The 72,089-nt window shown below is 40.4% G+C and overlaps 1 protein-coding gene across 1 annotated transcript; it reads right to left on the reverse strand.

Moving 5' to 3' along the window:
- Positions 1 to 3,382: 3,382 nt before the first annotated feature.
- On the reverse strand, positions 3,383 to 58,218 carry LOC309439320 (amine oxidase [flavin-containing] B-like). The gene is made up of 16 exons (XM_082051755.1): positions 58,134 to 58,218; positions 37,475 to 37,569; positions 36,513 to 36,650; positions 25,694 to 25,798; positions 24,855 to 24,946; positions 21,884 to 22,025; positions 19,629 to 19,778; positions 18,807 to 18,966; positions 17,295 to 17,391; positions 16,448 to 16,501; positions 12,828 to 12,885; positions 11,748 to 11,845; positions 10,533 to 10,644; positions 8,868 to 8,930; positions 8,301 to 8,461; positions 3,383 to 4,884 (listed from the first exon to the last, which is right to left on the reverse strand). The coding sequence occupies exons 1-15, from the start codon at positions 58,177 to 58,179 to the stop codon at positions 8,306 to 8,308; spliced, it is 1,566 nt and encodes a 521-aa protein (XP_081907881.1). The 5' UTR covers positions 58,180 to 58,218; the 3' UTR covers positions 3,383 to 4,884; positions 8,301 to 8,305.
- Between the last annotated feature and the right edge of the window lie 13,871 nt (positions 58,219 to 72,089).

The raw sequence follows: 72,089 nt of genomic DNA on the forward strand, positions 1-72,089 counted from the left end.
ATTAAATGCAAGCATGCATTTCAATTGTTTAAGGTAATGACTGCACAACCCAATGGGACATCTCACTGACTCAGACCTGGAACAGAAGTTTCTGCATCTGAAATTATAATGTAATTTCAGCCAAATGCAACGCTGCTGTGCAAAGTGTTTTCTTGCAACTTGGAGCATATGCAAATTGGGAGTCAACAGCCTAAGGGCCAACAGGGATGCCTCAGTGCGTAATTAATACACTTCCTTTTCTCCCTTCCTTCCCATCCAAGCATTAGAGCGTATTCAAGTGCAGTGCTGAATCTCATTAGGCGATAGTAAAGGAGCGAGTTGAGCCATTTGACAAACCAAATCACCAAAAGACTGGTGTTTCTGCTGGGTACTGCTTCCTCAAGTGCTTCTTCAACAAGTCTCTGCTGCTGCAGGGAAATGGCGCTCGATGAACTCCCAAAGTTGTTCTTGGTGTTCGATGACTTTATGCCCTTGGGTGGGTGAGACTGGTCTGTATTTGCTCAGACCCTTTCTGCTGTAGGTCAGATGAGCGGATCACTCGGATGAGATGGAGGGAGTCTACAGACCCTGTGGATGCCAGAGTAAGTGGAACTTGATGGATATTGATTATTTCATTAGGGTCATTCTGCTAAGGAGGAATTGTAAAAACTGCTAACAGAAAAATCCCTGTGCACATATTAAAAAAGAACCCTTCGTGAAAGCTAATAACCCTTTACTTCTAAATTAGAAAAGGTATCTCTCACATTCTGTCAAAACACAGAGTGAGACTGCCTTTGACCTACAATGGATGTAAAAACTCAAAACAACTTTGTGTCTTTCAGTATGGCCTGGAAGAATGGAAAACTGGGATGAGCTAGCATGACATTGAGTAAAGACTCAGTGGAGGAGACCCTTAGTGTGTGTTTCACATCTTATCAAAGCTATTTAAAATTCATTTTGAGCTTTTTCTAGCCTAGCTTCAGAACAGCTTATTGTTACTGACTGTACAAATTGCGCAGACTAAAATAAATTTATGAACCCTTGTACCCAGGTGTGTTTTTCTTACAGCTTAACTTGGCACTCAGCTGCTAATTGAAGGTTTTTCTAGCAAACACGGCTAAATTCTGACTAGAATATCATGCCTTTGTTTTTCTTTTCAATGGCCAACAAAATCATTGTATAGCATGCCTGCATAAAGGACAGCTATGGATTAGCACACTACATATGCAGCTATCTATTAACATGCAATTTATTAAGTTGCACAACAGCAGATCCACAGGGCCTGCTTTATCCCTGTTTGCATTTCTCCAAAGCTAAATATCCCAATAAAGCACTTAAGTGCCTAAGTGCAATCAGCAGTTGGTGGGAAGTAGAAGATGCCTAGTTTGGTGTCCAACGCACGTCTGTGCCACCTCTGCAGGGCTGGTTTGGGACATGTGGCCTCTGGAAGAGCTGCCACCTTCTGGAGCAGCAGCTGGAGACCAGACAAGATGCCCTTACGGTTTCTGAAAGGCACAAGGCAGTTGTGTTTTGGCTCCTAAATTGCTCTTTAAATGGGCAAAATATCATTCACTCTTTGAAAACATCTAACCTTGTTATTAACGTCTTTGCAGAACAAGTGAAACACATGCATTAGACAGATATGAGTTAATCGCATCTATTTGAAACATGTAACTGAGCTACTGAAGTTAGAAACCCCATCAGTTTAGGTATCCTCCAACACTGAAAGTGAGAGAGAAGGAGGAGTCCATAAGGCACCTCTGGTCCCGCATGTGTTGAACGACCAGGTGAGGAGCCACTTTCTCCCCACTCACCCCACAGAGAAGGACCAGCCAGACCAGAACTTTCTTGGCAGTCCCATTGATGGAAGGACACCAGGTGAGGCAGCAGAAACTTGGGCCTTGATGCATTGGTCTAAATTAAACAGAAAGCCTCCCCTTGTTTCCAGTAGATACCAAACTGTATCTTGGTTCTGTAAAACCTGAGGCAAATTTTGCTTTTGATTCCCGGATGGGTTTTTTTCTGAGGCAACTCTATAGGCCAAGGTGTGTTCATCCTGTCTTGAACCAGAAGGAAAAACTCATCAGTCCCTTGAACATTTCAGGATTTGTTTCAGATGAGTAGAATGGCATAAACACATGCATATATAAGGTGGGAGGAAAAAATTATCCTCAGTTCTCATACTAGAAGTGAGTTTTGCAATCCTTAGCCAAATAATTTGCAAACACGTAGCTGTTGTATCCTCTCCTAAACAATTAGAGGAATTTTTAGTTGGTTTCTCAGGAAATCATATTAGTATCTTCTATTTCTTCTACATTAATCTGTCCAAATTAATTTTCTGTACACAGGACTGCTGCAAATAATGAAGTGTTCCCCTGGCTAACATAGTTTCTTTTTCACGCACACTAAAAGCTTTGTAAATAAATTAACAAATAATAATAATATTTCAGTACCTCCTCTGGGATGCCGCAGGATATGTCTGAACAAAGGGCAAGAGGTAGTTCAAGTCTGACCCAAGGCAGCAATGTTTAAGGTTCGTAACCATTTGTGAGTTGCTCTGAGGGCCTGTGAAGTGCATTGCTGGTTCCAATATGTTTCTTAGGGACAGATGCTTTATAGAGCATACAAAGGATTAGTTGAGGATATTTGCTTTCATGGTGGTTGTGTTCCTTTATAACTTGTAAGTAATACTGAAAGTCGAGCCTATACAAAGAGCACTGCGTGCTTTTGATGTGTTTTTCACATGAATGATTACGCTTTTTCCAGTATTCATAAACTGTTTTTGTGAAACACAGGTCCACTCCCAAGGCCAAATTTGTTCTTTGGTTACATTATCTCTCTAGCACTGACACTGAGCTGATGGATGAAGCCAGTGATTTTTGTCTTTTTTTCCAGATTTTTTTTATGTTTACACCACATAGTATTTGGTACAAAGTCTGTTTCTTCCCATATTCAGTCAGAGCCCCACACCACCTGCCCTTGACTCTTATGAGCAGCTATAAAATGGGTCCCTACGCATACGTGCTCTAGTAAACAAGGTGCTGTGAGAGGGGTACGTTCATGATGGGAACACTCCAAATCTACTTAAACTTTAAAAATTATTTTTACTGCTGTAAGACAGTTGTCTGTCTGTAAGTCAGGAAGAATTATTGCCAAATGTGTTCTGATTTTTTTGGTGTTCGGGTTTGTTTTGGTTTGGTTTTTTTATGGTTTGGGGTTTTTTGGCACTTTTGGGAATTCATTCGGGTTTCTTCTCCTTTTTTACAGAGATGGCTTTACTGAGAGAAGCTCAATGTATCTCACTGGCTTCAGTATGAAATGTGAAATGTTGTGTTACTAAGTAATGCTCACCCTCACAACCAAGTCAAAAGGGGCTTCCACAGAAGAAAAGCCTCAAACAGTAAACGAGACATGACAATATTTATTGATTCTAATTAAGGTTAAAAAAAGTTCACAGCTGTCAGATAAAAATATCTGCAGAGACTATGGAAAAGGGAACTTAAGAAGGAAACCAAGGGAGACAGTCACCACAGAGGCACTTGAGAAAATGCTACAGTTATAAAAGGCACAAATTCATCACACACACAGCATATATATTCCTGCAAAGTGAAGTTACTTTTTTTTTTTTCCAAAACACAGAGGCAGGCATCACTGAACACTGACCCGTACACAACCACAGGAGACACGCTATAAGCGGCAGTCTATGACAATGCCTAAACAATTTAACTGTTAGAGACACTTTGAAAGTAAAACAGCTTTGGCTACCTCATTTTTATCTCTGTTGAAGAACAGACTGTAAGACCAAGGTGATCTTAAGGTGAGGAAAATGTAAAAGGGAATGTTAGTCCATTTAATCACAGGTCATGTTTATTTGGGAATATTTGTAATCTGTGATTTAAGCGGGTTGGCTTCTTGCCTGAGAGCAGTGGCAGATCTGTTGTTATTTAATCCTGGCTCCTCTTTGCATCCAAGTAATTTTGGAGGACATACAATTCCTTCTTCCTCAAAAACATTTTTTTGTCATGTCTCCAAAAAAAAGAAAAAAAAAAAATCTTTAAATTTCTGCACTACTGTAAAGTCTCTTTCAGTGAAACCATAGTCTCACTGAGGACAAAGGAAGATTATTTTAATAGAAGTCCCTAGCTTCTCTTCCAAGTCTTGGGTTCCAGTGATAGACAAGTCTTAGATATACACTTGTGATTAAATGTCTTTGTTTTATTGACAGCAGGTGTGCTATTTGGAATCAAGATCTCCACTGAGAAAAAAAAAATAAGGTACTAGTTCAAGGAAAGACAAGGGGCTGCCTCAGGTTGCTCACTTCCTTGTTGTTATCAAGTAGTTCATACAATCAGCTCTCAGGTACTTTGGTTAACACAGAATTTTGTGCCATGACTCTACATCCTTTACAATATACAGTTGTACAAGCAAGTAACCCTCTTTTTTCTTTTTTCCCAAACTCTTAAGAGCCTTACAAAATATACATAATAACACAAATCAGTTTGTAAGAGACAAATACAATTATTTCCATGATTGTTCCTATAATACGTTTTATGAAGATGGCAAACTGATGGAACTTTCATGATAGCAGATTTGTCATCAAACATGTTAATAAATTAAGAATATAGCATGACTGGTTACCTGTTAAACCAGACTCTATTCCTCTCTTTGAAGAGCTGGCATGAAGGAATTTTAAAATGTAAGCCAGTGCTCACAGTTCCCTCTGCCCATGGGGAAGCAACTTGATTCTCTACCTACGTTCGTCATATTTTCATCACACTGGCATCCACATAAACAAAGCACCACATATTCCTTTTGTGTGGAAGATGTCAAGAAAACAGCAGCAAATCCTTCTTTTTAATCCCATAGTGGTGACAAGCTCCACAGCATAATAGTAGCAAGACACAGCTGTAAAGACAAAGCATTACAAATGCTTAGGCAGTCTGGAAGGAAGAAGACAGAGACTTTTGAGTGTTAAAATGAATGTTGCAATTCAGACCTCCCAGCTCCATCAGATTTGGCTAGAAATCTCAGGGTATCTGAATTTAATTTGGAATTTGAAGTCACACTTACTTCTAGTTGTGGCAGAATAATATGAAAAATGCTTTTTGTGTTTTTTCCAGATTTTTTTTTTTTTAATTTTGAAACTAAGAATAAGAAAGGTTTATAACTATATAAACTTCTGTTTTTTTCTTAATTGGCCAATCTCATAAAAGCTTTGGTTATGATTCAGTTCAGTTCTAACTATACCTAACTTCTGTTCCTCCTTGGATATTCTGCCCCTGGGCACACAACATTTTCTTGTTAGACTGGAAAAAACTTTGCCAAATTCAGGAGCAAAGAAGAGAAAGATACATTTTGGACATGAATAAAACCCATTTATCCTCATTGGTCTAACGGATCTGCTCCCCTTTAGAGACCTGCAGAGTATTTCTAGGGCAGAAGCAGGACTTGAATTCCAAACAGTTTTGGCAGAGGAATTATCTGAAAATGCAGCAGTTCTTTATATGTTAAGTAGGTATTCACTGTCTAGAACTTAGAAATAATGGGCCAAGACTTTAAAAATGTCTTCCCAAATTTAGGTTGCTATGTTTATTTCAGGCCTGAGAACTGTCAAGGTTGCAAAATCTCTGAACTCACACAGTTTCCATTCAGCTTTCAGTTCCTAATTCATTTAGTAAATAAATCACGCAGAAAGCAAGCCATGTGGAAGCACTCTGTGGCAGGCAAATGTCCCAGCCAATTAGTGCTCTATGCGACACAATGAGAAAGGCCATATGTACACTGCTGCACTGTTCTTCTGACTTGAAGATCTTTATGTCTGAAAAGTTCCCCTATGAATTTTAAAAGGCTGTTATGAGGATATTCATTTGTGATAAAATCCAAGCTGCTGCTACAAGAAGATTTTTAACTGGCACATCAAGTTAAAGAGAATTAAACCTAAGGGCCAGAAACTTCTGTGCTGCTCACAAATATTACAGCTCTATAAGTAGTTCAGTGGAGTTCCCTGGGACTATTTGGAGAATGAATTGCTGCTCTGCACATGCAGAATCAGATGCTAACCCAAAATGTCTGCCTGAGACTGGTGATACAGTTTTTCCACCCTCTGCTCACACCAGTTGCTGAATATGCTCTTATTATACTTCCCTCCATGGCTTATTACTGCAATGTAACTTTTTATATATAAATCATTACAGGTTGAAGGAAGAAGGGCAACAAATGGTCTCAGAAAAATTCCAGACATATAAATTTTCTCAAGCTTCATGTGCATCAAATGCTGTTTCAGTTATACCTGGGACTTCACGTTTTGTGTCGGGCAGATGTAAACCAGCAGAAATACGTACAACGAGGTATCATGATGTCGACAGGTAGGCATCTAAGGCTTTAGTGGCTGATTTGTTTGGTTGTTTGGGGTTTTGGTTTGTTTTGGATTTTTTTTGTTTTGGTTGGTTTGTTTTTTTATTCTTTTCTCTTTTTTTTTTTTTTTACATGGTTTTAAAGGTACCAAGCTAGGGATGGCAGAAGCACTTGCATGTGACTATCCCGTCCATGGTTTTCTTTGGTCTCTCTATCATTTATATCCTTAATTATTTACCAAAAGTGCACAGTCAGTACAACACAGCACAGCAGGCAGATGTGGAAGTGCTAATCCCATCAATATGGTTGTTAGGAGAGACAAGCTCTGAATCGGCTAAGCTGTGTTCAGCATGAAGCAAATGTTGTGGGGCACGTGTGGGGTTTTTTTGTTGTTGGTTGGTTGGTTTGGTTTTTTTTGGTTTGGTTTGGTTTAGTTTTGGATGGGGTTTTTTTGGTTGATTGGTTGGGGTTTTTTTTAATGCTAATGCTACATTTTCAAGTCCATTGTGCCCTACCAGGCAAGAGACAGCCTCAAGGTTTTCAATGTATAAATTTAAGTAGATGAAAGAAAGGAAGGAGATTAAAAACATACATCAAAGAGGGTTGGTTGGCTGGTTGGTTGGTTTTTATGCACAGCTTTACAATTTCTTGGCATAGGCAGAGGTTAATTTGCTCTCTTGATATCTTAGAATCATAGAATCATTTTGGTTGGAAAAGACCCTCAAGATCATCAAGTCCAATCATTAACCTAACACTGTCACTAAACCATGTCCCTAAGAACCTTATCTATGAGTCTTAAACCCCTCCAAGGATGTCGACTCCACCACTTCCCTGGGCAGCCTGTTCCAATGCCTGACAACCCTTTCTGTGAAGAAATTTTCCTAATATCCAGTCTGAACCTTCTCTGGCACAATGTGAAGCCATCTCCTCTCATCATATCACTTGTTACCTGGGAGAAGAGACCAACACCCTTCACGCTACAACCTCATTTCAGGTAGTTGTAGATGGCCATAAGGTCTCCCCTGAGCTAAAAGAGGACCTTGGAGGCAAAGGGGTGTCAGACAGGGTGAAAAAGGTTTGAAATGCTGTGTCTACACGTTAGTATGAGGTTTCCTGTTCACGCCCAGATCAAACAGCCTGATCATCCATACTGCTGCACACATTGGCTTTAGTCTGGAGCCCACCAGTTTCCTAGGCAGAGGAGATCTGATCCTGCACAGGGATGGGCTTTACTTGAACTCATGAGCTCTGCCATTCCAGGCAGTGTGAACACAGCTGGAAGCCCAAAATTCAACTCCATTGCCAAAGGCAGTGAAAACATTGTCATTCAATTCAATGTAAGACCAATATGCCACTGGAAATGCTAACAACATATGGCCACACTTGCAGGCCTCGGATAAATTTAGACCCCCACTTCAAAAGGTAGCCTGACTTGTGCCTTAAGTGCTGCCTGGGCTCTAGACATGTGGGTGAAAAATAAAAACACTGAAAAGATCCTCACCAGCAATTCACGTGAACTACTTAATTATTCTTTAATCTATGGATTTCTTTTCTCGGTCTAACACAAAGGAAGGCAGAAACCCTTTGTTTGCAACTGGATATGTAAGTGCCTGGCAAGACCTGGAGTTCAGGGTCCGGTTCAGACATAAGTGTAAAAAGAACAGGAATTCACATCAGAACAGGCTTCCTAGAAGCATTTTGTCACTTCTGTTCTGAGATCTGAATAAAAACCTCAAGGTGATAATGCTTGGCAGGGTAGCCTAGAAATTCAACAACAAAAGAGTTAATGCCAGAAGCAGGTGTGAATTCAAGGGGTTCTTTTTCAATATGGATCCCCTTCCTTCACCTCCTCCCTCCAGCCTTTTCTCTCTGCTGCTTTCTCCTCTTCTCCAGTCCTGATCTGGGAAGAAAATGTCAAAAACTAAACTAAAAAAAAAGAAACCCACTCGAATGTGAGGCTTTGGCACCTTTTTCAGTTTCGAGCCAGAAGTCCCTTTTTGTAGGCAAATAATCCTGCCGCAGCCACAGAAGTAAAGAAAGTGGAAAATCCAATCAGCTTTAGCAATCCTGGCACAGATGGCAAGTTCCTTTCCCAGAAGGTTGTAGTGATGGGCAAAGCTGGAACATCCTGCAGGGAGAACAGCCATTATCAACATAACATCTCCAATGTGAGAGGTAGGATGTAAATCAAGAGATTCTTGAAGTAGAAACTGAACTGGGTTGAAGCAGTTCATGCTGTGAAAAAGCAGAGTGTATAAAATTTTTCTGCTCAGTTAAGGGGAAGAGGAAGAGACACACAGAAAGGATTCATAGCCCAGTGAAAAAGTGCAGTTCCCTCTGACCCTGTGTTACAGAGTTGTCAGATAGGTGCCTTTTCTGAATTTCTGTCATATTCCTGTTTAGGGAAGACAGTTTTGGTAAGGAAAAGTTTACTGTGCTTTTGCTTTAGTGAACCTAAATAAAAATGGACAACAAAATTTAATCTCATCAGAAAAACAGAAAAAAAAATCCATTTAATCTACAGAAAGACTTACAATTGATTCAGGTTCTGCCTTCCAAATTTCACTGTCTGGGATTTTCCTCATAGCGAACAGTATCTGAAAATATATAACATTTTTCTAGTAAGTACCATTGAAAGGGAAAAAGAGCTTGCTTCAATTTTTGTTTTTAAATGGTATGATGAAGGTAACAATTGACTACATAAATCTCTGTGTATTCAAATTCTAAAGAAAACTTGACCTTTTTACAACTCATTTGTGGGGGGCCTGATATTTGATAAGACCTTCATCCTAGTGGAAAGTAGAAACAGTAGGAGAAAAACCTCTCACTGCTTAGTCCATGTGGGATACCAGAACTTGAGTAGTCCTATTGGAACAGGGTAATATGATTTTGACTAGGAGGCAAGTATACACTCATGGCAAACCAAGGTGTGCATAAACTGGCTGCTGCATGGGCAAGCTGTATAGCCAGGAGTAGCTTGGTTTGCAGATTTTACCATGGTGCTGGAAGATGAACAGAATCCTGTGAGTGATGACAGACCACCACTTTCAGCCAGAGAAAAGCAAATCAAAAAAAAAAAACCCTTTGCAATGGAAAAGTAACTATTCAAAGTATCAAAGATATCAGAGATGAGTAGGATAGGAAAGATTATCTGAAATGATAGTCATGAAAGACAGCAAGATTAACTATGTCTATAGTAAAATAAAATTGAGGTGGTGATATTAATGTTTTTCATATTTCAGGTACTTGTAGATTTAGCAAGATTTGTCACCTTTTATGATGGGTTTTTATTTTCCCAGACCCTGTCAACTTTTCAATACAGGAGAGTGAGAAACACACTCGCATTGGATTTTAATCATATTTTCCTTTCACAAGTGAGAAAAGGGAAACAGTAGATTTTTTTATGAATCAGCCTCGCTTGCCAACTTCCCTGCTCAGGCCTATGGAGGTTCTGCTGTAATGTCATACCTCTGGAGGTTTTCAGGACCAGCTTAGGTACACGCTTCACAAATGGGACAGTTTAGGGAGAGTTGATCCCTGTATTTTGGGGCAAGGGTATGGAATCTCCAGATCCCTTCCAGGCCAATTTCTGTTTAATTACTGTAGTTCTTAGCTGGAAGGTTCCCTTCACCTCATAGAACAAAGGTGACATTCCTTTTGCTGCTTCATAAATCATAATTTTCCTGAAAATATTTGAGAAATTTGCCATTTTTTCAGAAGCAAAATACTTAAGTCCTTGTTTAATGACTTTATGCAAGGCTTCCTCAATGGTATGTCACTGTGTCAATGGTGTTGGAAACAGCTGAGGAAGGGACTGGCTTGGTCTGCAGAGATGCAGAACTGAGCTGTTTGAGGTGAGGCTAATGGCCATGATCTCTCAATATGATGAAGAACAAAGGGCTCAGTTGGGAGAAAAAATGACTATGTGAGAATTCAGGATTTCTGTTAAAGAAGAAAGGATTTCATTCCTGGAAACAGAGAAGAGTTTGATGAAATAGCCCAAGTCTGTCCTAAGCATTCCAAATCTAAATGCAAATCCTTCACCCTTTTTGAAGTTTATCTCCTTTGCAGGGATTTGCATCAAGATTTCAGAACACCTGAAGGTGTCAACACTCAGTTCCTATCTCACCACCAACCAAAAGATCTTCCATTTTCCAGAAGATATTTGACAGTGCCCTGTTTTGGGCTTGTGCCTGTACCTCTCTGGCTGCTCTTTCTCCAGCCTGTATAGCCCCCTCCATGTACCCGCTCCACTCCGTGGCTGTCTCTGTGCCAGCAAAATAGATTCTGCCGACAGGCTCCCGAATAATCCTGGAGGGGGACAAGCAGTAAGTCACATCAGCCATATCAGAAAAGATAATTTGGATCCTTGGGTTAATGTTAGAATAGAAGTGTTTTAAATAACAGTGAGCACTTAAACATAGTAACTTTGGGTTAGCTGAGCTGGATGGGGAGTCTGCATCATATTTTCTAAAAATTTACACTGCAATTCCTTCAATGTTATTTCTGGTAGTGAATCTAGTGCTCATAGGTATGACGAACAATCAGCTTGAGATGAGACCTACTGTATCTCAGTTTCAGACAGTGTGATAAATACCAATGCTAGGCATTACTGGCACAGTGTAGCATTCTGAAATACATCCCCATGATATCTAAAGTAATAAACAATTTTTTGAAAATAATTTAAAAACATTTACTCTATTTTTGCCAGAATTTGCAATAATTATAATTAAATTTTTTTAAAAAAGCAAGGCCTCCATATGCTCTTCATTACAACCGCTTTATTGTTCCAAGTTATTTTTAAATTATGAAAGTTTATACTTCAAAAACAGGGCTATTCCACCACATTAAAAACTATGTATCTGAATCCAATAACTTGTCTGGCCAATAAGTCCTTTTCTTTTTGGTAAATCTTATTTTCATGCAAAAACTTGTGTCAGAGATGATTGTATACAATGGCACACTGATTAGTGTATTAAGACTGTACTGCCAAAAGGAAAGGAACAGGCCAGAGAAATCACTCATTACTGTCAAGGTTGGCAGGAATTAACTCTCTTGTCAGTATTTATAAAATACCAGCTAAAGATGTACCAGAAACAGTAACATCAACCTCAAATACTCGAAGCCAGTTTTGTAAACAGGTTGTGAAAACCTCCCAACTTCCTTCAAAAAACCTACTCAGATGCATTCACTGAATAATAAAGGTGACTAAAAACCCCTAATGATACTGTACTCATCCATCATAATGTCCAACTGAGACAAGTGGAAGGCTATAATATCTGTTTAAAATATTCCCCAGTGATCTTAAAGGTATAAAGTGAACAGTGACAGAGGATTTATGACCCTTTCTGAGGATATTTGTTAACTTGGTCTTATCTTACTACTCCAAAGCCCACTATAAATAGACACTGTACCTTCCATACTGAGTCATTATGCCTGGTGGGAAGTAGGCTGTGTAGCAACCCCCAGAATACTGCTCTTCACACCAGTTCTTCTCTTCATAATGCACTGGCTGTAAAACAGAGACTAATTCACTGAAGAGAAGGACAAAGTCCTGAGGAAGCTAATAAAAGGACTGAGGAGACAGCAGAGGAGAATAGCATATGATTTGTTGCATGTCAATGTCTGACAAGATGAGCACATTTAACAAGTCTCTTAATGCAGCATGGATGCAACACAATAAGCCTTAATTTTAGACACTGCTAGCTATTTTTAAAAAAACTAGATCGTCTGGCCACTGTAGAACATAATCCTCTTAATCTGTCAATGTAAATTTATGCTTTAAGCACAAATTTAAGTTTTGAGCCATTTAAAGCAAAATTAACCTCTAGTGTACACAGGTATAGTACTTGTAATATGTACACTGGACACAAATAGATACTGTTAAAAATGCAACATATGGCACTTGCATGGTTCTGCATACAATGTTGTTGTGTTTTAAAAGATGTCATTTCAAGAGATGCTGTCTATAAATTCGACTTGCATAAAATTGACCTTAAAGGACAAAGGGCATTGATCACATAAACTGTGTGATCACACAAATCCTGTCAGTTATTTACCATTACAGGGAAAAGAAGGCAAGTGAAAGGCAAAAAGAAACCACATGCAGCAGTGGATCCTAGCAACTAGTAATAGAGAAGAATCATTATGCTCTACCAGACTGAGGGGAACAGGCAAACCTGTCACAGCTGAAAACAGTCGAGATGTATAGTGGCAAACACTGTGAACACCATACATGATTCTGGACAAGAACGTATCTGTCTTTTAACCATTTCATAAGCTTGTTCTTATCCTCAGTGTCAAACACAACCAAGATATGACGTAACCTCATCTCTACTTCTCTACAGAGGGCAACAAGTGCTCCCATAGCAGGTACCTTTTCCAAAACACTATGCAGCGCTGTGCTGGAGCACGGCAGCATCCCAGTTTCATTCTGCCCTTCCCCAGTTCAACCAATGTGACAAGAGAAACCATGGCTCAGATTGTGTGCTTACATGTAAAGCTTCCTCTGATCCGAGAACTTTTGCATAGAGCTCACATAGCCTCGTCTTCCTGCAAGAGAAAAGCAATGTAAAATTTCTGTGTAATGAAAGAGAAAACAAACCACCTCTAGTATGACCTAGTTGCAAAAGAAAAAGTATTAATATCTGCATGAACTTGAGGTTCCAGCTTTTTGGGATCTATCCTAATTGCTCAGCCTCTGGATCACTAGAAATAACTCACTCACACTCCTGTGCTGCATAAGTGCTGGTTTTATCAGCAGCTATGCAAGCTGTTCCCTTAAGATATGTCTAGCAGCCCAAATTCATATATTTTCCAAAGGTTCTCTAGGCTGTCAGGAAAATAAACTAGTAAGACATTGCACTTCTTTTGTCTTGACATATAGTCTAACTTACAGTTTGTTCTTACAAAGATCCAGGTACTGATAGCCTGAGGCTCTCAGGGAATCAGTACTTTATTTCTGTACCTATAAAATTTACTCCTGTTTTAGTTTATGAGTCCATAAATCCATGAATATACTTCATTCTGTAGCAAACTCCAAGAATGAGTAAGTTTGTTCCTAAAAGCTTCTGGGTCTTACTGTTTACTGTTGGCCACACTGCACCAATTCCCAAACACAAAAAGATCAAGATTAAATAATAGTTAACAATTGTGAAAAACAAACCTGCAAACACAACGCTGGAAAGACATTTACTTCTGGAAGCAAATCCTGTGCTCCACAGAAAGCCATGCTGAGCACAGAAATACAGCGGTCCCAGGTCTCTAACTATCTGGGCTACACATCAAGCTATATAAGCATATGAGGAAACCACATCTATACTGCTGTATGAAGCAACTCAGCTATACTCACAAGCAGCTGAACTCAAAGAATGTTATAAGAAAGGGGATGAGGAAAGCCTGTGCTCTGCCTTTTCTCCACATGTGACCTGCCCTTCAGGGAGCCTGGGAATGGTATACCAGAGGCTGGTAGGGATTCTCATGTACAGCCAGCTCCAGGGCTCCAAGAATGTACAAGTTCACTGCTGTTTGCTAACCACATTGCAAATACAATAAAAATAGCTGTGCAAAAGAAAACATTAAGCTTCAGGTCAAGGGCATCTTCAGACTCAAGAAACTTTGACCTTGGAAGGAATTATTCATCAATAATAGGTAGCATTTGACAGAAAAAAAAAAAAACAGAAATGCAGTTTCTAAAGGACTTAATTGTACCAACATTAATCTATCCTGAGGTCATTCTCCCTAATAAGAACAATCCTTGAAGATGAGCTAGTCTCTGTGCAATATCTGCACCTTTTGTCCTAGAACAATTTAAATAAATACTTATTTATGGATTTATGGCTAATGCTAGCACGAAACATATGGAATGTGCAGTGAGTAAAATCCTTATTACTTGGTTTTGGACTCAGCTGTGAAATTGCTACCAGCACTAAATAAGAGGAATGTTATGCCTGGAGATACCTAGGTAGGGTCCTGTTAAGAGTTACACTGTGCCCAGTGTGGAAGCAGCAAACACGCAGACACTCAGCTCTTTTCGCTGGCCTCTTATTCCACAGCAGTATGTGATGCCATCACCTTCGTTGCACAGCTGTGAAGGGTAGGGCACAGTCTAACCACAATAATTGCTCATTGGCACCTGGCCTGGGAAGATCAGCTGGAAGGCAGCAGTGAGTTTTTCTCCCTTCAGTCTGGCCTCAGTAAAATGGTTTCCATCCCCTCCCACAACTGCTGTTCTCAGTCATGATTTAGGATAGCTGCCATGGGCTCTACATCCTACTCTTAATGTCCAAGCATTACCGAAAACCTTACCCAGCCATCAACATGATAGAGGGAAAGCCCAGCTTGTGTTGATAGGTGAGCACAGCATCTCAGCAAGATGCATCCTCTGTAGGGTGCCACAAGAAGCCTGTCCTCAGAAGAGATGCCTCCCTGCAAACACCATAACCCCCATCTAAACAACACAAACTAGTCGCACCCTGAGTGTACCCTGGGAGAAGGTCCAGGTTCATGCTCTGCCCTCTACTGGACCGTGATTTCCACTGGAAGGAGACGTGCTCGTGTGCAGGACAGGAGCTGCAAGGCAGCCCAGTGGGTTCCTGCCTTGGTCAACTGTAACCAGGACTTGAGGAGCCAGAGGCACCCCTGCACCAGCGTACCTCTATCAGGTACCAAACCAAGCGTATTTCATAACTGCGAAGTCCTTCCTAGTCTAAGGTTCATTCTTCAAAAGACAAAAGTTCAAAATCCTTCTGTTTACAGCTTGTCCATAGTCAGCAGCAGAATCAGATAATTGTGCTAATGACATTAACGTCCAGGGGAAAGCAACCTTTCCTTCATAGTGCCCTGCAGACTACCAGGACAGCCCTTCATTTCACAGAAAGAGAAGCTGAAATACTGCAAATGCTCAGCTGTATCTAGCGTATTGACACACAGCGTAAGATACCATTTGGTGTTTATGACGGCTTAAAATGCTGGGCACACTGGATTTCAGAATACCTACACTACTTTTATCATCAACCACCTGCTGGGGGTCTATCTCGAAGCTTAGGTGCTGAGGAAAAGGCTGACTTGTCCATTCCTGCCAAATTTGAAAGTGCTCTGTGGTACCAGGCTGTCATTTGAAAAGACTGGGACATTAACAGCCCCATTTAGACCCATTATCCACAGACTGCTAGACTACCTGCAAAGCTAACCTGAGATGACTGCACCTTCTACAGTTGAACTAGCTATTACTGTGAAAATGTTTACTTGGACACAGTATTCCATGTGACATGCTTTAAAAACAATTGTGTTTACTCCATGTCAAAATAAGGCTCTCCTCATATCCACACTCTCTACCTGTAGCTTTAATTTGATCAGATACTGTGAAGCAGTGTGATGGAAAAAATTCATTACTTTGTAAACTCTATTTTACTAATAAACAGAAGAGCACTACTGTATGCATAGATTTGGTTCAACAAGACAGTAAAAACAAGCTTCATCTGTCCCTGAAAGGCATTATTTCCCTTTACTGAGGGTGGAGAGCTGGAGGCAGCTTTCCGACCTCTTTGTGATGCAGAGCTCTCATTCATGGCAGCTACAGCAGCCCCAAGGTTACACTGTGTTACAGACACTGAGAGGACCCTCCAGGGTGATTAGGAACAAAAAAAAAATCAAGCTCAGAGGCCAAAACTGTCCTTCTTATAAGTTTTCAAAGAGCTCAGAGCACTCACAGGAAGCCAGAGAGGCAGCAGTGGGTACAGACGAGGGTGGCCCTGAACGCTTTCCAGGAAGGGCAGCAGAATGTTTACATTGGTTTTATAATTAGCAGCTTAGAGCAGTTCTTTTGCAAAAGTGACATATAAGCTGAGTAGGCCAGCTGGAAAATGAGAACCAGGCCCTGAGAGTGTCCAAAGGGCAGGGGCTAGCTGCCACATCTGCTGCCTGATGGGAGGAATTCTGTGGGGTCTTCATCCAAAACCACCTAAGAGATCTTCTTGCTTAAAGTGACATGTCCTCCTACTGTTGCAAAGTTACAGACAACTTCCTTCAAATCAGTGCATATTTTTCCTACTCTGGTGATTTGTAACAGACATTTTACTTGAATTCCGTGCAGATCCCCTGTGATTGTACCTACCTTTCTTCTTTTGTGAGACCTGTCAGTCTTCTACATTTTCGAGCAAGAATGAAGCTGTAGGAAGACCACAAACAATTTACTTCCATTATGTTACTACATTTCCTGCATTATTTAAAATGCCAATACCTTATGATGGGGTGCTGTGATTCATAGTATTATCTCTATCCAAAATATCCATTTAATCTCCCTGCATAATGTTATACGATCCGCCTGCTGCTTGCAGAACTCACCGTGAAAGGAACCACTCTGAGATTCAGGTTAAAATATTTGTATGAGCTGTTTCCCAATGACCTTAATTTTATACAGCAGTGCATGTAGGCGTATAGCAACATGAGATGAAGCCTAGGACTGAACTGTAAATTATTGTTAAATAAACTTTCTAAGACTGATCATATTCAAACAAAACAAAACAACAGCAATAAAACAAAACAAAAAACAAAAACAAAAACAAAACAACAACAACAAAAAACAGAACAGAACAAAGTATAATTCTAGAAAACAAATTTTTGGGAGGCAAAATATCTGGAGAAAACTTTAAATTTCTGTAACCACCCCCTTTTTTCTTCTGCGTCCTTTCCTCTTCTCCAGTTTTGTACTTTGCCACATGAAAAGGCAAAATATGACCATGAGAAAAAGAAATACAGAATTTCATTTTTTAAAATTAGCAATTAAATCATAGAGATATTTTTTTTTAAATAAAAAATCAAACATATTCACCACACACTGATAAACTCAACTCTCTAAATATTTTAAAGTATTTCCCTTCAAAGGTAGCAGGTTTTATTTCAATTGTTGCCTCTAAGACAAACTAAAAAGGCATTAACTAGACACCTTCTTTGTCTCTTACCCTATTATGGCAGGAAAGCTGCCATCAGGCTTAGTATCGTCAAGTGTTAAACCAATAGCAGCATCCTCATCTTCAATGATCATGGTACCACAATACCCTGTTAACCACAAGGTGGAAAAGAAGTGAAGATCTACATATCCAAACACAGGAACAAGCTGACAAGAAGTTGTGAAATACTCAGAACTTGACTGGAGGAAGCCCTAAACAACCTGATCTAAATTCACCCTGCTTTGAGCAAGGTGTGGGACTAGATGACATCCAGAGATCCCACCCAGTCTCTATCCTCTGATTTTATGATTCTAACACAACGAGATATGAAAACAAATGGAAGGAGAACAAAGAAAAAAGTAAAGTGATCCCCACCGAGTGAAAAAGACTAGCGTGCTGCTCCCTTGCTGAACTGCAAGGCAGTGTAGTATAGTGTTGCCTTGAGTCAGAGAAGTGCGAGATTCCACTGGAAGAGAAAGTTTGGGTCTGAGATGTTCTGACATTTAACAATCTTTTTCAAGCATCTTTAAACCAGCAGGACAATCAAGGAATCTCCTGATGTTGAATTCATGATAGAAAAATAAATTATTCTTCAACCTGATTAGCAAGGTAATTATTAATTGCACAGAAACAGACTGCTCTCAGATACTGAAGATGTTCAAGCGACCCTAGCACAATTGTTTCCACATATGACATTTATGTCAGACATAGGAGGAGACATCAGTACATTGTTTTGAAAACACAAATGTTTTTAAAATAAGAGTTTGAGGGAAAAAAAATTGCTCTTAAAACAACAATGGTGTTAGCAAGGCACAGCACACAAACTGTGGGTTCTACCAGGAAATGGAAGTTACCTCTTGCCAGTCCATCCCAAACCCAACAGCCACAATCCAGAACTCTTAAAATAATTAACAGAGGTGGAGACTGGGTGAGATTTGTAGACAAACACAGATTTGGACTCATTATAACCCATAATGAGAAATGGGTGCTATTACATTGCAGTTTGTCATATTTTCAGAAAGTTCTAAAAGAAATCTGAGCAATCGTGATGTAAAGGGAGTCCAGGATGACTATCCCAGCTGTTGGTATCTATGTGGAGACAGCTCCAATTAACCCTGCCCAGTGCATCCAGAAGGCAGAACTTCCACTGGCTGATAACTGACAGGATACAACCCCTTTTCATCACATATCACTTGCATCTTTACATTACTGTACAAGTGGAAGAGACTTATCTCACACCCAGGTGCCACTGAAGGAAAGGAGAGGACAACAAAGAAAAACCAAAGCAACAAGCAAGAGGCATGAGTTCCACCTTCATGCCTACCTCCTTTTTATTCCCCCATCCGCCCTCTCTTCCCAACCGATCTCTCAAGTTTCTCAAACAGGGAAAGGCAAAAATGGCATAGCAGTGTACCAAGTCTCCTTCTAAGGTCCAGCATCCTCCAAATACAAAGTCTGCTCCATTACCATGTACCCTCTTCCCTCTCTCTGTCACTACTATACAATTCAATTAAAACATAATACCCTTCTTCCTCCAAAAAGTTTCCTTATAGTACACAATGCATTTGATGACTGAGCCCATGGGGATTCGGTTGATGAGCTGGTTTCTCGCTGGAGGCAAAGGTGGGTTGAAATGAATCTTCAAACAAAGAGCTGGGGGAATGGCACTGATCACATATTTGGCCTGGAAAAGAAATTACACATAAGCCAAACGCATTCTCTGCTACTTCATCCTAAGTATATTGCTCTAATGATCTTGGCAGACATCTGAGGAAGCTGCAGGGTGTATCTTCTGAAGCAATTTTGGCATTTAGCATAAGAATTGCAAAACTGAAACCTCACAAAATCCTGGTTTTTAAACAACAAACAAGCATTATATAAACAGCCATCTGTTCCAATGATGGGCACCTGCTCTTTCCCCAGCACTTGAAAAAAAGCCAGTGGAAAGATTTTCCATGTTACGAGAGTCCCTCAGTCTCTCTTCCATCTGGACTCCTCTGTTACAACCTGGAAGCAAAGTCTGAAGTGTTTTTCACAGAGAGTTTACTACTAAGCTACATTTTTCTGTTCATCTTACAACTATCCTTTAATTCAGAAGGTTACTGAATACTAGAAGATATGTTAGTGAAGGAAAAGTTCAAATATGCACTTTGCTTTTCAGGCATCACTTTAAAGCTCTATCATTGCTATTACTTGGGGACAATGAGAAAGTGTGACTTTCTGTCACAGTCACTTTAATCTCTGCTACATTTTTGTACAGGGTTTTGGAGAAGTCAGAAAGGAAAAGCTAAACATTTTCTAGACATGCCAGAATAAAAAACTACTTAGTGTTAGAGGTTTCATTACCTCATATAATTCATTATCTAAGGTTCCCACTACAACACGTTCACTCGACTGGTCGATGCGCACAACTGGCTTCCTCAGCTTCACCCGGCCTCCCAGGCGCTCCATTATTTTCTCACTGATCTGGCCAGAGCCTCCAACAAACTTCCTCTCCTGAAACAGAGAAAAGGATAACTTGGCAAAGCAGAATCAACAGAGCGGTGCTTGTGAAGCATGTATCATGGCAAACATTTTGCTTGGCAATCAAAACAAATCCCATTCTTCTGTTGTTATTAAACCATTTCAGGAAAGTTCATCAGTCTCACTTGGAAAACATATTCACATTCCTTTCTCTTTTAGTGAACTCTTCAAAAACTTCCTGTATTTGACCACCAGCCAAAAGTAGAAGTATCAGTAACCTCAGGAGAAAATCCCTTCTCATGTGGTCTCCAAATGGATTGCACAGACTGTGATATATGTTTTCCAAGTAAGACTGATGAACTTTGTTAAAATGTGAGTCAGCAAGACTTCTGGAAAGTGCTTAAACTTCTAAATGTTTCTCTGAGTTCACTCTTATCCCTGCAGAGGTCTGTGCATCAGAAGTAGGAGGCCTCATCCTCATAATAAATAACAAGCTATAAGATGGAATCTTAAAGGTGCAGGAGCAGGCTGTCACTGTGTGCTGAAAGACAAGCTGGTGGGGTAGAAGATCGGCTTGTCTGAATAGAGACCTTTGGCTGGAACTTGAGAATAAAAGAATTTATAGAAGGGGCAGGCAACTCAAGAGGACTACAAGGATGCTGTGAAGCTGTGCTGGAAGAAAACTAGAATGGCCAAAGCCCAACCAGACCTGAGCCTGGCTACTGCTGCAAAAGGAAACAATAAAATGCTCTATAAATACATCAGCAACAAAAGGAGGGCTAAGGAGAATCTCCACCCTCTAGTGGATGTGGGAGGAAACATAGTGACCGAAGATGAGGAAAAGGTTGAGGTACTTAATGATGCCTTTGCTTCAGTCTTTAATAGTCAGACCAGTTGTGCTCCAGGTACCCAGCCCCCTGAGCTGGAAGACAGGGACTGGCAGCAGAATGAAGCACCAATAATCCCAGGGGAAATGGGTAGCAACCTACTATACCACTTAGACACGCACGGGTCTATGGGGCCAGATGGGATCCATCCAAAGGTACTGAGCAAGCTGGTGAAGGTGCTCACCAAGCCACTTCCCATCCTTTATCAGCAGTGCTGGCAAAGTGGGGAGGTCCCACTTGACTGGAGGCTGGCAAACGTGATGCCCATCGACAAGGGCTAGAAGGAGGATCTAGCGAGGTGTTTAAAGATGTATAGATGAGACTCTTAGGGACATGGCTTAGTGCCACTGTTAGGTTAACAGTTGGATTCAATGATCCTGAGGGTCTTTTCCAACCAAAATGATTCTATGATTCTAAGAAGGGATGTAGCTTACACTAAAAATGCATCCTGCAGTATGTAATCTAACCTAACTTAAACTCTAATCACCTATACTATAACACAGAATTTAAATCATATATTATGCAAGGCATTTACAATTACATTATCTACAATATTTATATCTATGCATATTTATCTGTTTTAACACATTTTAATGTAGTCTTTGTATTTTTTAGTTACATGATTAAATAATTTGCATTTCTAAAAATATAATTAGTTCTAATCCAATTAGCAAAATTCGCATTCTCAAACAGAAGACTGTTAACAGTCTTTACTTCATTGAAATGCAGAAGCATTTCAAACATTTTAGAGCAATACCATATTTAAGCAGGGGTGTTCATTTTCTTCTGACTGATTTTAAAATCTTAACAGTTTTAATCTATGGAAGCTTGCATGTTTGGGAAACCAGCTTGACTACATATTCAGCATTATTTTGAAGCACTCTACACACTTTCACAGCCAGCATTGCCATCTCCATGAAGTGGTAAGGCTTACTTCAGCCTCATGACAGAAATAAGCATAGAGTGTGGGTAAGCAAAGTATGTGTTCTAACCAGAACCTAAAATGAAGTCAAAGTCAGGAACTGATACAAATCTACTGATCCCTGGGATGATGCCTTCAGCAGAGGAATAGCCTTCAACACTAGTTTTGCGAGATCCAGATTAATATGTAAATGAGTAGAACTAGTTATCAGTGTGCTACTGGCTCAAAATCATGGGTGTCTCAGTTGGCCCTCTGAACTAAAATAAACAAACAGAAGAATGAAGTTAAAAGAGGGCCTGTCACAAGTCACAGGTGATGGCTGACAGTACCTGCCCTCCATTGGTTGTTGAGAATATCCTTGTTGTGCCCCCACACTGCTTCACGTACCACAAAAACCAAAGGGCAGAGACCTCATGAGGTTCAGAAGTGACATCCACATTCACAAACAGGGTTGCGAAACTCTTGGCAGCACTGCAACAAACACAATAAATGAATTCATTTAAAAACTGAAGGATGACAATCTTGTTCTGTAGTAGTGGAGAGACTACATTTGGCAACCTCTTCTTTCACTGAGAGCAAAGGATTCCTTAATTTCAGTTAAAGTAGGAAACAATTTAATTTCCCTTTATGCAACATTAAAAAAAAGTTAATCAAGCACAGCTGTATTCCAGCAAAATTAGTGTTCCAGGGGATGCAAGAGCCAATGAAAGTTCATATCACTTTATGCTACTAATACAAGGTTAGCTTGTCACCCTAGACTCAGGATTAAGGCAACCAAGCCCTCCTGTCTTTACTGGACTCCAAAACCACCATGTCCTCCCATGGTTCCTGGGTTACATTCAAGATCTGCCACTCTGTTTGTACCTGCTGAATGCCTGTCCCACAAGCACGCAGCATAGGGATTATTCAACATTTGTCATAAAAAACTTAGGGATCTTGTCTAAGCTAATTATCTAAGCTCTCTGGATTAGTCAGCATCCCCTCATTGCCTGCTCTTCTACTGTGCTCAGGGAGGGTGCTGCAGCTGGAACACAACAAGGAAAGAAATGCAAGTAGGAAGCCATAACTAAGGAGACAGCATGTAAACATTCATGTAAAAGTCTGGCAAGAAAAGGGAAAGAATACTTTTGGGTGCTCAACTCAATATTTTAAACAGTGGTCTGGTAGCCACAGAAGTGGAAAAGTGGCCTGTGTCTCAAAAAGAATCACTGTTTTATGTCCTCCAGCTGGTGCTTTTATAGCAATTCTACTGAAAATTACTCTATAAATCCATATGAGGTCTTGTGGTGCACTAACACAGAGATAATTAAGGCACAGGCGACATTCCTCCTGTTAGAAGTAAACACTTCCTCTGTCCTTACAATGAGGAGGAGTTTAAAGGGACATGGACAGGACCAGAAGATACTCAGCTTAACTGTACTGTGATTGACAGGGATTGAGATTCTATAAGTATTTCATATGTCAGACATCAGGCAATCAATAACTTCCAAAACCAGTACAGAATCCATTTTAATTGCTTCTTCCTTTTTTTTTTTCCCTCAGTTTTCAAACTTAAAAAAAAAAAAAAAAAAAGATGAAAAGTTAAAAGTGTCATTCAAACATACTATTTCAAACAGCTGTAGATCTATACAGAAGAAAAAGCATCTTCTGTCCTCAATAAAAATGCAAAGTCCAGCTGAAGAAAAAGCTGATCCATTTTCTGAAATGCAGTTGCATTCTGGCTTCCTTCTTGACAGCCAAAAATAATAAAGTATTTATCAATATTTGTCTGTATAAACACATACTGTAAAATATGACAACTCTGAAAGGTATTTAGTCTAATGGGAGAATTAGTATATGTATTAGTATATGCGTTAATATTTCATAAGCAGAAGGTACTATATGGTGATTAAATTCTAGTTTCTGCTGCCTTATCCCATTGCATTTCAATTCCCCATTTTCTCCTGTTTTTTTTTTTTTTACCTAGAAATTGCTGTATGATTTGAACCAAGAGCACTCAGGGTACTTCCAGCGTGCAACTCTAGCCAAAAGCAAATCTGTACAGTCTGTTAGATGAGAGGAAATAGTAGAAGATTACCCTTCTGGATCATTACCTTCCAGGATGGGAAGTTTCTACAGCATGTTACCTAAATCTTGAACAAACTGGGCAAATCAAGCTGGGATGCACATATAAAATCTGAAAAGCATCTTGGAATTAAGGAAGGCTGACAGCTATACGAATATTCAGGTAAAATGTCAAGTCTTGTTCCATCAGAGTTTGAAATAATATGACTGCCGTCACATGAGCTATTGACCAGTGTGTGGCATTTTGCTAACTTGTACAGCTCCTTACCAAATCAGAGGTTCAGGTGACCAGCAGAACCAGCAGCATACATTTCCCTTTGGTTTTACTGCGTAGGGATGGTGATACAAATGAGAAAGTCTTCCTATACACTTTTGTGCAACTGTCACTCTTGTTAAAGCAAAACAACCAGAAGATTAGAAGTTTTTGGACAAGAGTCTACTGTCCATTAGCAGTGATCATGTTGCTCTCTAGAGGCTGGCTGAAGCTGTAAAAATGCCCCTGTCCATGACAGTGTCAGCTTGAGTGGGTGCTGGCAGGACTCTGCACTAGTGTCAGGTGCTTAGCAATTCTGAAGAGGTTGCTGTAGAAATCCATCTTATTTACAGCAAGGCAGACTTTTTTTTTTTTTAATTTATTTCAGTGCGAAGAAAACCAATCAAACTGTTGTTGAATGGGAAGTAAAGAAAGATTGCTTTGATGTATACATAAAAACAGGAAGCATTTTCGGTTTCCCTGAGAGGTATATAGTGCAGCAGTTAAACAATAGAGTGGTGGGTGTTCAAGTGATTTAGTGCTATTTTGAGACAAATGTTATTTTTACAGCACCTCGACAAAATCAACTGGTCCAGCACAGAATAAATGCATGTTGTTTCATCAAAAGTTTTATTCAAAAACCTGCTGTAGCCAGAGCATTTTTCTTTTAAAAGTTAAACACATCATAAAGAGAGGAAAAGTGCATACAAGACACGAAGGTACTACCTATGTCTGCAGAAGTAGCTCTCCCAAAATATATTTTCCTTTTATCTTTATTTTAGTCTAAAACGTCATGGAAATAAATCAGAATACACTGTGTGTGTGCTAACAGGTGTTGTGGTCCATTATTATAAGATTTTCTCACTCCATTTCTTTAAAAAGGCTGTATTCCAGTGGTAGTTACATCTGTTTGCAAAGCAGTAACAGATATTTGGAACTCTAAGGTACATAAATATTATATTTTGTAATAAGGAGTTTCTTACTTTGTCCAGCAAGTTTTATCTATGAAATCTTTCATAGTCATTTTGTCCCATTCTTCTGCATGTGGAGCCTTCCATGGGGCTTCACTGGGAATCTAAGGAGACAAAAAAGAGCATTCATCAGCAAATGAATGAATGGTATGAGAAAGAGACAACAAACACAACCAATATCAATCAATCTCATCTTTACATGGTAATGCAGCCTGCAAATTCCTAGCAGGTAATACAGCTAACTTAACAGGGGAGGCTAAAGTTTTTTATTGTTTGTTTTAAGATTTTTTTTTTTTTTAATTTAAGAACAATTTTAGAGTTTAGAACTTTGCCTAGAAAGGCAAAGCACAATGCTGGGAAATGTCTCTGAGTTATTACGTATCTCCTCCATTCATCTATGCAAGTAACAGCAACCTTTTCTCAAAGTCTTATAACTCAGTTGATGGAAAACATACACTACCGGTAACAAATTGAAATGGCTGAGCTGAATTTGAGAGTGGAGAAGGGCATATGTTTGAGGTCTACAAGTCTCTTAAAATATTACTTACCCAATCATCAGGCAAAGTGCTAAATATCACAGGCATAAACCCTCATGTTCATATACCCAGAAAAAAACAAAGGTATGACTGCAGACAGCCTGAGTGGCACATCCTTCAGAAAAGCTTGCCCAGATGCCACTTATAACGTGTGCTCTGACCACATACCAAAATGCGTGGCACGATGCTGCTCTTCCACTACCAGATTTGTTCAAGCTACAGCAAAATGGCCTATCTGCATCCTAGTCTCATCTTCAATCTGACCCTCCCGGAGACAAAGCTGAGCTGACACAGCTGCAATTCCTCATGCCATACCTCCTTTCCCATTTCATCCATGGTCCTCCAGAGGTTGTTGTAGTCCAGGTAGGCCAATGGATTCCACATAGGAGGGAATGGACCTTTAAAAGGGTAAGACTTACCCTAAAAGATGAAAAACAAACAGAAACATCATAAAAACTAAATACAACCATAATCATGGCTTCTACATGCAGGTAGCTGCACCAAATGGTGAAGCGTTCACTGGAAGAACGCACAAGTTTAATCAATACATATAGCAGCTTCCAACAGATCATGTCTGTGTGTACACATAGAACAAGAGGCAGAGGGAAAAAAATGAAACACAGGAGCTTCCATCTGAATGTAAGGAAACACTTTTTCACTGTGAGGGTGACTGAGCACTGGCGCAGGTTGGTCAAAAAAACACCTGGACATGGTCCTGGGCAATATGCTCTAGGTGGCCCTGCTGGAGTAGGAGGGCTGGACAAGATGATCTCTAGAGGTCCTGTCCAACCTTAACCATTCCGTGATCCTTTTATTTCACATGTGCAACTTAAGTTTGATACACAGTTGAATTAAGTCTGTTGTGTGCAGAACTGATGCTGCCTTGTATCTTCAAAGCTTTATATTTGCCACTTCTGGGCAACAAAAACTAATATCATGCAGTCAAGTCACTAAGATCAGACCAAAAAAATGAGATGGAACAGCGTCATTTTTTTTCTCCTAACTGTTCATTAAAAGACTGAACTCTTAACTGTATTTGGTGGTGTGGGGTTTTTTGAGTGTTTTTCTTTGTTTCGTTTTGTTTTTTTGGGGGGAAGGGTGGTGTGGTGTTTTATTTTCTTTCAAAACCAGACAAAAGCAGCTGCGATGATATTTATTATACACTAAAATCATAGCTCAGAGATCTTCCTGGAAAAAACTGGTTTCAGCTAATCTAAAAATCCCCAGCCCTACAGAAAATGTAGCATTTACTAATAACGACTCATTCTTCCAGCCCAACACCTCCGGCCATAAATTCCACAGAGTGATAGTGTGGCCAATACACATGTCCCAATTACATCATTATACGTTTAATAGTTAAATTTTATATATCTACATATCCACTACTAGATATTCAGAAAGTCTAGGTAAATTAAGAGTGGAAGACAGGTAATCTGTAGAGCTGTTTTATTTGCACAGGATTTCCCTGGCTGACTATATAGATAGCAGCATAACAGCTTTAAAAATTCACAAAGAAATACTCATTAGCATCATGTAGTGATTAATTTTTTCATGATGTATTTTGGTGTCCATAAAACAGATAAATGATAAAGGCCATATTGTGTGCCACAGCTGATTTTTCAGAGCTTATATTAAATTATGTATTTAAGTTGGCACTGTATCAGCATGAATGTCAATTCACAGAAGTACTAACTTCTAATAGATATTTGATGCAATGTCACACCAACGCAGCAGTAAAACCAAAATATTTACACTGGCTTTTGAAAGAAATAATGCATCAAGATTTGATATTTAGAACCAGGTAACAACAACACTGTGTCTTGTTGATGAGAAGTATCTGAGGACCACTTACTCAAATAAGTGTCAGCCTTTATTTGTTTTAGTTTCTTTATTAATAATGTGAAAGAAGGAACAAAAAGCACATTATTCAAATCTGCAGTAGTTTGTAAGCGCCAGAAGAGGCAGTGAAAGGGTACAAAGCAATCCTGAAAGTCTCAAAACTTGGTCTAGAAATAACAAAATGAGATATAACCTTGGAATATGCTGGGAAATAAATTTGAGGATTTCTCATTCAAAGGGAGATATAGTTAGAAAGCAGTAAGGCCAAAAATCAAACCTAAGGATAAGAGAAAATTAGTTTACAAAGAACCAACAGCTTGGAGAAAATGAAGAAGAAACTGCTTTTTCACCTTGTGTTTGTACAGACACAGAACTCTAATGGAATCCTCATCAGAAACACCTAGGTAATGAAAGTTAGGAAGAAAGCAAAGTGTGGGAGGAAAGGAATTCTTTCTTTGGTACATGGACATATGTAGAAGTAGCTGCAAAACAACAGTTTAATTTTGCAGCGCTTTGGGGGAGAGATTATGGTTTGTAAAAGGCCAAAACATTAATAATTTAAAAGTTTTCAATCGGAAGTTTTGTTGTAGCCAGAGTAGATCTCCAGTCACTTCATGAGCCAGAGGTACCAAGGTTGAAAACTTAGCATTTCAAATTTATGAATGGACATTACAACGCATGTTCAAAAATAATGCAGAAAATGAAGGTTTGTGTTGTTTGTTTGTTTGTTTTTCCATTCAGCATGGAACTAATATGCATTTCTACAGCTCTTGTGCTCAGCCATCTGAAAATACATTAGTTTGGAATCAGAAAAACATATACCTGTAGATGGAGATTAACTCAGAGAGTTTGTTTCATCAGAAGCATTTGGTCCCGAACGGACATGAGGATACTATATGGAATCTCTTAACATGAAATTAATTTGGACTGGGGCACACCTTCATATTCTGCTGCCAAAGGGCTATGAAAAAGCAGCAAAAGCTCTCAGACCGAGTACCTTTCTATCCCAGCTAGTAACATCTGAACCGTGTTAGTAATTACCTTTTAGTTTTTCTGGACACATTAAAATCCCATAAGTAACTCCTATGGCAGCAAAGTCAGTTTTACCATGCCTTCTTCTGAACACTGGAGCCAGCCTTCACTAGTGAAAATACTGTACAGGTATTCTAAAGACAGAGCATTTCAGTTTGGTTTTAAGTACCTAGCATTTCCTAGATATAGATTTGCGAAACATGTATACTGCTGTGCTCAAGAAAACCAGGACAGCATCAGAATGGGTTATGCCAATTATTGATTTTGTTATGAGCTTCCTGCTCTGCCAAAGGCAATCCTAACTGAGTTATCCCCTCTGAGTTAACTCAAGTCTTATGAATTCCCTGTGGTGCTTCCTTATGAGCACACGGCTAAGAAACATACACTATATATATATCTATATACACACACATATATATATGTGTATATATATATATATTTAGTATGCTTCTATTTCACTGCATTTGAACTGTTGAAAGGGAAATCTTGGGTATGTCTCTTGTGCAGATATCTGGGGTGACAAGTACCATCAAGCACAAGAAGAAACTTCAATGTGGAAAAATAAAAACCATCATATAAGCGAGGGTGTCTCCTGTGAAAATTACTTTCAAGAGCTCCTAAGATATTACCTGAGGTCCCATCCTTATTTACTACACAGACAAAACTCCAGGAGCTGTCAATCAGAATTTTGTTTGAGAAGAAACTGCAAGACTAGGCTCTACATGGAAGCAAAAATAGCAGCACGAAAGAAAGACTACACATATATCTGAGTAGTTTCCAACAAACTGAAACATTTCAGCTCTACTTCCTTTGAATTTGGACTTTTGCAAAAACAATAACCTTATTTAGGCAAAATTTGCCTGTTTCTGTTTTATTGCTGGGAATAGCATTCTCCACACCTCCTAGTGCTATATAACCTCTAAAGGAAAACAAGACACAGATGAAAAATATGCCTCAAGATGCACAGAACATTACATTTTCAAATATTTTTTTATACCTAAATGAGAACAGTATAAAGACAGCAATAATAACTACCCCTTCTGATTATTTGACATGATATTTCAACACCAGTACTATAATATTCAGGAGATTTGGGGGGGTGTTGGTTTTGGTGGTTTGTTTTTTTGTTTGTTTCGTCATTTGTTTGTTTGGTTTTAAGGCTTAGTGGTATTTAATATAGGTATATATATATTTTTAGAAACTTTCATGATGCCACATGCAATGCTTCAAAAAGCAGAACAGCAGCACCTGCTACTGTGTGGGTCATTTCCTGCTCACAAAGGCTGTTGCTGAACTATAGGTTAATGCATACTTAAAAAACAGAAACTGCGGGGAGGAGATTCGTGCAATCCAGCTGTCTTAGGAATAAACAAATGGGGAAATGAGAAATCCAGTATTTGTCACAAATATTACAATTCCCAATAGATTTTCTCATCCATCTGTTTCACGTCAACCAAGGTTTGGCTTAGTTACACTGGACTCATGTAATATAAGTAGTATAGCAATAAACTTTCTGCATACATCAGCCATGTTTCAGATCAAATAGGTAAATAGTGGGTTATTATAGGGGGAAAAAAACCCCACAGCATAGCAACAACAGCAGCCCCTTGAATAACAGCCCCAGCAGCTGGCGGGGCATAGGGACTGGATTCCAACCATTTTGCTGTTTAGCCAAGGAAGGACACGCTCTGCCAGGAAATATCATCAGCATCTCAATGCAGAGCAGGATCCCAGGAGAAAGTCTGCTTTTGCAGGCAGAAGACAACTTCAAGCTCCCCTAAACATTATGTACCCAGGTTGTGCCCAAGTGGGATGCAGTACTGTGAATTGAAGCCCCTGGTGCCAACGATCCATGCATTTTTTATAGCATGGTATAAACCTCTTGTACACATAGTCAGCTTTCGGTGGAAGAAACGAGACGGTGTGGCACTGAATGAGCACGGATATTCCCTCAGCTAAACCATCTAAACCTTGGCAAAACTGACGCTAACTTCATTGAGATGTCATTCTGAATGTTAATTCACAGTTACATAGGTTTACAGGCATGTAGTGCCCTCTGCTGATTCACAGCACTGGTACATCACATACACCTTGTTCTCTCAGCTTGAAATCCTAGTAACGTCATTCAGATGAAGAACAGAAACAGGAAGATGCAAAGCTGTGAGAAGGAAAATGAGAAAAAGAAAAGCATCACTTCAGGCTGTAACTCAGTACCTGTCTCAGATCCTTAGTTCCCCACCTATTGCCATCTTGAAAATTACACTTTTGGTTTGGGGTTTGGTTTGTTTGGGGTTTTTTTGTTGACTTTTTTTCTTGTTGTTTTGTTTTTAATCCATAGTGTAATCATAATTCTCAATAAAACACGTGGTATCTCCAGCTCCTGAGAAAGGTACACAGGCTTACTTAGAAAACTGTAACACCATTGGGCTTTACCAAAGTTCCTTTCATTGAGATACTGTTCAGGAGCTCATATGTTCATCTGGTTACCATACTGACAGATTTCCCAAAGGTAAAAAGATAAATAGGTTAGAAAATATAAACACAGCACAAGCAAATCTGGATAATTAGTGGTGCAAAGTTACAATAGCAAGACATGCTAAAATATTCTCTAAATATGTTTCAATATCTAATTTGAGATCATGAGCTGGGATGCCAGTGTGTTTTGTGAAATTTGGTCAGTAAAATAATTCAATTTTAAGCATAGTATAGCCAGACACATTGTCTTAAAACAAGCATTTTGAAAATGAATGGATCTAACTGGGAACAATTTTCTTCTACCATATTATAGAAATAAAGTCCATCTTCACTTTGCCACAAGATCAATCATAAAATCGCTGGAATACATATTTTATCTGAACAAAAAATGGCAGAATGAGGGGAAAATAAATAAATAAATCCATAAATAAATAAATAAATAAATCACTGAAGTGATTAGAAAACAGAAACAGAGGTTCTGCTTTGAATTTAAAAATGACTATAACTGTTTGTCCCAATCATCTTAGAAAAGACTATTTCTCCTTCATCCTAGAACAGGCTTTTTTGTTTTCAGATATCATGAAACACTTTTACAAAAAGCATTCAGGTGTCTTATGAAACACAGATTTATAGGGACTTTGTTTCTAAATATTCTTTGAAACTAGGCCTGCATGTGGCTTTCAACACCTGAATTAAACCTGCCTACAAAGTGAACAAAAAAATCAATAGAAAATTTCTCTGTATTTCTAGAATTAGTCTTAAAATACCCCTCCTTCCCCTCCCAAAAGCAGATAAATGGGCAAAAATAAATGAAAACAGAAGAAGAAAAAAAAAATAGAAAAGAGGAGTTTCATCTAGGAGAAAGCCATCAAATTACCTCTGCCCACAGATAACATAACCAAGCAGAGAAGGCACACACACTTTCTCACAACTAAAACACTGTCTTTAAAGAAAAAGATAATGCTGGGCTCACTAGTTTTATTCCTGAGATACTCCAGGTTATTACATTTCTTACATGAAAAAAAAAAAAAAAAAGAAACTTTACATAAAATGTTGCAGACATGTGAAACCCAATATGCTCAGCCAGGTGTTCCTATAAGAAATATACATTCCTCTGTTTTTGTGTAGACCTCAATCAGCTTCTCAAAGGAAACAAAAATTGGTTCTTACAACTGGATGCAATGGAAGCTTTTCTCCCAGCAGCCTGCATTAGATAAGCTAGGTGGGAGCATAGCTACTTTTCCTTATCTCCTCGGGAACAGACCAAGGGGCCTGGGTGGGCTAAGACTGAGGAAGTTTCTTTCCATTTAGATTTCATTAAGAAATACATACTTTATTTCCAGTTAATTTTTCTTACTACTTTCATCCTCATGCTACTATTAGGTCACAGCTGTCAGTCAATTTTCCTGATCAATAAACAGCCCTTGCGAGAGCTTTCTTTACAGTTCCCTTCGACAAAGATCAATTTGCAGATTTGCTGTACATAATCCTGCTTCTTTTAGGCTGTTGCAATACAAATATTAGCCATCTTCTAATTAAAAAGACGTAGTTACAAACTTCATTCTTGCAATTACTGCCAGGTCTCTGGCACAAAAAAAAGGGAAGATGACCCTTTATTTACAGGGCAGGTCTAATGAGACTGAAACAAGAGCAGCCTTTCCCATACTCCCGCCAACTACTGCTCTTCAGCCTATTCCGCAGCCTATTCCATCCTCAGACTGACTTTTGAGACTACCAGTGAGTGCGATTAATGACAGCGTCTTGTGACAGGAATGCCTGCATCCTTGTATCTAGTAAAGCATTAAAATAACATAGATCTGCATTGCAGTAATGACACACCAAACTACCAAAGCCCAAGCATCTTTGAGTTTTCAAGGCACCAGATGCCTAGCTTCTTAAAGGTTCAGATGTATTCTTCTCAGTTCCCCAGGTTCTCGCTTACGAATTGTCAGCAAGAAGGAGAAAAAAACAAAAGATGTGATGCCATTTTGCCTTGCTTAAACTGATGGCAACTGAGAGCCTCACAGATTTTTCATTCTCTGACTGTGTTCTCATTAAGATACAGAAAGAAGAATGAAAGCAGTTTTATCTAGTCTTTCAAAAATCCATTTAAGGTGTTACGCTATATACTACAGACAATGCCAGGAGATACTGCCCTTAGATTTGCAGAGAAGCAGTTCAAAACCTTAAATAAATCACATTCCTTAGCCTCAGTGCATGTATCACTGATATCACAGAAGAAACACCACCAAATTCTATAACTTTTGATACAGCAGTCACTTCTCAAGCTGCTAATTAAATCCCAAGACAACTGGACCATCAAATTTTTTATTCATGAACAAGACCACAGCAAACTGCATTTTAATAAGCACAATAGTCCTGAAAACAAACGACACCCAAGAGGGCTGTAAAATTTTTTTTCTGCAGACCTACTGTAGATAAGTATGTAAACCGCTAACAATAGTTCAGATCTGCGGTCCTAGTTAAAAGTATTGTGTGTATAAGACTAAGTATTCACCTTCAGTGATGTGCTGCAGACTGGGTTCACATCAGCATCCTCCCCAGGGACACAAATTGCATATGACAGTTGTGCTAAACTTGAAGAGAGCACGACACGCATTTGGACCCCTCTAGCCAGTGCTGCTGGCAGATGAATGGGTATGAGAAAACTCCATTCTTTTACAGGGAACTTAACTGAGGCAATGAAAGAGTCAGCAATTCACTGTCAAGAGCCTGTCTGGCAAGCAGGCAGGGGATGCTTCATGTTTCACCCAGCATTTTAACCTAAAAGACTCCCCTGGATGCGCAAAATGCCAAGCCTGCTTTCTGGTGCTGAGGAAACAACTAGCAGGACTTACTTCGATTGTCACCACACGAGGAATGTTTCAGGTGTGATACACTGTCAAAATAGCCAGCTAACTATGCCAGCACTATCCACACTCTGCACTGAGACAACACAGAGATTAAAAGGGATAAATGTCACTACCACTTTGTAGCAACCATGCTATAATCTGGGGGAATTCCAGGAACGCATAGAAAGTTCTGGTGGAAAAAAAAAATCTGGATAAAACTGACAAGAAGTATCAATGGCAACGAGGGGATCTACCACAGGCTAGTGACTAGATTTTGAGAAACAAGCTATGTTGGTCTAATGTAGCCAGTAAGAAGAGTATTTATGTTGCCAGGTTTTCATGCAAGCTATCTATCAGCGAAAACAGGACCAGAGGGTGTTCAGCTGGCACCACAGCAGGACAAAGGGTAGATCATTCTAACTGTATGTGAAGAAAATAAGTTATAAAAGATTAATCTGGCAAAGCAGCCATATGAAGAAATGTTTCTTTACACAGATTTAGGGTAGCAGAGCAAACCAGTTCCACAGTTATCTTACTTAGCAAAGGAACCTGTGTTACATGTTATAACCTCTGATTAATTTTTGGTTTAAAATACGAGAAATTTACATGGCTATTGGGACTGCACAAAAGTGCAATTTGAATCAATGAAGAAAATATGTTGATAATTAAACCCTCACAATAATTGACACGTTTTCATATTTCAACACTTCTTTCCAGAAACTGTTACATGACAAAGGTAAAAATTGCCTGGACTACCTGTACTTTGGTTTGTTTTTCTAAGACAAGCCGTCATTTTGTGAGGAAAATTAACACCACCAATCAAAAGTTGCAAATCTACCTATCTAAGGTAGGGCACTGAATCCTCTGTTGGGCAGCTAAAGAAAAGTTTTAAGAAAAAAGTTTGAGGAAGTGTTTTACATCTGCTTGCAAGTTCAATGGTAGCACTGTTAGGAGATGATGACTTCTCAGATAGTTCTGCTTTTGCTTCTTAAATCTGGATTTATGAACATAACGTCATTTATGCTATTGAAAAGCAATGGCGTTCGGACAGTTATTTCCCTACCAAATACTACTGGCAGAGCTATACTAATTTTCTTACTAAGGCTGATGAACCAGTATTTACACAAATTAAAAGAGCATACTAGTCTCCTTTCAAATGCCATGAAAAGGGCTGCTTAACAAGTAGAGGGAAAGAAAAAAAAAACGCAGGGCAAGAAATAAAATTTGGAGTTTCTAAAAGATATGACACACAATATAAGTGAGACCAAAAATAATCTCACAATAGAACATGACATTAAAAAAGATTAAACAGGAAAAAAAACATACAACCCAATCAAGCTGGTAAAGCCTAATTAGCAAAGACCCACCCAGAGATCAACAAAACACATTCTTTTCATTTTGTAGTACAAAGAAACTGCATGTATTACATGCATTAAAAAGCCTCTAAAATAAATTTAATTAACTATGAAAGGTTTGATTTTGCCTCTGGGTATATGTAAAAACAGCGGCTGATTTTACAAGATACACTGTGATGCCTGGTTGTGTAGCAAGAGAAAAATTAAAATCTTTAGGTTGCATTGCCTGTCTGGGTTCAGAGAGGATTTTATGGTTCAGAATTTGATGAGATTTGGCCACAGTCACAAAGGTTGGGTCAGCAGGCAAATTCAAATTCACGTGGGGCAACAGACCTTTGTATATTTTGGAATCTGATTTGTAACATATGACTTGAGAGTACTACTTAAATTTCAGGGAGCACACTGTCCATTTTCAGGGAACACATGGGCAAGCCACATGGCTGAAAGTAAGAGATCTCTATGGAATGTATTACAGTTACGTGAAATACAAAAGGCTGATATTATTACACTGATCTGGCCACAAAATAATACATAGGATTACTATGTACTGTTGATCTTCCAATTCTTCAACTGCAAGTAGTTCTTCAGCTATGATAATATTTTTCACATCAGTTCTACCACAACAGAAGTAATTGTGGACAGTTACCATAGCAAATCACTTTGAGAAGACACTTCTTTCTTCTAACAATTCAAGAGGAAAAATATTGGAAGACATATGGCAGACCACCTTTTCTCTATTGCTGTTTTTAAATCTGTCAATGTTTTCTTTAACCTTTGATCAAACACCAACTACTCTCTGGCAAATATTTTACCAGTAATTGCACAATGGCTTTTCATAAGCGTATAATGAAACACAATGTTGATTTCCTCAGGACTAACACAGAAATTTTCCCTTCTGTGTGAGTGCAACAGTGCTCTATATTAGGAAAGTAGAAAGGGTGCTCTTTTGGAGAAAGCATAGTACAAATAGTGAGAATATGTGGGCTTTTTAACATGTCTGTCCTGTTTCAGATTTTTAACAGATTGTTTAGATCTTCCTCCACAAGAATGTTTGACTCCTAGAACCTTTTGCAATTACTATTACAATGCATTTTGCTACTCTGCATGCTAGTTTCCCCATCAGCAAAATTAGACAATCTCTTGCAATTATTTCAGTCAGGATAATATTAATACTTGCCACTCGTTTACGTAGCCCATCCTGAGAAACTTTCACCCTGACTGAAGATACTTCTAGGACTTCTGACAGGGACTTTCAGACACCTTGGGCAGTGTATATGAGAATTGATCTGCATAGAAGAGTCACAGCTGTACTGTTCATAAACAATTAAGCTTTTTGAGAGCTTTTAACTAAAAGCTTAGTCCTGAACCAAGGTATCAGCTAACAGGATCTGTCTCCAGGAAACATATGTGTATGTGCATGCATAAATAGTAATTTGGATGAGTTCTTCATTACCAACATATTTATTTTTCTCTGAGAAGCTCAGATGATGCATACATAAACAGGTATACTCCACTGTAGCAATGAGAGAGGAGATCACTACAACTTGCTTGTCTACAGCAGCATGTTTGAGAGCATCTTACCTTGACATGGTGTATCAGGTGCTCGACTTCATTCACTTTATACGTCTCTATTCCTAACTCCTTAGATAACCGCAAGAGACGATTTTGTGTTGGCCCCACATAAGCTCCTCCAAGGTCCACATATTTAACATGTTTATTCTGGTTTATCACACACAACACACAAAGGGGGAAAGAAAAAGAAAAAATGAATATTAAAAAATATAAGCCTTTTGTAAATAGCACACAACTTAAAAGAGCAACCCAGAGGAATTCTTTAAGTGAAACACTGCCAGAGCATTTTGGCCAAGATTCCTCTTTCCATTGAAAACTTCAGTTATTTGGTAGAGTTCTGGTGTGGTGATTACCAAGAATCTCAGATAAGGAGTTCATAATCAGGCAGAGAAAGGAGGACAGAGTCAGAGACATCTGTATAGTTCTTGCTCGGTCAGGCAACTCCCCAATGACTAGTTCAAAACAGACTGCACTAGGAAGTCGCACAGGTAAGATTTTCTAATGAGCAGACTGAGAGGGGGTCTCTAGAGTCAAAGTAGGGCAGAAGGTAAAGCAATGAAGGGAGACATGCTAGTTCTAGTTCCCAGCCACCCCTGTCATCCCTTCAGCCTCCATCTCTCCTCACAGCGCTTGTTATGGTTCAGCTCAAAGCTCTTCACAGCATAGCTGCCCTTACAGGTAGGGGTTTTTTTTTCATAGAATTTTCTCCAGTGTTTCCCCAGAAAGTGATTTTGAAACTTAGCTAATCATGTTCTACTTCCTGGAGGAAAGAATTGATGACTCCAGAACCTGCAGATCACACAGAAATATTCCCTCCCCAGCGTCATGCCAGTCTTTCCCTACTCTTTCTGGTACAATATCAGGAAATTTCCCACCTGCTAGTGCTCTAGAAAGATATGTATAATTATACACATGTGTAGTATATACTATATGTGTTTATATGTAGTATAGATGGGTTTGAAGATAATTACCCTTATGGTGAAAGTTCTTCCACCAACTCTGTCATTGGCTTCAAGCAACACCACATTCAAGCCCCACTCAGTCAGCAGTTTGGCTGCTGAGAGACCTAAAAGATAAAAAGAAAAACAATATAAAGGATACTTCTGTATGTGCACCACATGGCTTTTGTGACTTGACATGTTAAACACTCATATAGGTATACATCCAAATACTGAATTTTTCATTCAAACACTTTGCTGGAGGGTGAGGAATGTCCTGAATTTCAAAAGCTTTCATGAAGCTTGTCGTTTCTGCTTTCCAGCTCTGAGTATTTTAAAGTACATTAGCAAAATTCCCATATAGTCATGTCACAGATGTCCTCTCCTGAAGAACACATGGTCTGACTCCAAAGAGTGTGTGCTTGTGTGTGGCAACAAAAAGAAACAATATGGTTAAGTGTATCCAGAAAGAACGTTTCATTCCTCATCCGTTTTCTCCATACACTTTTATTTCCATCTTTCAATTATTGAAGATGAGATACCAAGAGAGGGAACAAGGGCGAACACAGGAGGGAACATCCCATTTTAGTTCTGGTGCCATAAATCCTGAATTCCTCAATAATTGCAGAGAAAAATATTAGTGTTAGACCCTGCAGCAAGTACATCAAGCCACTATAGGAATGAAGGGAACTAGAAAGGGTGCACAACATAGAGGGAATACAGCCCACAACCTCTAAACTTAAGATCACCTCTGCCTTTCATGTTGGCACATATAAACAGAGATTTGTATAAACTGAGGTTCTTATTTCAGACACAAGTGAATTTCTAGTGGGATGGCAAGAGAGATATTCTAGGGGGTTGCATCATCCTCTTGAACTGGTAGCATATGTTGAAGAAAGTTCAACACAGACCAGGCTAGACACTCATACATCATCATTCAGCTATCTTTTCTGGCTCCCTGCCTTGTCACCATCAGAAGGCAACCAGTTTCCCCTACGTGTCCTAGTACAGGTTTTTGAGAAGGAGGAGTCCAAGGAAATTGTTCCAAGTATAAGACAGTCATGAAAGAAATGGCAAAAGCACTGGCAGGAAAAAGAGATGGTCAAAGCTAGTATGACATGACTGAATGAAATGATAATGAAGAAAATATAGCAGCCCTGGATAGAGAAAGAGTATTAATGAGAGCTACTAGAAGAGCTACAGAACATCCTGGTTGCCAACTAGTGGCTTAGGAGTAGGTCCTGTTCCCAGCACTGCAGTAAATATGTAGCACTATGCTGGCTAAATCACTTAAACTCTTTGTTTCCTCATCTCTAAAAGAGAGACAATGGTGTAGACCTTTCTATCTAAAGGATTTGACATATTCTGAAGAAAAGCAGCAGATGTTAACATTAAAAGTTCATACTGTCCTGTTTTTATTTCTGGCTTCATGGGCTTATTTATCTTGGCTTTTCACATAAGTGTTAGTGGGAAAAACAGAAATGACACTGATAAAGGTCTTTCCACACTTCCTTCTTGAGGAAATTATATTGCAAAAACATCTGGCTGCATCAGTGGCCTTGACTACACTCACAAATATTAGAAGATACTAAAGAAGAACAAAATACAGAGAACAGTCATGGTATGCAAACACAGACCACCCCTTCAAATAACTTGCAAAAAGTAATTGGATCCTGAAGAAAAAATAGACAACAAAACTAAATAAATATAGCTAACCAGTTAAGGGAAAAACAAACAAACAAACTACACACACACACACACACACACACACACACACACACACACACACACACAAAAAGTTGCTCTTCAAAAAATATGAGTATTCCACCAGTTGGGAGAGGATCAATAGTAGTTATTAATAATTTGCAGAGTGAATACTTAACTTAAAGGATGTTGTCACTGAAGGTTTCTGTTGGCCTGTCACGCTAATAGTTATTGACTAATCCATTAATAACATTCAGTTACCAATACTGATTAAGGAATACAAAATTTGGCTTTATTAAAATCTGATGAACAAATATTTCAGTACAGTTGGGAACAAAGGCAGTTTATTCCCAAGAGCTGAACAGATAGGTCTCAAGACTCAACTGGAGCATAGCCAATGCACACAGGTATCAGCCCAGATACCATCTCCTTGTTTCCTTAAGCACCTTTTATCCATCCTATTGCACCTACCTACTATTTACTCCCTACTGTTTATTTTGGGGTAGATGCTACCTTTTTTTTTCTCCCCATGCATTCCCAGATACACCTGTAAGAGATGGATAACAGTTTACTCTTTCCTGGTACAAATACAAAAAACAAACAAACAAACAAGAAAAACCCAACAGTGTGGAGAGGAGGACTGGGCTCATTAATACCTTGCTACCCCATGCCCATCCTCCAGCACATCAGATCTCTATAGAGGAGGATGTGTCCTTGGGGCTTGACTCCATAGTGGAAGTTGCAGTCTATAGGCTTCCCAGACTAAGCACCACCTGACCACTTTTCTAGGGCTGGTGATCCACCCCCTTCTCTCACCTACATGACAGCTCTCTTCTGGTCCAATGTTTGCTGAAGAAATTATGCAAATGATTGCTGACAAAGGCAGGGAATATAGTCAACCTCTAGCTCCTCCACTCCCTCATCACTAATGGAGATGTCAAACATGTCACTGGGGGAATCCATGAAAGAAGTAAAGGCAGAGGCTCAAGAGGGTGAGATGGCACAGCAAAGGACCAGATTAGGTCTCATAGCATGCATAATACAGGATAAGGCAAGACTGCTGTCACAGACACCACGTTACAGTGCAATATTGACAGGCAGAAATTTTGACATTTTTGGTATCTCACACATTTGAAATCACAGTACTGCCATATATCAACCTGTACCTGTTCCCTGGAGCTGGACCCAAGATCCCAAACTGGTTCTTGAACTGTTATTATAGTAACAGCAAGAGAACTGGATGCTGCAGAGGGAGAGCTCCAAGTCAAAGTGATACAAGGACAGATAAGGTGCCAGGAACAGCAACAAAAATATATTAAAATGGAAATTAATATTAGCACATGAATACTGGGGCATGAGGTTAAGGTTTGCTTTTCAGAAACTAAAAATTGCTGCAGGAAACGCCTATAAACCTCTTTTCTGGCCAAGAGTCAGTGTGGCCTCTCTGTGCTTAATACCCCAATTGTCACAAGCAGAGTATGCAGGAGGTCTGTGAAGCAGAGCCTGGAAAGATCTGTCATACATGATGCAAGATATAAACTTCTTGAGAAGTTGAAGCCTTCACAAGTTTCACACGTCGTCACTGCTTCTGCCTTACTTCTCACTCCTTTGCACATCACTAACAAAAGGCAGATCTTTAACACTGTCCACGTTGCTCACAAGCAAGGCAAACAGCCACATTCAAATATAAAGTTTATCCAAAAATGGGACTGATGCTGTTGCTACTCCCATTTCATCCACAATGTTTTGTCACCCAGTTGCACCTTCCACACCTTCCCAGGAGCATTTCAAAAGACGCAGATCTGAATTGCAATATGAGAACTCAACCACTTTCACCACCACTTTGCAGAGGATAGTAACTGAGTCCTGTTTCCATTGCAGGTCAGCCTTCCCCAAAGGGCAGAGAGCCATCTATATAGCGGAAAATGTATGGTTAAGCAGCACCTGCAGCTCTTTTCAGAGAATCGATAGGCAGGTAATTAATGCAAACAACAAAGAGGCCAAGATGATCAGTCTTATTTGAAGTCCCAGACAGAAAATACCATTATGCTTAGAGGATGTTTAACCGTGCAAGCCTTCATCCATTACCATAGCAACACGGTACCCAACTGCAGCCACTCAGAGATACCAGTGAGAGATTGCCTCCCCCAGAATTTTATAAAGCAAGTTCAAGCCACAAAAATCATTTCTCCATCATGTAGCACTTCACATTTTCATGGATCTTACATAAATGTAATAATCACAAGAATTATTTAATCTTCAGTGACAACTTATTTCTTTCCTGTCTGACATCTCTGTACCTGTTAAACATCTTAAATTGAACCATTTAATTGAACAGCTTTGTTATAACTTCATTTCCTAGCATTAAAACCTTTCTTACAATAAGAGAACAACTAATTCAGATATTTTTAATTTTTAGAAGAAAAAAATATTAAAATCTTAAATTTCTATGCCAGGGCAGAATCCAAATTCACATTTGGATTTATGAATGTGACAAGAGTTGCATTTTCCATCTGAACCAGGCATCTGTGCAGGCTACAATGAAGCCCTAGAGTCAAATATAATACATCTGACTACCAAAACAAAAATTCAAAGTAATTTTATAAAAAACTGATTGAAATTTTGTAACACCAGTCTGATTCTGCCTGAAATCAGCAAATTTACAGAAATAATATTTTACAGAATCACACACAGAATCACAGAAACACAGAATGTTAGGGATTGGAAGGGACCTTGAAAGATCATCCAGCCCAATCCCCCTGCTGGAGCAGGAACGCCTAGATGAGGTTACACAGGAATGTGTCCAGGCAGGTTTTGAATGTCTCCAGAGAAGGAGACTCCACAACCCCCCTGGGCAGCCTGTTCCAGTGCTCTGTCACCCTCACTGAGAAGAAGTTTCTGCTCAAATTTAAGTGGAACCTCCTGTCTTCCAGTTTGTACCCATTGCGCCTTGTCCTATCATTGGTTGTCACTGAGAAGAGCCTGGCTACATTCTTGTGACACTCACCCTTTATACATTTATAAGCATTAGTGTGGTCACCCCTCAGTCTCTTCTTTTCCAAGCTAAAGAACCCCAGTTCCCTCAGCCTTTCCTCATAAGGTAGATGCTCCACTCCCTTAATCGTCTTCATGACTCTGCACTGGACTCTCTCCAGCAGTTCCCTGTCCTTCTGGAAATGAGGGGCCCAAAACTGGACACAATATTCCAGATGTGGTCCCACCAGGGCAGAGTAGAGGGGAAGGAGGACCTCTCTCGACCTACTAACCACCCCCCTTCTAATACACCCCAGGATTCCATTGGCCTTCTTGGCCACCAGGGCACAGTGCTGGCTCATGGTCATCCTGCTGTCTAACAGGACCCCCAGGTCCCTTTCCCCTACGCTGCTCTCTAACAGGTCGTTCCCCAACTTATACTGGAACCTGGGGTTGTTCCTGCCCAGATGCAAGACTCTACACTTTCCCTTGTTACATTTCATTAAATTTTTCCCCGCCCAACTCTCCAGCCTGTCCAGATCTCGCTGGATGGCAGCACAGCCTTCTGGCGTGTCAGCCACTCCTCCCAGCTTGCTGTCATCAGCAAACTTGCTGATAGTACACTCTAGTCCCTCATCCAAGTCACTGATGAATATATTGAATAATACCGGCCCCAGTACTGACCCTTGAGGCACTCCACTAGATACAGGCCTCCAACTAAACTCCACCCCACTGACCACGCCTCTATGGTTTCTTCCCTTCAGCCAGTTCACAGTCCACCTCAATACCCGATCATCCAGTCCACACTCCCTCAGTTTAGCTGCAAGGATGCTGTGGGAGACTGTGTCAAATGCTTTACTGAAATCAAGATAGACCACATCCACTGCTCTGCCATCATCCATCCACCTCGTTATGTCCTCATAAAAGACTATTAGGTTGGTTAAGCACGACTTTCCCTTGGTGAAGCCATGTTGACTGCCCCTAATGACCCTCTTATCCTTGATATGCCTTGAGATGGCACCTTTCCAGGGATGGAGGTGAGGCTGAGCAGTCTATAGTTACCCTTGCCCTTTTTTGAAGACTGGAGTGACATTTGCTTTCCTCCAGTCCTCAGGCACCTCTCCCATTTCCCAAGACTTGGCAAAGATGATGAAGAGTGGTCCAGCAATGACCTCAGCTAGCTCCCTCAGCACCCGTGGGTGCATCCCAACCGCACCCATGGATTTATGGATGTCTAGATTGCCTAACTGCTCCCTAACCCCGTCCTCATCAACTGAGGCAAAATCCTCCATCTTCCCGCCTTCCTCTGGGGCCTCAGTGGTACGGGGCTCCTCAGGACATCCTCTGGCAGTAGAGACAGAGACAAAGAAGGCATTCAGTAACTCTGCCTTCTCTGTATCTCCTGTCACCAGGGCATCCACCTCATTCATCAGTGGGCCTACATTGCCTCTGGTGTTAGTTCTATCTACCATGTATTTGAAGAAGCTCTTTCTGTTGTCCTTGACCCCCCTCACAAGGTTTAATTCTAAGGAGGCCTTAGCTTTCCTAGTTGCCTCCCTACATCCTCTGACAACAGCCTTGTATTCTTTCCAAGTGGTCAGTCCCTCCTTCCATGATCTGTAAACTCTCCTCTTCCACTTGAGTTTGCCCAGCAGTTCCCTGTTTAACCATGCAGGTCTCTAGGCTCCCTTCCTTGACTTCCTACATGTCAGGATTATCTTAGCATTTACCTTAGCATTTCCACAAAAATTTTACTAGCAAAGGACATGACTGTAAGTTGCATCTCTGATACTTCTCTAAATGATACCTCTATCTTGTTCCATTTAGTCATATTTTTGATAGGATACTTCTCTCATTCTCTTGTTGGCTAGACAACCAATACACAAGAGCAAGCCCATCAACAAGATTTTATTTCTTACTCGGGCTACACCCAATTCCCTTGCAGCGTGCAAGGGACAGCGTGGGTATCTTGGAGGAGGATAAATTATAAAGCTGTAAAATAATGTTCCCTTCTGAAGGTATTCCCACAGGTCCTGATGTACCTTCCCTATTATTCACTACTTTATCATGTTCCCCTAAGTTTATTGTCTCCCTTTAAAGACCAACAACAAAAAACTTTTATCTTATATATATGCAATTATACAAATCATCTACAAATTCTAAATGTAAATTCATGTAGAGGGCAAAGAAAAAACTTCTAAGACACTGGCATTCCTTTAATAGCTTCTAAGATGGCTATCAAAAAATCATTTACTTTATAAACTTAAAAATGTCTCTCTCCAACTTAAACTGTGAGTTGAACAGAACAAAAGGTTGCCATCATACTGGTACTGTACTTACTTGCAGGTCTTACTGCAGAACTTGCATGTTTCACACCTGGATTTCCTCAGATTCATGAAACTGACTGATATTTTCTCTCCTCCTCTTAATTTATTTATCTTAACACCAAAGATATGTTTACAAAGTACTGCCCAGGGTGGTTTTAACACTGTTAACAGATGCCAGGCACCTGAGACTTGCATACAAACATTGGCTGCACACATAGGTTAGACACATCCAAGATTCAAAAGAGACAAGGAGCTGATTTTTACCTTTGTTGTGCCTTCACAACTTGGATATACACCTGTGAACAAGCTCTACAATGGCTTGGTTAATTGCTGACAGCATCCCCCTTGACAACACATGTTGAAGCAGGGGCTAACACCTGGTTTTCCTCAGTGTATTTATTTGCAGTGCAGCAGCTGCGCACCCAGTCATCCTCCAGGCAGCCAGCTCAGATCCCAAGGGTGTCTGCGCAAGCAGCAGCTGCTGCAATTACCTTGTAAATAAAGCCCAAACTGCTGAGTTTTTTGAGGACTTTTTCCTTGCTCTCAAACTGTTCAGCCACATCTAAATCACTGCAGAGATGTCACGTAACAGATGCTGCTTCACCCAGACCCAGCAGGCAGAGCATCCCGCAGGACGAGAGTCTGAGCCTGAGCACTCTTGGTAAAGTCCAGGGCAGTACAAAAGATGTAACACAAGGCTCAACATGAGGATTTGCCACAAAATGCACCTTGGAAATGGCATAATGACTCAGCCTGCTGAACAAGCACTGTCCTCTGCCTTGGGGTGAATGAAGAAATTGTGGGATGTAAAAATGTTTCATGAGACTGATAGCAAGAAAAGGAAACATATTATAATTACATATAATTACATATAAACATATAAGAGTTGAATTCAGGGTCACTAAGGTAAATGAACTCAAGTATTTCTTAACGTAAGTATTCAAAAATATTAGTCAGATCACCTTTGTCCATCACCATTTAACATCTTGAAGTTGTTATTTTAGAAGTCTCAGAGATTCGTATTTGTCTTCTTGATTTTGTGTCTAAGTCTCATTTTGACCAGAGCTGAAATGTCAAGAAAAATCAGCAAATCTGCCAAAACCTGCACGAAGTTATGGAAGCCAGCATTGCTGTGGGATCACATCAGGAACACAACTTCCCTCACTGTTAGTTGTCTGCATACAGTAACCCTTACCTACCACGTCTGACTCTTAATTTCTCAGAAATACATACAAAATGCACATGGCAAATAAATGAGATTGACCAAAACTGCTGCACTGTACCCTGTGAAACAAAATCCACCTGTTTTAAGACCACAGAACTTCTGAGGAGACCCCTTTTGTTAGTGGTCAGCACAATTCCAGCGTTTGAGCCAGAATAATAGGAAGAAATGAAGAGAAGTATGTCCCAAGCAGTTGAAGTAAATTTTGAGAGATGCAGAAAAACACTCCTTCAGCCTGTAATAGTATCTGGGTAAGCTCCTACCATCTAGAAATTAGATCAGTTGATGGAAGAACCTTGTTTGCTGTTGCTTAGACCTAATTACTCTCAAGTTCAAATAAAACCCCTCCGTATTCATACTCAGAGTTCTCTGACTTTCTTTTAAGAGACATTCCAAAAACAACATTTAAGTTCAGTGCCACTAGAGCAATAGAGTTTGCATCCTGCTCTGATACTGATGAAGGGCAGAACCAGAGAATAGGCATGTACTTATCTGCAGCTAAGCAGACATTTTGCAATGGTGGGTTTTCTCCTTCATATCTTCCACAGTTTCTTTATTGCATTACTGTGTTATAAACTGCAGTTTAATAGCACTGTTTTTGTTTTTGTTGACTGTTCTAATGAACAGAATCCGATTACTGCTCTGCCACTGAGAGATTGAACCTGGCATTGGTCACCTTTACCTCTGTCACTCATCATTAGCCAGCTAAAATGTTTTAATTGAAATAATGGCTTGAGACAATAATGCCTGTAAGGCATTATAGATAAGGACTGTGAGGAAAAAAAACAAAAACAAAAACACCACACCAAAACCATGGACCCAGGATCTGGGTGAGTTAAGGTGATACAGCATTTTTGTAGCTTTCCTCACATTATGGAAAGGTCAGGGGATTTTGCTCTTCTGAAGAATGCTATCTGTTTATAAATTGAAGGGACACGCTCAGAATTTTAACGGGAGCACTACAACAGAGATAGCTAAGAGAACACTACTTGAAACAGTTCACAACAGGCTGGCACAACACTAACAAAAATGTTGAGCATGCACAAGAGAACAATAGTCAGTTTTCTTGCTTCATTGTTTTCTTCTCTGTAAGACAAGGTACACAGCTCACAGATTGCTCCAAGAATTGTCTAGGTGACAATACTTCTGAAAAGCAAAGAGCTACAAGGACAATGAGCTGCTGCCACCCAACAATACCTTATATTAGCTTAGTCTCTCACCTAAATCCGTACTTCTCTGATTTGGGCCACCTTTACAAAGGTCCTTTAGATACCTCACTCAGTCTCATGGAAGAAAGATATAGAAATTATAGTTCAGAATCTAAAAACATCATAGAGCTGCATGTCTGTAAATTGTCACTCTTGGTTATTCTCAATGCCTTACCTCCATGTGCTGAACAGTACAATGAAAGGTATCAAAGCCACTCTTTTTTATGCATGTTGTCTGACTGTGGGAGGAGATACTCTCTCTTCCTAAGCTGTATCACTGTGCAGCAATGAATGCCATTAAAATTAGTATTATTGTCTACAACATTAGAGAATCAAAAAACAAACAAACAAACAACAACAAAAAACAGTTTCAGAAACCCCAAGGAGCAAAAAAAAAACCATTATCAATCTGTCTATATGTTTAAAATATACATTTACATAAAATATTTGTACAAAGGACATAACACTTCTGCCTAGGATACGGCACTCTATGAGCAAAAATCCCCCTGCTCCAGAAGGGGGATTGGACTAGATGATCTTTTGAGGTCCCTTCCAATCCCTAACATTCTGTGATTCTGTGATAATTTATTTCTGTTAGCATTTAATTGTCTAGCTGAGGTAAAGAGTTTTTCTCTCTGAGCATTGGTTCTGTAAACTGTCACCAAGGTCAGTATGAGCGTCCCCATTAGTTAATGCAACTTTACATGAACACAAGCTCTAGTACCAACTTTCTGTGATCTCTCCTCCCTGACAGTGCTCCCAAATGATTCATTTGCAGTATTTATCCAGCAAAAACCCAAACAACAACACCCAAAAAAACCACCACACCACAACCCCAAAACACAAACAAACAGACAACCACACACCCACATTTAACACGTCCTTTGTTATGGCCCCAGGATACATTGAAGAGTTAAAGTTGATTGCATCATCATAATTATTATGATTATTATTATTATTGTTATCTGTAGTGCAGTATTATCTCACATTTTCAATGTCAGGGTCTCCTTTGGCTTAGGTATTCCTATTCCGCTAGTTTGCAACCTTGGCTGCCTCAAAACACAACAGAGAGAAGAAACAAAGGAGATAAAGATAACTGAAAGACAAGGTAGTACTACAACAAACATACCATAACATTGGAACAAACAAACTTAGCACAATGAACTGGCTGAGGCACTATGTAGGTAGTTTACTAAAAGCATCCTTTTAGGCATTATTATTACAAAGAGATATACAAGCAAATAGAATACCAGTTAGATTTACTCTGAAGAAAAGTTTTGCCTTCCAGACCTAGCAATGTTGGAAAAAAAAGGCTAAGCTACGTCTGGAAAGTTTTGCATAATTACGCAGCAGTTGCCTCAGAAGAGAAATGCTTGTCTGTTTTGCTAAGTCTTGCATGTTCTCAAGCAAAGAATTCATTTTTTTCAGTCTCCTGAGAAAAGTCAATGCTCAAAACACAAATATGCGAACTTAAAAAAATAAACAGACTATCATTCCCATATCCAGACATTAAAGAGCATCATGCAGTTTCCCAGATTTCTCAGTACCTGATGACCCACAAGTATCGATCTACAGGTTACTTCTCACAGCAGCTAGCAAAGCCCCCCAGCAGAGCCACCGTGCACTCATTCCACAGCTATCAATTTCTTTTCATGTTTTCCTTGATCTTCAGCTAAATATTTTCACCCAGTTGCACCTAATAATTATGGATTTACACTGAGCATATCTCAGTATTACTTTCAAATATCCACAAAGCTGTGTCCCAGTGACACTATGGAAATTCCTATCATCACCATAGCACATGTATACAAGTAGGTAAGTGTATACACACGTGCACAAGCAGGCTAGATACCACCAGCTTGTAAAGCTTACAAGGATTTGTGAATATTTTATCTACTAGAACTGAAAAATGAAGATAAATCCCACCACTTACCAGCATCCTATATAATCACTTACAATGCCAGCCAGCTTTTTGCTGGTATCCCAAAAAGACCACTTCATTTATTGACAGGCAGCTCAGGATGAGCTGAGATATCAAAGGCTGAGAACATACATGTCATTCAGAGAAGTGCAATGGGAACCACTGAATAAGGCAATCTCCAAATGACTGTCTTCTTCCCATCTCTAAGTGCAGGCAGGAGAAAGTTCAAGCTAAACACAGCATAAAAACACCAGTGTTACGAAAGAAAACTGCTACCATTAGATTTGTACCATTCTGATATGATGTGTGAGGAAAACAAATAAGGTGAAGGAAGAGCATCGAGGGAAAAAAAAGAAGTATCTGAGGTGTAAAATAAAATAGCTTACACTCTCTACTTTCCTAACTGTGCTCACTTTTTAGCATAACTCACTGATTCAGCCTCTGGCCAAGCTAGCCTGATAAAAAATCAACTCATATTGAAACAAAAGAGGTGTGTTTCTCCAATATTTAATTCATTCAAAGACAGATCTATCACTCAAGCAAACAGGATGCAAGTTTATATGCAAACTATCCAGATAATCATGATGCACAGTATGAATCGACTGCTTGATCAGCTGTTGCCCTATGCAGCCAACCGACTAGAGTGCATTCAATGTTTTATACATGAATTATACTGTCAAAATAAAGACCAGCTAGCTGCGAGGCAGGAGTCTACATAGGCATCTTTCCTTCCCCACCCCCCTCACTCTCAGCTGAGTTCTAGGGTGGAAACTGAAAAACATGAAGTTGAAAGTAATATTTCTAAGATGAACAGGTTTCAAATTAATTAAAACTGCATGGAACTCTTTAACCACCTGAACCATGAAGTGACAAACAGTGGTCACCATCATAACCTAATCTTTGTGACTGGAAGATGCCAGAGGCTCTAATGAACCACAGCCAGACACTTAAGTGTCAAGCCAGTGTTAAAAAATAGCACATATATGGTGTATTTTGCCATATACAACTGTCACCAGTAGTAGCTCATGATGTCTCAAACTTTCTAGACTGGATTATCCTCTCTTCCAGGGATGGTCTGCACTTTGTGTTCCTCCATCCTGTCCCCTGTCCTCTCTTCTACAGAACCACACACAGACCTCCTACAAAAAGCCTGATCCCCATCATTTCCTTGAGCAGTTCCATGTTCTCCATCCTCAGCAGCCAGTGCTCCTGATGCCATCAGGAGCCCATCCTTCCTTACACCAAGTCCATGCAGTTGAGTCCCATGGGTGGGTTGGGGACAGCAGCCCCACATACTTGCTAGGAACATCTTTCTGGCAGTGGGAGCAGCACAAAGAAAGACAGGGGAGAGAGGAAGAGATGTGGGAGAAAAAGATGAGTTGAATTCCCTCAAGCAGCTTTGTCCCTGAAAATGTTTCACTCTCTTTCTCCATGCATGCTTGCTCTTCCCGTAAATAATATTAACATGGTTTCTTGACTAAGTCAATGCAACTCCTCTGTGGCTCGAGAGGCACTTTCCAGTATCTGTTTTTTAGCTTATTCAGAACTCAAGATCTCCACAACTGAGATGTTGATGCTCTCTCCTCTTTCTGTTCCCTTACAGCACTCCAGCCCCAAATACTGTTCATAATATTGGTTTGTGGAGAAAATACAGTTTTTAAAGGACTTCACACTGACATTACGTTTAAGGAAGCTGTTTGAATAGAAAATTGACAGGACAGACCAGGTTGCACAAAATACAAGTGCATGAGGGGGTTATTTAAAAGAACACTAGACTTTCATGGTTTCAATACCAATGTGCTGTAGTACACTCTCATTGACCACTAAAGTCAAAACAAACAAACAAACAAACAAAAACCACAAACAAGGATCATACAACACTACATAAACCTTAGAATCAGTCTGTCAGGAAATAAAGCTAGTCAATTAGATGAAGGATCATATTTTGACAAATCATTTCACAAGGCAGCAAGAACCTTAATATCTAACCTAAGTTTACAAGGATGAATGTATTGAGTATTGTCCAGGCACGGATGAGGAGCGAGTTGAGAGTCTATGGGTGAGAATTAAGGGGAAGGCTGGCAGGGGTGATACTTTTGTGAGTGTCTATTACAGACCACCAGATCAGGGTGAGGAAGTTGATGAAGCCTTCTACAAGCAGCTGAGAACAGCCTCACAGTCACAGGCGCTGGTTGTTGTGGGGGATTTTAACTTCCCTGATGTTTGCTGGAAGGACTACTCAGCCAGCCACAGCCTAGGAGGTTCCTCCAGTGCATTGACGGTAACTTTCTGTTGCAAATGTTGGAGGAGCAGGTGAGGTGCACTGCTGGACCTCATCCTCAATAACAAGGAGAGTCTGGTTGAAGTGGTAAAGGTTGAGGGCTGCCTTGGTTGCAGTGACCATGACATGTTGGAGTTCAGGATCTTGTGTGGCAGGAACAGAATAGCAAGCAGAATTGCATCCCAGGACTTCAGCAGGGCAAACTTTGACCTTTTCAAACAATTGCTATGGGAAATCCCATGGGCAAGGCTGCGTGAATGTAAAGGGGCCCAAGATAGTTGGTTAGTGTTCAGGGACTGCTTATACCAGGCTCCAGATCAGAGCATCCTGACACACAGGAAGTAAAGGAAGGGAGCCAGGAGATCTGCATGGTTAAACAGGGAACTGCTGGGCAAACTCAAGTGGAAGAGGAGAGTTTACAGATCATGGAAGGAGAGGCTGGCCACTTGGGAAGAATAAAAGGCTGTTGTCAGAGGATGTAGGGAGGCAACTAGGAAAGCTAAGGCCTCCTTAGAATTAAACCTTGTGAGGGGGGTCAAGGACAACAGAAAGAGCTTCTTCAAATACATGTCAGATAGAACTAACACCAGAGACAATGTAGGCCCACTGATGAATGAGGTGGATGCCCTGGTGACAGAAGACACAGAGAAGGCAGAGTTACTGAATGCCTTCTTTGTCTCTGTCTACTCTGCCAGAAGCTGTCCTGAGGAGCCCCGTACCACTGAGGCCCCAGAGGAAGTCAGGACAATAGAGGAGTTTGCCTCGGTTGATGAGGACTGGGTTAGGGAGCAATTAGGCAACCTGGACATCCATAAATCCATGGGTCCGGATGGGATGCACCCGTGGGTGCTGAGGGAGCTGGGTGAGGTCGTTTCTGGACCACTCTTCATCATCTTTGCCAAGTCTTGGGAAACGGGAGAGGTGCCTGAGGACTGGAGGAAAGCAAGTGTCACTCCAGTCTTCAAAAAAGGGCAAGAAGGAGGACCCGGGTAACTATAGACCGGTCAGCCTCGCCTCCATCCCTGGGAAGGTGATGGAACAACTTATCCTTGGTGCCATCTTAAGGCATATCAGGGATAAGAGGGTCATTAGGGGCAGTCAACATGGCTTCACCAAGGAGAAGTCATGCTTGACCAACCTCATAGCCTTTTATGAGGACATAACGAGGTGGATGGATGATGGCAGAGCAGTGGATGTGGTCTACCTTGACTTCAGTAAAGCATTTGACACAGTCTCCCACAGCATCCTTACAGCTAAACTGAGGGAGTGTGGACTGGACAATCAGGTAGTGAGGTGGACTGTGAACTGGTGAAGGAAAGAAACCAGAGAGTCATGGTCAATGGGGTGGAGTCTAGTTGGAGGCCTGTATCTAGTGGAGTGCCTCAAGGGTCAGTACTGGGGCCTATATTATTCAATATATTCATCAGTGACTTGGATGAGGGAACAGAGTGTACTATCAGCAAGTTTGCTAATGACACCAAGCTGGGAGGAGTGGCTGACATGCCAGAAGGCTGTGCTGCCATCCAGCGAGACCTGGACTGGCTGGAGAGTTGGGCGGGGAAAAATTTAATGAAATATAACAGTAAAGTGTAGAGTCTTGCATCTGGGCAGGAACAACCCCAGCTTCCAGTATAGGTTGGGGAATGATCTATTAGAGAGCAGCGCAGGGGAAAGGGACCTGGGGGTCCTGTTACACAGCAGGATGACCATGAGCCAGCACTGTGCCCTTGTGGCCAGGAAGGCCAATGGCATCCTGGGGTGTATTAGAAGGGAGGTGGTTAGTAGGTCGAGAGAGGTTCTCCTTCCCCTCTACTTTGCCCTGGTGAGACCACATCTGGAATATTGTGTCCAGTTTTGGGCCCCTCAGTTCAAGAAGGACAGGGAACTGCTGGTGAGAGTCCAGTGTAGAGCAACAAAGAGGATTAAGGGAGTGGAGCATCTTCCTTATGAGGAAAGGCTGAGGGAGTTGGGTCTCTTTAGCTTGGAGAAGAGAAGACTGAGGAGTGACCTTGCTATTGTTTACAAACATATAAAGGGTGAATGTCACGAGGATGGAGCCAGGCTCTTCTCGGTGACAGCCAGCAGTAGGACAAGGGATAATGGGTTCAAACTGGAACACAAGAGGTTCCACTTAAATTTGAGAAGAAACTTCTTCTCAGTGAGGGTGACAGAACACCGGAACAGGCTGCCCAGGGAGGTTGTGGAGTCTCCTTCTCTGGAGACATTCAAAACCCGCCTGGACACATTCCTGTGTAACCTCATCTAGGTGTTCCTGCTCTGGCAAGGAGATTGGACTAGATGATCTTTTGATCCCTAGATGATCATCTAGGGATCCTTCTAGATGATCTAGATCATCTAGATGATCCTTCTAATCCCTAACATTCTGTGATTCTGTGCAATAGTGCAGAACAGCAGAAGATCTGCAGAGTAAAACAGTTGTATCCTGAATACTCAGTATCCATACTATATTCATACCATATGCAAAACAGGCTTTATTTCAGACTAGCTGTTGTATCTTACAGGTTGAACATCCAATTAGGGGCTGGAGCTCAAAAGGTGAGCTCCTAGAGCATGATTTCCCATGTAGTCTCATGCAAAAAGGAATCTGATGTATATTCTCTGAGCCTGCTTTGTGGTGCACACCATAGAGCAATAACTAGGATCAATCCGGAGATTTGCTCAAGGTACACGCTTGATCCACCAATACACTAATGTAAATGGATATCTACCAGCACCTGTAGTGTGATTAGGTTCTAGTCAAGTGCTAGACTAGATTCTGACAAATCTAACAAACTAAAAGCACTGCTGTAGGGGGTTGCCCAAGTAAACAATGAACTCAACTTTCTTAAAAGAATTCTAAGCTTCTCCTGGGTCTAATCTTGTTTGTCAAAAAACATGCAATTTAGCAGTACAGATAAGAAAATGCTGTGGACTTCGCAGTTTGTAACACTAATATCAACTGCCACCTATACATTTGGGTTCTCCACCAGTTATTTCAAAAAACCCAGTACTCCCTTGCACAAAGTTTTGCCACCCTGACTTACCTTTTTTCGCCTCTTCAAGGGCAGTTATCACATTTTGCTGAAGAGACAGAATGAACTTTCCCTAACACCACTCTTTCACAATGGTTAAATAAGATAATGGAAAAGCTTTCCTTAATGATGCATTGCTTTGACCCTTGGAAAATGAGATGGCTCCTCTAGGTAGAAGAGAAAACTTCTTACCAAATCAACTTTCAGACCAATTAGGACGTATCAGTCAGTGAATTACAACAGTGTCCCTGCTGCCTGGGCTACCAAACTATCTCACAACATAACGCAGCTGCTTTCTGTCCTGTTTACTGTGTATTGCCAAGTTTTATTTGAAAAATCTAGAAGCAGAATGGTTGCCTCCACCTACTTGGCTCATATTCCTTTGCAGTAGCTATGAGAGTAGTTGAATACAAAAGGAAGAACCCTATGATGGCAGATACAGAGACGGATGATTGAAAATATGAACGAAGATGTTCATCATGTAAACTGACAGGGAAATGCCCCAGATTCCCTCTGCCTGAGTGCATCCCAGAGAGGGTGGTATCCCTCACAGTCCTCCCATGGATGGGTCCACTCCATTTCATCATGCACAGCTATTTCATCCATACCCGTATTTTGTTTGGTTTGGGTTTTTTATTTGCTTGCTTGTTTGTTTTCTCTCCAAATTGGCATTACTATAGGACTATTAGATCGGTAGTGTTCTCCAAAACATAGTGTCTCCTTTGGCAAACTATTTCTGTCACCAGTGTCTCAATTAATTAAGAAAATAAGCAAGTTTGATGACACAACCTCATAGTTTTCGCATGGATATTTCCATCCTCGTGCTTAAGGAGTCCTTGCAGGAAAAAAAAATAAAGCTCTGAGCAAAGAAGCTGTCACGACACAACTTCCAGCTCCAGGAGGGCCTTTTACATTTCTGGTCTAAATATTCCTTAGTACCATGCATACTGCAAACAGTGTGTGACAAAGTGTTTTCATGTAGCATTTCTAAGTCGGGAAATTTTCTTCTAAAATATTTATTTTTAATCTACAATGTTCCCTAAAATTTCAAGGACTTCAGCAGTTTTCCTTACTAAACCAAATCCACCCCATAGTAAACCATCCTGTTCCTCAAATGTCTCTTCAGAGAAACCACAAACCATTTTTTTAGCCTTTAAATAAACTAATGAAGACTAATTATGAATAGATTTTCATTAAATAACACTTAGATTAGCCAATCCTTTATTTTTATTCTTTGCTTTTCAACAAACCAAGTGGAATCTTCAGATAAAACATTAGTCACTTCAGAGAACAGTGACTGTCAGGGTTGCAAAGGCCTCTGCACTGCTATTCCATCATTAGGGTTTTTTTTTACTCTTCAAATTTTAAACCCTACTAATTAAATCTGGATAAAAAATGGGTAGAACCGCTGCCAAAGAGGGTCAGAACACTGCAAATGGACAGCTTTCCCTAACCTAAATAAATAAATAAACAGAGTAGAGAGAGCTGAATGGCGCATCTACAACACATTTGTTTGCATCCTCACATCAGCACAGCAACTCTGCTGCTTCTGTGCCTACCTGCTTTGCCTACGGCTGTTGAGGCTAACTCAAGCATGAGTTTGTACATGAGGTTTGTGCTGTTCTACAGTCATGCACCAACTGATGCCTTCCTCACCTAAAGGCAGTAACAGTAAAGACTCAGTTGGCTGCACCTCAGGCAGCTCAAAAACAGTGACTTTCTGAAGGAACGCACGGCAAATAAGGAGCAATAACAAACCTAGTCTCCAAGGAGTGACCCATTTTAAAAATCACGTACTTCATTTTCCAGTGGACAGGAAAAGAGATTTCTGCAGCAGTTTGGCACATCAGCAGGAGTTTTCAATCAGAGCAAGGAAATACAAAACCCTACTTTCGTTACCTGGCTGCAAGGTCAATGATTTACAGAGAAGTGTGTTGGTAAAAGGCAGAGGTGAATCAAGAGTCATATGCAGTAGCTAAAGGAAAGTGACTGAAGAGAGGTGTTTAGTCATTAGTAATTTTTGTACATGTATATTATTCCAGCCTCTATGTGAGGGCATGAAATCAGAGTGCTTTGGAGAAGATTTAGTGCAAAAGGAAGCAAATACACAACAGGTTCCTTACCACCACCCTGCCACTTGCCACTGTCTGTGAGCAGCAAAGAGCAAAGCACACAATTTAATATGACATAGCACTGCTTCTCTCTTCCAAGTGCTGTTTCAGAAAAACATGTGTGCTATGCAGGCCTGTAATGATTATATTCCCATGGCAACCATGAAAAACAAGGCTATATTGAAAGGTGTTACACTAACTCTTTCACTCCAACTCATTCAACAGAGGGAACCTGTAGCACTACTCCTGGACAAAAACACGCCACTCCAAATGTTTCCCTTCGAAAGGCATGAACAGATAGTTACCACTGGTTAATTTTCTGTAATCAACTTTCACTGTGAAACACAGGGCAAGTTAAAATTGGCCATAACACTGTACAGAATAAATTGTGCTTTATAGAAAAGCCCAATCAATTTTTGCTAATCACATAAACATACTTGAAACATTCAGTAATTATTTGGCAGTTTGTTATCTGAGAATCCTCCTTAGGAAATAAATGCCAATTATTTTGTTTGCTACATTTTGTATGGCATTCAAATTGCACGCTGCATACCTTGATGTAATGGTTAAACAGACATCTAGATTTATATATAAAGTGAAACTAAAAGTTATGCAAAAAAAGGATTAATAAAACCATGTTTTGTAACACATATTGAGTAATCTGTTTGCAGTTTGACAAGAAATAGTAGTTGGATCTGTGGATGCATACATACTTACTATGCACTAAGGAGATTTACATACAGCACAGGAGCTATCACAATGCATACCTTCCAATATTAACAGGCCAAAACCCAACTGTTTGATATGTCAAAGGCGCAGGGGAAAAAAAAAAAACAAAAAAAAAAACAAAAAACAAACAAACAAACAAAACAAAAAAAAATAAAACCAAACCAAACCAAACAAAAAAAAAAAAACACACCAAACAAAAAACAAACAAAAAAACCCCACAACCACTACTGCACATAGACAATTTATTTGGACATGTGGATCTCAGAACGAAACACACGAGAGAGAGAGAGAGATTCACTCTGGGCAGGCCCAGTGTTCTTCCAGCCAGGATTAGATTAAAACCATCAGATTTCCACCCAGTGCAACAAGCCTTCCAGGCCTGCTGCCCGTTTCTGCCAGGATGCTCATGCTCTCAAATCCATACCTGTGCTGAATGAGGAACTAGACATTTACTGCACAATTCAGCTGCTTTCAGGCATTTTTCCTTTATGTTTCTACCTGTTCTAAAGAGAAGGCACCCCAAAATTTAAATTATTCTTTTGTGACAAAGGGTCTCTGTATACGTGAGGCACACACAAGCCTCACCTGCCCAAATATTCCAGAGGCCCCAGTAAGAATTACACAGGTTCAGGAGATGCTGGAACTGGACAGCAAAAGAACCAGAAAAATAAAATAATAAAATAAAATGAAATCATGAAAATAAATAATAAATAAAATAAATAACTAATAATAAAACAAACAATAAAAATAATAAAATTATAAAACAGATAATGAACTAAATAATAAAAACAAATAGTTAAATGGTAAGACAAATAGTGAAATAAACAATAAACCAATAAAAGTCAAACATTAAAACAATAAAATATTGCCTGCAACATGTGTCATTCAGCCTGAATCATGGGGACTCTATTCAGCCAGCTTTACCGAGCTGGTTGGGATGCACTCGCACCTCGGGCTTTCCGGAGGAGACCCGCTCCGGCCGAGGAGGAGCCGAGCTGCAGCCCAGCCTCTACCCCAGAGCCGCCGCCGTGATGCTCCGTCCGCCACGCCGGTACCGTCACCTACCCCGAGCCGGCCGAGGCGGCGGCTGTGCGGGGCGGTGGGCGATGGCACCCAAGCCGGGATGCTCGGCACCTCATGGACTGACAGGACCCCCCGCCGCTCCCCCAGGCCGCTGCACCCACCTGAGATGCCGCCCCCGACCACGATCACGTCGTATCTCTCGGCCATGGCGCTGCACCCGCACCCGCCCCTCACTCCCTCCGGCGGCGGCTCTGGTCCGGCTGTCGCGTCCCTCGGGCGGACCCCAACACCGCTCCGCCCCGCCGGTGGGCGACGCCTCCCGCCGCCCTGTGCGAGGCCGAAGACGGGCGGGGACGCGCTCAACAGCGCTCCCGGGGCTGTGAGGACCCGGGCGGGGCCCGCGGGGTGAAGGTGCGCACTCCGCCGGGCGAGGATGCCCAGCCTCCCGGGTGAGGGTGCCCAACCTCCCGGGTGAGGGTGCGCACCCCAGGACTAGCGAGCAGTGCTGTTGCTGTTACCTCCCGGTGATGACTGACCCCTCGCACCGGCTCCACTCACCCACAGTGAGAGCCATGTGTGTTGCACTCATTTCTCCTACCTCTCAAAGGGTCTGGAGACAGAGCATGCCCCCGGTTGAGGAGGGCATCCCACAAGGTGCAGAAGACGCAGGCTGGCTGCTCTCCTCTCTCCAAAGGCTGTGGAAATGTTGGATGCTGCTTCTGCACCGCCTGTGATCACCAAAGGTGCGGCAGAGGGTACCTGCGGCTGCCAAGGCTGGCGGAATGGAGCTTGGAGGACCAGTTAGGGTTTTCCTTATGAGCGCCTCAAAACAAGCAGCATGTTGTGGCAATCACAGTTTGTGCTGTGCAACAGTGCCATGATCCTCCAGATCATCCTCCACACCAAGAGTGGTCTACCAGGACCCCCAAGAGACTCACCCACAGGGAAAAGAACTGGCTCATCCAGAAACAAAAGTGTCATCAAATTCATCTGGAGCCCTTAGGCTGGTCCTCTACCCACGCAGCAGGTTTTTCCATCACTCAGGTTTCTACATGAGGGTGGCTCCAGGAAAACGGGCTTTGGGCATGGTCCGAGCATGCAAATATGTTCCATAAGGTGTATCTGGGCAGATTACATCCAGCAATCATGTCAGTCATAGCTGATCTTCCACACTCAATGAATGGGCTCATGGCAGAAGGGGCTCAACGACAGTTGCTCAGTCTGTGTCACTCTCTGTTTCCTGGAGCTGTGCATCAGAAGACACAGGCCTTGAGAGTCTGGACAGGATTCCTTATCCCTCCTTCACAATATCTCAAGTGATAGTTTGTTGTGTACAGAGACAAGTGCAGCTCTGATGGGAGTCATAAATATTGACTATATCAGTTTCAGTCCTGCCTTTTTAGGGAGAATGGAGAAAAGGGAGAAAAGATCAACTACCTGCAAAGCTAATGGTTATTCACGGTCCCATCTTATCTTTCGCTGCTGGGAACTGTTCCTGTTGCGTGCCATTCCCTGTGTCCTGCCCAGACATTTCATGACACTGTGCTGGCTGGCGTGGTCCAAACAGCACCAGCAGGTGTGCTGACAGACAGTGGGATGATCACAGGACACTGCCTGAGCATGTGTCCTGGACATACTTGGTTTGCTGTATCTCATGCACAGTGGATGATTCTTCACTCTCAGACACTAAATTCAATGTCCAGTGCTAAGGCTCTGGCATCTTCATGACACCCCAGGATGAACTGCCCTTTTTCTTCCAAGTATATAGTGTTCAAGGTCAGGTTGGATGGGGCTTTAAGCATCCTGATCTAGTGAAAGATGTCCCTGCCCATGGCAGAGGGCGTTTGACTGGATTATCTCTTCTCTGGGCAAACTTTTCCACTGTCTCGCTACCCTCATGAATAAAAAAATTCTTCTGTAAAAAAATTTTTTGATATGCTTTCACCTCACTTTCCTCCCCATCTCTGCTTCATCTCTCATTCCTTAAGGAGGTGCTCTCCATAATTCACCTGTCCTTTTTTTAATCCGTTTTGCAGCACTCTTCACCTGGATACTTCCTCTCCTTGTATCTTATCCACTCTTTCTCCAAGCCATGTGTCAGTTGACAGATGAAGCCCAACCTTTAGGATGAAAGCCTCCCAAAGCCTGAAGAACTAGTGAACTAAACTCCATGATTTCAGCATTATATGAAGTTTGGGTTAAAGGAAAGATTAAATTAAACAAACAAAAACAACAACAACAGAAGGGGAAAAAATGAACAAACAAACAAACAAACAGAGAAAGAGTAATATCTAGCTGAAACAAGTTTATCACAGTTCTCAATATCTGAAGTATGAAATATCCATTTGACTTAACTGGTATCTTTATTGCTTTGTGACTGTTAGATTAATTATTGCAGTGGTGATACCCAGAAAACACATGCAGCACTTATCTTTCATGGGAATGCAGTTCCTCTGTGCTCACAAGTACTTTCTGGTTTGGCTGGAAGAAGGCATACCCAGAGGGGCAAGGGATGTCAAGAGTGCTAGGGACTGAGCCATCATCTGGAGGGACAAGTCACCTCCTGGAATACACAAGGAAATTCATGATAAGGCAAGGGACATGTGGTACTTTCTTTTTATATGTTTAGCAGAATGCTGCATTTATATTTCTGAAGTTCAGGCTGGTTGCTGGTAAGAGGAGAAATCAGGGTAGATAAGGGGAGAAGAAAAAAGAGGAAAAGAGGAAAAGGAGAAGGCAGTGGTCCTAATTTATTTTTCTCTTGTCTGTGCACATTTTCTTTGATCACTTTTAGTTTTCTGAATGTGAGAAATCAACCAATATACTTCCACACTTGAACTGGATTACTTTCTGAGGATGCTAGTCTCAAGAAGTAGTTAGTTAGTACTTATGTTCTTTTTGATGGGGTCAGCAATAAGCTGCATTGCCATATGTCATATGTTTAATGTTTCAGATATTTCATTGTATATGAGATTTGGGTCTCATTTCATCACTGTAGTTATGAATATAATAATTGCAGTTAGGTGCTGTATCTGGAACTGCAGTTCCAGGCAATTTTAGACATTCAATTCTATTTTGTGCTGCTGAAGTCTGCTTTGATCAAAACCAATCTTTTGCTTTAAAAAAATATGAAAATTTGTGAAGAAAATTTACAGTTCTTCACCCCATTATTTTTCTATTGCTCTCATTCCATATCCTAGGTTTGCTGTCTAGATCCTCGCCTAGCTGCTTGCTTACTCTTTCTGTGTACTTTTAGATGTGATCTCTTTCTTGTTAAGGTCATATATGTATCTACTTCTTACAAAAGAAAGTAGTCTAATGAGACCATCTACATTTTTACTTTTATTATTGCATTTCTATCTAGAAGATACGTGAAGACAAGAACCTTTACCTCATTAAAAGTATCATAAATATCTTCTCACTCTGAAAACAGTTTTTCTGAGTGACACTTGCCCAGCCTGAAGCAGTGCTATATGATTAATAATTTATAGGGAGAAATTCCTTATTTTTGAGAGAAGTGGTTAACGGAGAAGAGAGAAAGAGGTCTCTCCAAACAACCTGAATAAAAAGTTACTGAGAGACTAATGAGACTGAATTAACAGAAGGTTTTTAGTTTCTACTCAGAAATACATGTTCTTACTCTGATTAAAAGAATCTCTCTGATTTTGAGGATGGTTAAATCAAACCCCAAGAACTCTTCATATCAAGAGACACACAATTATCAAATGGTGGTCAGAAATAATAGTTGTAGATATTATTTTAAACCCCACATGAAACATTCAGAGATAGGGAAGGCTATTCCAAAAGCAGAAGTGTGTAATTTTATTTGGGCTATTGCTGAAGGTAGCTATGGTTATATCTATGTGCTCAATGCCAGGTGCCACAGATTCACAATGTCCACAATACGTAACACTTAGTCCTGTGATTCCTCTGGACTATATTTTCCCCCTGTGGCTCTAAGGAGTAATAATTTCTTTTTCTTTTTTTTTTCTTTTTTTTTTTTTTTTTTTTTTTTTAATAGGAATGTGTGAAACAGAGAGGGCTGTATTGCCAGCAGCTGGGGTACATGGTCCATGCCCTAAAGTCACATGAAGGTCCATGGGAGTGTCTGAGGGCACAAAGCCCTCAAAGGGCTGTTGTGATAAAACAAACCAAATATCTGGGCCATTAAGTCTGTTTTTCTGCCACCATGGTCATATCATATAATCTCTCTGGTTAATAAATCTGGCTTGGTCTAGAGCAGGTCAAATCTTCTTCAAAGCCAGGTTGGCAGTTTTTCTGTCCTCTCTTTCACAGTAAGTCAATTTCAAAAGTTCATTTTTTCATTTCATTTTCTGCTTCCAAAATGTTTACACCCCAATGAATTTAAACAGGTATCATATTCCCCCTTCTGCTCTTCTGTTTGCAAGGCTGATGCTTGTCAAGCACTTTAGTAGCCTTACATACTGGGGTACATATTTGCTGATCCTAACAGCTCTTTTCTACATCTATCTGGGTCCAAAAGTATCTATCTTCAACAGGTATGACTAGAATGATATGAGTAATTCTAAAAGAGCCTCTTTGATGGCAAAAAGGTTTGGTTGGTTGGCTGGTTGGTTGGTTGGTTGGTTGGGGTTTTTATGTCTAGAAACATTTCGTCTAATCATATAAGGATTCTGCTTCTGGTTTTTATGACCCCATTACTTCTCTTATCCCATGTGGTTCTAATTAATTAAACAGACGAAGAGTCTCCTACGTGGACTTTAGTGCACTATCCTTTGAATGCACACTGTTAAAAGCAAAGTAGGCTTTTTGAGAAAATAGAACAACCGAGACCCTCCACATTTTCTCAGCTTGGAAGAGAACTAATCTGAGACAAAACGTATTGTTTTCATAACTTTTGTTAGGCACTTATACAGTGTGGCAAATAAGATGGCATAAATAGCTAGGATGTCTGGTACAAAATCTACTGACAGCCCTGGACTAAATTTTGATGAAAAAAAAGTGGAAATTTGATGGGTCAAAGCCAAAGATCTCTGAATATACAAAGACAAAGAGGCAGAATTTAGGCACATGTTTCATGACTGTCTGGTCAGTGGCTGGTAAAAACACAGTATAGCATTTTAAATCACACATCCTCTCAGCTTCTGCTCCTTAAATAGCAGTGCACTTAATAAGCCAGATTTTCATTGTTTGTTTTGTGTTACAGTCCCTCTTCATCATATTCAGTGGGAAAGTCTCTCCTTCAGAACAAGCCAGTTTTCACTGCTGAAATTTCCTGCTGGCAGGTAATACATGCTGACATAGCCTTTAATCGAGGTGGCAGAATGGATTCCTCTGTTATCTGCAAGCTGTATTAGCACTAGGGTGCTGCAGTAACAGCTTTATGATCAGAGACAGGAATTCTTCTGAATTCTTGGGTGTGGATGCAAACGCCCACTGCGATAGGTCCATGCCAGAGAGCCCTGGGTGTTCATCCTACCTCCCACCCTTCCCCACCACTGCAACCATCTCCTACTGCGCAGGGAGGAAGCCTTGTCACACAAGATAGATGGGCACCATAGCACACCCCAGTGGGTACCAGACCTTCATAACAGGTCAGTGCACAAGGACCCAAGAGGTTTTAGGCTGCTCGATGATCAGAGGTTCAGGCTCAGGAGCACAGGTAAGTCTAGATGCCTTAAGGCATCGCAATCACATGCAGAGAAACTATGTGAAAAGATAGATAACAAAGAGCTTGGTTGTAAAGACTAAGACTGCATCTTCCATTGGCCATGAGATTGCATCTTCCATCAGCCATGAGCATACACTTAGACTCGGTGTTTTCAGGCACCTGGTGAATTTGGTGCTTGTACTTCATTACTGGTTTGTGATGGAGAATCTTTTGAAGGTAGCATGAACATGGCTTGATACTTCTCTAGTCTTCAAACAGATCATGTAATCCTTAGGGCTAATCCTTAGCCCTAATCCTTAGGGCTAATACTGATATTACAGAAGACAGGCAAGTTTACACACATTTTCAAACATATATTTTACATAATTTCAAATTTCTCTGAAGCAATCAGTGCAGAAATAGTGAAAGCAGATGTCAGTGCTTTTGAAATGCTGTACAATTAAATGAGCATAAGTTCCATGCCAGGCTTTCCAATAAAAAATAGCCTGCTGCAAGGAGACTCAGGAGGTTGTCTAGTCTGTCCCTTTGCCCTGTGGCAGCATCAGCCATGACCAAAATGTGTCTTGATTAGCAGTGAATGTTAACTGGAGAGGCTAAATGTTAATAGCCAAGGTTTTTAATCCATCATAGAAGAGTCTGACATTAATCTAGAGCTAATAAGCAAAAATTCAATATTTTATCAGTCAGATTCCATTCAAAGTAGGACTGATCATTAAACATAAAACCTACAAGATTAAGCCCATTAGAAAAAATAAGTGAATGTAAACACATTACTGATGAGCACACAGGGCCATAGCGCAAGAACAGAACAAGGGTCTGAGTGCCATGTCACAGACAGGCTGGCAGCTGCCTGGGGCTGTGGGCCTGAACTGTGGGTGTTCCCCATGGGAGGGCAGCATGGCAGGGCCTGGCAGCCCAGACTCATCCCACCCACAGCCAGGAGCAGCCAGGGGCACCAGGGCAGCCCCAGCCCTGGGTATCAGGCATCTCCCTGAGGAGAGGGCTGGGATGAGGCCAGGCCAGTGGGCCCGGCTTGGTGGGGCATATGGCCAGGCAGGGCAGGGCTGTGGGGAGCTGGAGACTGGCCCTACTGTGGTGGCACTTGGGTGGGGGCTGATGGCCCCGGGGGGTGACGTAAGATCCTGGGCTGCAGGCAGGTGCGGGGAGCCCTGGGAGGCATACCTCAAAACACATGACAAAATAAAACACTTTCATCCTTTTAACAAAAATGACTGCCATATCCTTTGCCAGTAACCTAATCCAAAGAGTTCCTGAAGAGTGTTTTCTTACTGAATAATGGCAGGTGACCTTTAATTTTTCTTAATCATACTGTTCCTTCTGCTTTGCATCTATCGAAGTCACAGCACACCATTTCCATCTATCACTTGAAAGATAGCTCCCTTTTGGTCTGGCTGCTGCCAGACTTCATCAATTCACTGCTAACTCCAAAGGAGTTTCTAGGTTTGCATTCCTCTGGTTTGTTTTTCTCTAATTCTGTGTTTCTCCTAATGCCTGGTTCCCTAATTGTCACCTGTGGTGAAATAGTCCAGTATCAGTGGCAAAACTCATGTTCTTCCGCAGGAAAAAACATACAGGAAGGTATTCGGTAAGCTCCTACAGTGCAAACTTAGGAAAGAACTGAAATAATGAACAACAGGCTATCATGTATTGATATGGACATTATTATCACTGAGAAGGCTATAATGTATGCATTATGTATTACTATGCATGTAAATGGTAATGCTGCTCTGAGTACTAAGGGGATGTTGATTACACTTCTGCGCACACTTACACAGTCCAACATGGCCCTGTGTAAACTGAAGTGGCTTCAGTGAAGAGCCTTGAAAATAATAAATGGATTGGGAAATATGCGAGCTAGTGAAAAAATTAAATTTGAAGAGGAGGAGTTTAAGAGGTTATAGTAGTTTTTACAGGTGTGATTCATTTTGTCTTATGTTGACCATCTACACAGGCCAACAAGGCTCTGCCTCCAGGCAATGAAAGAGTTAGGTAGGTCTAGAGATTGATTAACACTGTACTAGGGTAGTTTATAATGAGACAAATTTCCTCTTGAGATGTCTGTCCCTCTCCAAGGACATCTAACTAATTGACTTAGACTATATAAGCTTTCAGATGATTAGAACTAGCAAAATAAGTCACACTCCAAGCATGTACCTAAGGAGCGAAGAACTACTCAGAGTTCTTCAGTGAAGGTGAGAGAAGTGCTAACTAATACTTCTAACCCAGAAGAAAAGGAGAAATAAATACAAATCTTTCCTGTAAACTTAACACTTGGTTATTTTGTAAACACTGTAGGATCTTGTCTTCATTCTTGAGAAGCAGCCAGGAGGTTGTGAGTTCAAGGTGAATTGGCTTCTTTGCTCTTCCATGACTCTACAAAGGTCTGTGTTGTCCTGCTCATTCTCCATATGCCTTTCATTACTGCCCCTCAGTGCCCTGAGGCAAAGCTGATACAGCTTCCTGAATGGGCATGGAGAACCCTTTTACACAGAAAGATAAAGGCCTTGATAATCATTAATGTCATAGCACAAATTTTAAGCACCCACAGACATAAACAGCAACAGCTGCATGCTGACCCAGAATCAAGTTTTTATCTTACAATTGCCCTTTGCACTCTGTGTTTTCTAAATATTCAAAATCCTGGCATTGCAAAGTGCTGAGTTTAATTCAAATCTTTCTGTGCTAAATCCTCTGGGGTCACAACTTGATCCTGTTCTTTGGGACTTCAGGTAGATTTTCTATACTCGTGTTATTTCTCTTTCTATTATATACACAGTTTTCATTCTTTCCAGGCCTAAACTTTCTCAAAAATCTTTAATTACCCTATAAATTCCCAAGTCCAGCCCCTCATCAACTTTTCCTTTTAGCTTCCTTTAACTCATTTCCATAAAAGAAAAACTTCTTCCACAGAATTAAAAAAATATATCTGTATCCACTAACTAGATGCACACTAATTTTATAGTAAACATTAAATATATAATATACTTAATGTTGCATGTATTAAATATATTATAGTAGAACATAGATCTAAAGATAAGCAGGACTTTTTATATTGTCTTCATGCTATTTTTTGTCTCTGAGTTCTTAGGTCTGTCTTCACCAATTGTCTTCCGTTTTAAATCCTGCTTCTTTTGAAACGCTTGGTTATTTTAATAAGCTTAACTTGCAAAGGTGTTTTGTTTATATTAGCACTTCTCTACAGAGCAGCTAGAATAACTCATAAGTCTCATTGTTTTCTGCAAAAAGGAGCTGCTGCATTCACTTTATATTTACAGATCTCCTACAGAAGCCAATCTTCTAGTTTCAATGAAAAAAAATTATTTTGAGGTTAGGTACACTAGAATTTTAACTACTGTCACATACAGACAGTGAAAATAGTTTTCAGATAAGCGTATTATTCAATCTCCTCTCCTATTTCTCACGATCAGTATTTTGGTTTCATGAAGTAGCCAGCAGGTAGGTAGTGTTACTCTGGGCTGTATTTCACAAAAGGTAGATTTTAGAGGAGTTCAGTACTAGACAGTATGTTTTAAAATTCTGTTACTTCACAGAGATGAGCAAGCAGCTGGACAGCACCAGGCGACCTCCTCAGCTCAAGGTGACCTAGCTTCTTGTTGCTGCTGACTGCGTTGAACAGGGTTTTCAGAGCTGAGAGGAACTTCAACTATTTCACCTGAAGACTTCACCTGGTCCTAGCTCTATCTTCATAAACTAGATTCGTGAATCAGAATATCATCTAGAATCTAGAATATCATCAACCATCTAGGTTGCAGCATGAAAACAAAATTTTGTCATGTTCAAATACCTGACCCTACTGTCTGCATGCTTGGGAGAAGGACTGCAAGGATCTTTCATCTTCTGTCAGTTATCATTTCAAAACACATGGCAGAAAAAATCAAGGTGAGCCTTCTGCATTTTCTCTGTTGGGATTAAAATCTTGGTCCTGAGCCACCAGTTGCATTTGACTGGCTGGCTACTTTGTGTATGCAGTGGCCATTGCTTTCTCTCATGCCCTCATGTGAATCTGTACTCTTTTTGAAATCATGTCTGCTTCCCTAACATCCTTTTGTCTGTCTTGCTTTGCATTATTTTCTTCTGGTTCCCTATTGTTGGCATGGCTGAGTGGGCCTGAACTTCCTCAGTCTTTATTCCTGTTACCTGCATGTATCTGCATTATAAGCACAGTGGTCAGGGAAAATGCTATGATGTCTGTCTGAATGCAGTAGCACTGCTTACTGCTGTTGTTTATATTGTGCATATGGCTAGTTCAGATGTGTGTTAGTCCATCTGCTACGTCTCTCTGCCAGTTTGGAGACAGGTCACAAAACAAATTTCATTGTTTGCATTTTTTCAGTATTATTGCAGACCATGATGTGAGGGGTGAGTTTATAGCCATCTGCAACTTCTGTCACGTTTTTTTTTTTGCTTGGCTTATTGCTTATCACTGATATATTTTGTGATCTTGTTCCAGTGACTGTCAGAGTCAGTGGAGAGATTCATACTGGTGTCTAGGAATTGTTTGCTGGCAGCCTGTGATATGGCTTTTAGTGCTATTCTAAAATACCTGGGTTTGAAAAAATGTTTTAGTTTTCATGCATGATTTTAGATGAAAAGAACATTAACATGTGCAAAAAGTTCACTAAAGTTGGACAGACTTTTGTCTAAGCCACACAGGTTTCTAGAACTGGTACCTGTCTGGAGATGATACCTGGACAAAGATACAAGAAATATCTTATCTGGTAATTCTTTGACAAATAGATGTGACTTTTAAGTTATGTCAGTCAAGTGAAGCAATTGAAGCAATTCTGTCAGACAGGTCTTATGAATTCACAGTCATAAATGCCTTAGCACCGACATAAGATTTTAATAAACTAAGTATATTTGCATACTTTCATTCTTGGAGAATATGTACAGACAATGCGAGAAAGAAATGGCATTTAAAATTTGGTTAGTGATTTCAAATACCCTGAGTTCATTAGAACAGTCAGCATTTTGCCTGGGATTGACTGACCAAAAAAAAATATCAGAGATAAGCAAAGTAAACCCACTATGATTAATTAGCAAATATATGTGATATTTCTGGAAAAAGTCCTGACACTTTCATAGGAGACTCTGGGACAGTAAACATATAACCTCGGGGCTTGCCCAATGAGGGAATGTATTCTGAAGTGAGATTCTTACATGTACCTGTATCTTTTAAACTGGCACTCAGAAGTCATATCCCCATGAACAGTGGCTTCTACTGCATTATAAAATATCAGTCCCTTTGGAGACAGGTATTGGCTTTCCCCTGAAGAAGGTGTTTCACAGTGTGGATTAGTACTCCATTCCACAGCTGCCAGGCTCTGGGGTCTCTAGACTTGGTCCCATGGTGAGTGGTGAGAGATTTCACAGAAGCTAGCCTGTAGCCACTGAATCATAAGCCGCGGAGTCAGACTACTAAAACCCTCTGTTCTGCCCTCAAGCTGTCTCCCAGGCAAAGCCAGCACCATTTTCACACCCCTAGGAGACTACAATGCAGTTTTCTAGGCTGCAGTGTTAGTGCAAACTATGTGTAGGGTTGGGCTGGCCAGTAGTGTCTGCATTTACTCAGGTCCATCAAAGGGCAGAGATAAACTTGAAGGTTTCACAAGAGCTCTGTTTTGATGGAGAGTCAGAGAGGCCTCCTGAAGCCTGAATGGTCACTGAATTCATGCTATTTCAGGTGGCTGCTACTGAACACATTGCTAATCCACATGAGGCAATAGTGAGAATTTGGCCTAAGAAGCTGCAGAGGAACCCAGCAAAATAAGCAGTGCTGTTGTTCACTTGAAACATCTTTCTGGCCACTCTGAATGGTACAGACTCCTTCCAGGAAACTCTGCTCTGTCTAAAAGCTTGATTTATCTTTCCTAAGATCATGCCTGGAATTTCCCATGTCACCTTTTCCTTTGCATAAGCCTTTGTAAAGTAAACAGTGTTCATACTCCCTAAACTCTGTCATGGAATTTTGTGTCTAGTTCTCAACCTGTGATATGACAGTGTTCCTAGACCTGCTTTCACGGTGGTTTGCTATGCTTGAAGAAGAAGCTGCAGATGTACAAGACTTGGACAATGAACAATACACAGGGAACTGAGGGTACAGCTTAGATCAGGGTGTCAAACGCATTTTCACCGGGGACTACATCAGCCTCACTTACATTTATACAGTCCTAAGATTACACTCGGCCTTTTGAAGGTGACCATGAGGCTGATGTGGCCCCCAGTGAAAATGCGTTTGACACCCCTGGCTTAGATGAAGGACTTTATGGTGACAGGAGGTTAAGATAGCACAAATATTGTAACACGTATTCTAGAGGAGTGCATGTAGTGACATTTCATTGATTCAGACATGGAATATTGTCATGACAGCAATTTGATGTTGCTTGATTTCTTCATTTAGAATAGCTGTAATTTGTTTTCACTCATGTCTGAAAAGTATTCATGAGACCAACCTGTGCAAGGTGTCCTGAGCTCCAGATGAGTGTTGACCAAAGACCACAGAAACAGGCATGGCACCTGTGAATAGGGCACACTCTAATAAAGGTGAGCACAGGGATTCTGTAGACCCAGAGCATGATTCCTCAGTGGATAATCATGCAGGCATACGGTAAGCCTTATGAGGCCAGGGCACTCACTGTTAGATTTGAGGACCTTTTTAAACTTGGGGATGTTGGGACATGGCTCTGGGGTTTATATCTTAAGATGGCACTGTGCATTCAGTATAATATTTCCCCAGATGACCACAGTTAGATAGTACGATGTCATGGGAAGTAACTGTGTAATTTCTTTAAAAGAGTTTCCAACATTCACAGCCTGCTGGTCTTCATCATTGCACAGACTGTAAAATGCATCCTGAACAAGGACCTGTGTTGCTTATTTGCCAACAAATAATGTCATTCTGAATTTTAAAGGAAATTACTCTTTGTACCCTGTAAATTAATCTTGAGGAACTGTTTGTCTTCAAAGCACAGTGTTCTGGAAGATTGTAGCAAGCAATCTGCAGATGGTCATGGAGCTAACGTCACCTTCATAGTATTTTCAATTAGAAGTGTGCTGAAGATGCGTGATTGCCTATAGAAATTCTGAGAGGTGACATGGTCTTCAGAGATAAAAAATGTGGAAATCACCAAGCAAAGAATACCGGACTCCATAACCTCTGGGCATTATGGAGGAGTGAAGATAAAATATAAATGAATATTAGTGTCTAGAGACAGCATAACAATAGGGCATAAAATCTAAATTATGTCATTAATTACTAAGTATGGAACAATGTTTTTCTGAGAGGAATTGTTTTGATTAAGATTAGAAATGTTTTAAAAAATAAGATTCATAAATGTCTGTCTTTCTTTGGCTGATGTGAAGTACATATCTCAGTTCCGTGCACTAGAAATAGTACAGGACTTGAATTTCTTACTGTGAAGAAATACTTCCAGCACTTCTAGAGGCAAGCTATAGCTTAAAATTCATACATGCCACACGTAGTGTCATCCAGTTTATTTCAAAGCAGAGCTGTCACTGCATATATTCTGCAGTTAGCATTAGTCCCATACAATTCTGCACTAATATTAATCACAGACTTCAGCAATTTTAGTTGTGCTTCAACATTATTAGTTCTCTAAAAGAGGAATTCTTTGTAAACACTTGTAACAGAAATAAATATTGGAGAGAAATATCATAAGACTAACAATTTGTATCACAGGTTTCATTATATGATAATTATTTCATCTTATTAGTGTTTTCATCTGTGTTTAAACTGTATTGTCACTGCTTTTGAATAGGCAAGCAAAAAGGTGATGTGTCTCTGCTCTGCTATGAAGTACGTGCTTGTTTTCTTTCTTGTGAACAGTGTGATCTTCTATTACATTCTCTTGACACTAGTTCTGTTCTAGCAAGATTCCTGTTCTTTTTCCAATATCTAATCATGCTCCCATAAAAGTATCAGTCCCCGAGGGAGAGGGAAGGAGGGGAGAAGCACATATGTTGCATGCCAGGAGACAGAGAAGCTATTTTTATTTATAACGAAAGTGATAGAACAACGTAGTTTGAATGTATGAAGCAGCAAAATGGAAAATCTTGAGTTTTATCAACAATTAGGTTATTTTTTCCTCTATGTGTCTAGATTTGGTAGATTCGTCTGATGCTAAAAATGATTCATAATCCAGCAAAATCAGAACAGCAGAGTAGTATACAATTAAAAATTATGTTCTAGTTATTACTGTAGTCCTATGAAGCCTCAGAGCCTGAACACATGTCCTGTACTTAGATCTCAATACAGAAAAATTTTCATTGCTGGCATTTGAAAAGGCCATGGCAATTAAATGAGATAGAGGCAAAGTGTTCTACTGGCTGGTGTATACTTCCCCAGAAGGTTCATAACCTTAGCGATATCAGGACAGATTATAGATCAAGTAGTCTTCAAATA

The sequence above is a fragment of the Streptopelia decaocto genome (assembly GCF_964273445.1).
Source record: "Streptopelia decaocto genome assembly, chromosome: 1".
In the NCBI taxonomy this organism is placed as follows: Eukaryota; Metazoa; Chordata; class Aves; order Columbiformes; family Columbidae; genus Streptopelia; species Streptopelia decaocto.

Coding starts and splice junctions, on each gene's coding strand:
- LOC309439320 (XM_082051755.1), bottom strand. CDS start 58,179: ATGGCCGAGAGATACGACGTGATCGTGGTCGGGGGCGGCATCTCAG. Junction 18,967..19,628: donor TAGATAATGAATTATATGAG/GTAATGAAACCT, acceptor TTTCTTTTCCAG/GCCAAATATGTGATCAGTGC. Junction 16,502..17,294: donor AGCTTTCCTGCCATAATAGG/GTAAGAGACAAA, acceptor GTCTTCCTACAG/CTTCATTCTTGCTCGAAAAT.